The 60,948-nt window shown below is 51.1% G+C and overlaps 3 protein-coding genes across 3 annotated transcripts; 1 reads left to right on the top strand and 2 right to left on the bottom strand.

Moving 5' to 3' along the window:
• The first annotated feature begins 906 nt into the window (after positions 1–906).
• FREY1 (Frey regulator of sperm-oocyte fusion 1) lies at positions 907–1,562 on the top strand. The gene is made up of 3 exons (XM_063094991.1): positions 907–1,010; positions 1,185–1,258; positions 1,447–1,562. The coding sequence occupies exons 1-3, from the start codon at positions 907–909 to the stop codon at positions 1,560–1,562; spliced, it is 294 nt and encodes a 97-aa protein (XP_062951061.1).
• Positions 1,563–1,657: 95 nt separating this feature from the next.
• MAPK8IP1 (mitogen-activated protein kinase 8 interacting protein 1) lies at positions 1,658–11,394 on the bottom strand. Its single transcript, XM_063093070.1, has 12 exons — positions 11,138–11,394; positions 9,845–9,950; positions 7,588–7,890; positions 6,079–6,160; positions 4,947–5,759; positions 4,682–4,757; positions 3,932–4,104; positions 3,527–3,636; positions 3,231–3,347; positions 3,015–3,085; positions 2,809–2,907; positions 1,658–2,447 (listed from the first exon to the last, which is right to left on the bottom strand). The coding sequence occupies exons 1-12, from the start codon at positions 11,206–11,208 to the stop codon at positions 2,375–2,377; spliced, it is 2,094 nt and encodes a 697-aa protein (XP_062949140.1). The 5' UTR covers positions 11,209–11,394; the 3' UTR covers positions 1,658–2,374.
• Positions 11,395–23,489: 12,095 nt separating this feature from the next.
• On the bottom strand, positions 23,490–55,884 carry CRY2 (cryptochrome circadian regulator 2). The gene is made up of 12 exons (XM_063093488.1): positions 55,633–55,884; positions 47,846–47,954; positions 45,087–45,229; positions 43,280–43,464; positions 42,433–42,521; positions 36,794–36,934; positions 35,376–35,687; positions 34,990–35,141; positions 34,675–34,877; positions 34,256–34,348; positions 32,983–33,122; positions 23,490–25,764 (listed from the first exon to the last, which is right to left on the bottom strand). The coding sequence occupies exons 1-11, from the start codon at positions 55,851–55,853 to the stop codon at positions 32,983–32,985; spliced, it is 1,788 nt and encodes a 595-aa protein (XP_062949558.1). The 5' UTR covers positions 55,854–55,884; the 3' UTR covers positions 23,490–25,764.
• Positions 55,885–60,948: the final 5,064 nt, after the last annotated feature.

Genomic DNA, 60,948 nt, shown 5'->3' with positions numbered 1-60,948 from the left:
AGGTGGACCACAGCCTTGCCTCAGACCTGCCAAGAACCATCATGTGCATTTCTTCACTTGCATAGTTACTGAGCACCTACCTACCTGGTGTCAAATGATGGGGCTTCCACAGTGAACAAAACTGTCCCCGACCTCCTGAAGCATATACTCTAGGGGATCAGGCCCGAAGCTTGTCCCTCACTGGGAAACCCTTCATTCAGCCTCAGGGGTGGTGGCAGGGTCTGTGGGGCCCTGGACAGACTGTTCTAAGCTACAGGGAGCAACATGGGAAAGGCCCTGAGAGCAGATGTGGGGAGCCTGTGTGGCTCCCTCCCGGGGGACTCTGAGTGGGTCAGGGCTGACTCCTCCATGTTCATCAGCTGGCAGGACCTCCCCAGGACCACTGAGATGCCAGTGGGAGAGATGGGGATGGTGGTGGGGGCAGGAGGAGGGAGGGAGGAGGATGAGTGGGGAGTGGTTGGGGATCTGGGTGGTGAGGACTCAGTGACCACTGTGGAGGTCCTACTGTGTGCCAGACCTTGGGCACATTACGTACATTAGTTCAAAGGTAAGGAAACTGAGACACACAGATTAAGTGACTTGTCTGGCTAGCAAGAGGCAAGGTTAGGATTTGAACTGAGATCTGATTTGAATTGAGATCTGACTCCAAAGTCCATGCCCTTAACCCTTCGGCAGTGACACTAGAACAAGATTTGGTTTGGCACCTAGTGGCCTACAGTGTCAGTAAAATCAAACAAATGAAAAGCAAACCTCAGTGTGGAGGTTCTGGCCTAGCCCCAGAGCCGGTGCTGACACTGAACCCTGGAACTAATGCCCTTTGTGAGGTGGCCCTGGAAGGTGGCAGAAGGTTCCATCCTACTGTCAGGGACAGGTGGGCAGAAACCGGGCCAGGGAGCTGTGTAGGAGATGGTTCTCGCCATGCTGGGGGCTCTGCAACCCAGGGCCAGCCTCAGCCTCTTCCTCCTCTGCCTTGTCCTGGCAGCCACACTCCTTCACCCGCAGCCCCTGAGGTAACTCCTGGGGGGCCTGAGGGCCTGGGTGGTGCTGCTGCCCCAACCCATCCCTTCCCCAGAGGAGAGGCTGACCCTGTTATCCTGGGCATTGGGAGTCTTGCTGAGGCCCCCATTCACAGGCAGGCAGCAGTGGCCTTTGGGGTCAGGGCTGAGCACCCCCGTCTCCCACAGGTCTCAGCGCTCTGTTCCTGAGGAATTTTCGGCCTCCCTGCAAGTCCCACAGCCACTTTCCGGCCTGATGGATGGTAGTGCCCCTCATCCCCACCCCTGCCCTCCTTTTGCCTCTCCCTGATGGTGGAGATGTGCCCTAAGAGAGGGCACCCAGGTCCAGCCTCAGTGTCTTCTTATCCCAACAGCACCTGTTCAAGGGTGACTTTAGTCCGATTCAAAACCAGCCTCTCCCTCCCACCCATACCCTCTTTTCTCTTCTTAGACTATGGGGTCCGCCCCAAGCACCCACGGCCACGGGGGCCCCGACCCCTCCTCTCCCAGGCCCAGCAGCGCAAGCGGGATGGACCAGACATGGCCGAGTATTACTACGACACATAGCTGTTACGGAAACCCCTCTTAAAGTTATTCTGTGCAGCAAAGGCTTGGGCTTTCCTGGGATGTGGGACGGGGTCCGCGGAGATACACCCACTGCAGTCCAGACAGGAAATGGCACTTTAATAGTTGTGGCCAGGGCGACAGGCCCAGGATGGGGCTGGCCTGGGCCAGTCAGGAAGCCGCCTTTTCCTGCCTGGGTGGGGCCCTGCTGCAGCTCTCTCCTTCCCCGTTGAGGTCCTAAGCCTGCCACGGGCCTGCATGCCGGTGAGGGTGGAGGTGTGAGCCATCCAGAGGCCCCACAAATGATAGAGCTGAGAACAGGTACTGTGCCTCCACCTGTTGCCATTTCCTTCCTGGAAAGTCCTCTGGAGGTGAGCTCAGGGCTCTTCCATGGGGGTCGGGGATGGGGGCAAAGGGGGGGGGCACTTGTAGGTGGCATGGGCTTTATCAAGACAGGAGCTAAGAGCCAGAGAGCCAGAGCCCCTGGCAGGGGAAGTAAGGCCCAGGACAGAGCAGCCCCACCCCGCTCCCAGAGTGGACATCCTTCACAGCCAGAGTCCTGACAGCCCAGCAGCCCTGCCCCTCCCGATCCCCGGGCAGCCCACTCTGTCCTCCATAGATGAACCTAATCCCATATGTTACAATAAGCTGCATTTGCCTCTCCCCATAACCCCCGCCCTCCCCCACCCTGGGCCAACGGCCCCCACTTCCCCGTCCTGTGGTGGTGGTGGGTGCCCCTTCAAGCTGTGCCACATCCTGCCAGCAGCCAGCTGTCCTGGCCCAGAACTGAGGGTGCAGAGGGCGGGGCAGCACTGCTATTCCAGGTAGATATCTTCTGTGGGGCAGGTGTACTCCACAAACTGCTTGTAGAACTGCTGAAACGCTCTCCTAGAAGTCAGGGGACACATGGTGACTGGGAAAGCCACCGGTCAAAGGAGGAACAGGATCTCAACCCAAGGTTTGGGTGGAGCTCTGGTTCCCCTAGCTGGAGCCACTCAGCTCTGTTCTCTACCAAATTATTTCCCGAGAAAGACATCAATTGAAAGGGTTCTGCAGCTATCAAGCTTGGAACCCCCCTCTCGGGACTATCCAGCCCTCCCTCCAGGCCACTGCACTGGGGTCTGGAGGTGGTTTCCAGAGCTGCGGGGAGGACTAAGGGATCACACTGAGCACAGGGAAGAAGCTCTTGGGCCTGAGATTGGTCTGCTCCTTGGGCTGGGCACTGGGCAGGATACATGCATATACGTACCCCACGGATTCCGCCAGGGCTTTGGTGGAGTCTTCAGACACAAAGACGTGGCAGGCAAACCGGTGGTCAGCAGGGTGCTTGGTGATGAACCCAAAGTACCTGGGGGAGGACACATCTGGCTGTGATGGGACAGGGGCTCGGACTCACACCTATCCGTAAGGTCTCCAGACCACCTAATGCCTTGAACTCTGTCCTGTCCCACTTACTTGTTGTTCTTTGGATGGTATCCACAAAAGGAGATGTTTTTTAACTGGAAAAAGTGGCTACATTTATTCCCCTACGGGAAGGAGAAGAGAAGCAAAAGGGTGGTCATCCAGCCCGCAGAGGGTGCAGGCTGGCAGAAGGTGAACAGCTCTTCCTGGCAAACCCAGTGGGAGAGTGGGGGGTTTATGGAAGGAAGGGGCCGGGTTGGGGGAACTCACCTTGGCCTCCTGGGAGTCATCGGCCTTGACACCTATCTTCACACCCCGCACGCTGATCTCTAGGACACAGCTGGAGGGTGGGTTAAAGTGCACGGTGAGCCGGCGGGTGGTGGCAATCTGTGGGTGCCATATGGGGACATATCAGGTGCTGTTCATTTCTACCGATCCCTCCTATCCCAGGGCCTGTGCACGGAGGCCTTCACTGCCTCTAGACACCTGTGTCCCTTTCCCCAGGAGACAATGTGGACTGGGCTGGGGGTGGGTACCCATCCATGGAGGAGCAGAGATCCAGGTACCTTTTGCATAGCGGCACAGAGGACGTCATTGCCCTTGTGATAGGGAACCTGAACTGAGCCCAGGAACTTCACCCAGAACTGATCCACCCAATCGCTGTTTTTGGCCAGCGCTGAAAAACAAATGAGAAGTGAGGAGGGGCAGAGCCAGAGGGAGTGGGCTGAGCAGCCACACGAGGGAGGGAAGGTGAGGCACGTGGGATGACAGAGCCAGTAGAGGGTGCCAAAATCCCCAGATGTTCCAACTTGGCCAGGCCTCACTTTCCTCAGTTGTGAAATAGACCTGAAATCACTTCTACTCAGCCCCCTCCCTTGCTGGCCAAGATCTGAAGTGTACATTCACCTGGCAACAAGTCAGAGCACGTAGATGTGGGTGCTGGTGGCACCAAGCCAGGGAAGGAACACTACCTGCCATGTGGTCAGGCTCCTTGGTGACCTCGATGGCGTAGTAGGCAGGAAAGACACCCCGGGCGCCAGTGCGCATGTTGTAGGCCTCATACCAGTAGTCTTCAGCCTGCAGCTCCACCAGCAGAGGGTCGTCCACTTCCAGCTCAAGTTCGTCTTCATGTCGAGGCACAAACCTGTCCCCCAACAAAGGCATGTGAGGAATTTCTCACCAGGGCTTTTCCAGCCAGGCCCACACTGGGGCTGGGGAGTTGCATGACATCATTAGTTCAATAAAGACTTGCAAAGCATCCATGTGCCTGTCACAGTGCTAGTTCCTGGGGGAGACCAAGGTCAATCAGACACACATCTGCTATCAAGGAACTCACGGGCCAAGGGAGGAAGTGGACAGAACCCTTGACAAAACTGAGAAGTCACGGGCAGTGAGCACATCTGGAGAAGGGTGGGGTGGGGGTGTGTGGGGTGTGTGTATGGGGGGTGGGCATCCCTTCTGTTCACGCTCCTGGGTGCCCTGCCCCTGCCCAGAGTAGGCTAGCAGTCCTGGGCTCCTTCACTGCACCACAGCACTGTCACCATCCCCTTTGTCGCCATCCTCTGAGTTCCTAGAAGGTACTCTGTCCTCCTGGGGCTGAGTGGATGCATGAATGCTGATGGCAGGTGTCAGGTTTAGGCCATGTGGTGATGGCAGAGGCATGGAGGGGTGTGGCCCAAGCTGCTGCCTGGCCAGGCCTTGCCCAACCTGAGGGCTCTCACCTGAATATGGCCCTGTGGGTCTGCTCCTGTTCTTCCCCGTTGATGACACAGGAGAACAGCCCAAAGGACTCGGCACCTGTAGGTGAGGGGACAGGGCTGAAGGAGGGTGGTCCCAGCTCTGGTCGAGGTTTAGGGGGGCAGGTGGAGAGCTCTCCATCCTAACAGTCCAACCAGATGGGGCCTGAAGCCACCTCCTAGGAACACCCCTCATTTTGGCTCTCCCCACCCAGGCACCCCCCCAACTGTTTGCCCCTTGCCGACTCACTGGAGGAGCGAGAGCGGCCACTCATAAAGACGTTCAGGAACTTCTTGGAGAAGTGGACGTCGGGTTCATCAGGTGTCGAGTCCTCGGAGAGGCAGGCAGGAGGCCGGGGCCGGGGTGCCTCCTCGTATTCCTCACCGATGGCCGACTCATAGGGCGAGGAGGCGGAGGCACAGTTGTCGTAGACAGTGGCTGAGTCACTCTCATCGCTGTAGTCTCCAAAGCATGGCCGCAGGCTCACCAGCTCCAGCTGTGCGTGCTCATCCACCACCAGCGTGTACTTGACCGAGTCGTAGGACAGGGCGCTGGTGTCCGAGCTCAGCGAGGCCCGTGGAGGTGGCGGCGGCTCCCCCAGGCTGCCCCGCCATCCTCCACCCAGTGGCTCAGCCCGCTCGGGGGATGACAGGCAGTCGAAGCCCTCATCCTCCTCACTGATGGAGGGGTGTGGCCGCCCTGCTGCTGAGGAGTAGGTGGTAGGGTCTGGATCGGAGCTGACTGACATCCGGCTCTCAGCAGGTGGCAAGAAGGCAGAGGTGGGCTCTACAGGGTCTGGGGGCCTCTGCACTGGTGTCAGGTAGATCTCCTCAGTGGCCTCTAGCCGCACGTCTGCCTGGTAGTGGATTCGGTCTCGATGTGAGTGGCCCCGGCCACCAGGTGGAGCAGCAGGGGGGCCACCTGGAGGCGCCATCTGGGTGGCAGTGCTGCGGCGGCAAGGGCTGTCGGTGGAGGTACCTCGATCCTTGGTGGAGGCAGGGCTGCTCTGGGGTGGCAGCTCATCGCTCAGGCAGATGTGTTCATGTGGAGGTGTCTGTTCCCCTGGAGAGCAGGCAGGTCAGTGCTGAAGGCAGGGGCCCCCCCACCCAAGACTCCCAGGCTACCTGCTCCCTCCACTTAGACTGTCAGTACAGAAACCAAGACAAAGCCTCCATGGGCAGTAGGCCCTCAGCAGGATCTGGAGCCAGTTAACTTGCTCATGCCACAGCTGACCGCAGCCCCCACACGGGCTTGCACAGGGGTGCAGGACGGGCAGTTTACCTCTACTTGGCAAGCTGGAGACTGCTGGGTTTGCTCTCTGCAGGGAGGACTGAGTCAGGGCAGGTAGAGGTCCAGGTAAAGTGAGAGGGTCCTGACTTACCTGTTTTCAGGGGTGAGGATGACTGGGACACCCGATCCTGCCAACTGTGCTTCTTGCCTAGAGAATTATTATTCAGCGTGTCCTGTGCAGGGAACAAAGGGCCCTTGTAACAGGAGTGGTTAACAGTGCCCGGCACAGGGAGGCCCTGGCCCTGCCCCCATCAGGCCACCCCTAGGCCATTTGCTACATCCACCCCGCCTCTACTTGCCAAAGGCCTCACTCCCAATCCTCCCCTGGAGCAGGCAGGAGGGGTGGCAAGCCACAGCCCTCCCAGCCAGGCCTGTTGGCTCTAGACGGTCCTCCCTCCTGGCTCAGGGAAGCTGGCCAAGCCTCAGGGAGATGCTCTTAGCCTCAACAAATGTGATGACAGCCAATGTGTGTAGTGGTGAGTCGGGGAGAAAGTAGGGGCAGAAGCAGGAGCTCTCTGGAGACTAAGTCGGACCCCCAGTCCCAGACATTGAGGGTTTACATGTAAGATGCTCAAATCCAGCCCAAGTCAGAGAAAGGGTGACTCCCTGGCCTGGAGCTCAGGAAGCTATGGCCTAGAAAGGGCAGGGACATTCTTGTAGAGTCTGGAAAAAACACAAGGAAGGGTCTCCCCAAAAGCTGGCTTAGGAGACTGGGATGAATCATCCAAACGAAGAATCCCTAACGTGGTTTTCCCCCACCCCCTAGTACAATAGCACATGACTGTGGAATAACATATGTAGTTGTCAGTGGCTCACTTCCTGGTCTCCTGGGCTGCCCCCCCCCCCACATTCTCAGCCCCCCCCAGGACCCCACTCCACAATGTCTAAACACAAAGCTCCCTACACACAACTTAGGCTCCCTCTCCTGTGAACACCCTCGCAAGCCCTCACATTCATGAGTTGGGCTGTCAAAAGCCACTCTGGAGGATCCTGGGAAAGGGACTGACCCTTCCCTGCAGCCCCTGCACCATCCACCAGCATCCCCACCTCCCTTGAGCTCCTTCTCTGTACCTCTCCTGATGGGGCCTGGAAGACAAAGGGCCACAGCCAGCTCTCCCCCACCCTATTCAACTCTCATTGGCATTTGGCCACCGCCCAGGGGCCCTAGGCCCCCAACTCAGCCAAGCAGTCCATCCTCATTTCTCTCTCCTGCCTTCTGGGAAGTCCCTGCTGCCCAGATTTCAAGCTGGCTGCGGCCCGTGAGCTCCGATCTCAACTCTCCACAATTTCCCCGCCCACCGCTTTTCTGGAGGCCCTGCTTCAGCCCCACCTTGACCAGGAATCCCATACCCTAAAGGAGAGACCCTGTCACAGCCTGAGGCCCCAAACTCCAACCTCCACCTCGTTCCCACCCCTCCAAGCACGGTTCTCTCAATCCCCTACTTCTCTCCTTACCCCAGTCTTTCCGCTGTCCCTGTCGACCCCTCCTATCCTTCAAGCCCTCCTCAAGGCTCCAAACCCAGGCAGCTGGACTCAGCCCCTCTCCCTCAGGACAGATCTCCCTCCCCCTCAGCTCCGCCCCCCGCCGCTCGCGCCTCACCTGAGACCGCGGCACCTGCGGGAAGAGGTTGAGCGTGGTGGGCCGCTTGGGCCGGTACGTGTCCCCGCTGCCCGGGCCCTGGCCCTGGCCCTGGCCGCGGGGCGCCGGCTCCTGGCCGGGCTCGGGCTGGGGCGGCCCCGTTGCCGGTCGCCGCTCCGCACGCTCCTCGTCGTCATCCTCCTCGTCGTCCTCGGCGCCGGGAGTGTCCCCCGCTGCGTCGATCAGGTCCATCTGCAGCATCTCGGCCTGCAGCCGGCTGCCCGCACCGCCGCCACCCGCAGACAGCAGCCCGGCGCGCGGGGGCTGCGCGGCGCGGACAGAAGGCCGTCAGAGGGCGGGGCCGCGCCGGCCCGGGGGCGGGGCCGAGGCCGCCACGCTCCGCCCCCGCCCGGGCGAGTCCATCCCTTCGTCTCAAAGGGAGGTGACAAGAAGCGGGGCGGGGGCCGGCCCCTGCGGGGAGGTGCGAAGCCGCCTCCTCCCCACTGCAGTCAGCGCCTTTGACGGCCCACACCTCCCTTCCCCACGGTCCCCCCTTCCTGACTCCTTGCACCCTCCCGTTCCCTTGGCAACGGCCGGTCACCTCACCCGGGTTGTAAGCCGAGCCCAAAATGAAGTCACCGCTGTTGCTATGGGGACGCAGGGGTCGCCAAGGAGCTCGGCCCCCTCCAGGGATGGGGATGGCGGATTAGTGTTTGAAGGGGGCTGTGAGGAAAACTGTGAAAACTGAGTCTCAGCCAGGGAGGGTCTGCGGGAGGGCCGCACTGTGGACAGGAGGCCCTGAGAGCAGCTGGGAGAGGGACGCTAAAGGGGAGGAGCAAGCGAGGGACACCTGGAACCGAAGCGGTGGCATCCCCCGCCCTCCTGTCTCATCTCCTCAGCCCACTGGCCCAGCCCCTCCAACCTGAAATTTTCCCTAGGCTAACCCTGCCTTGATAGTTCAGAGCCCCGTCCTAGTTCCAGCTCTGCCGCTAACTCCCTGGCACCTTGGACAGATCCCCTGGCCCTTCAATTCCCCACCAGCTGACTGGGGACAAACCTACTGCCTCCCTGATTCCCAGAGAGGTGAGGACTCACTGGAAAGTGTGTGTGAAGCTCCCTAGAGCTTGTCTAAGGGCCCGCATGGTACACCCCTAGCTATGGCCTTAGGGCCCTGGCTAGTGGCAGGGGCCACCCTCTCCAAGGCTCTGCTTGTGCACGATGCGGGAGCAGGCGGCCTGAGAGATTAGAAAGTGCGTGGCCTTAGAGAAGCTAAGTCAAGGCTCTGGGACCATTCTCCAAGTCCAGAAGAAGTAGCCTCTGCCTCCATCCCTTCCTGGCCTGGCTGGAGGGTAGAAGGTTGGGGTATAAGGAACTGGAGGGTTATCCTCACCCCTTGGTTTCCTCTTACCTAGCAGAGCTTAGAGAACCTTGGGGGGAAGCAGGAGGTCAGCACAGAGACAGGCACCTCCTCCCAACTCACATCGCAGCTCCTTTGTTAGCCACTCTCCTAACACCATATCTATCTACCCATCCTCCTGGGGCCTGAGAGAAGCTCTGGGCTCTAAAGCCTAGCTCTGTGCTTTGCTTCCACTTCCTGGCTAGCCGGCCCTTCCTTCCTGTTTTAAAAAGACATGGCAGGGATGTCCAACTGACCCAGGTTCCCCAGCTGCTGAAAATCTCCTGGCAGCATCCAGATCTTTAGGGACAGGAGAGTCATCTTTCCTATGACAAAGCCAAGGGGCTCAAAGCAGCAATGCTGGGTTAACCCCTCAGTGGGGGCCTTTAGGACTGGGGCCAGACAGGGTCTGGCAGGCCATGTGGTCTGGTCTGGTCTGGTGCAATGGCAGCCGGCAGTCACAGGAGCTATTCCAGGAGTGCCTTGGCTCTTTTTTCCTGCCCCAAAGCACTGCAGATTCCACCAGACTCCACCCTGCTCTGTCTCAGGACCTTTGCCAGGGCTGCTCCAAAAGGATTTAGGGTAGTCCTGTGCTTCCCTTAACTCTGGTCCTAACTGCTACTGTCCTAGATCTCAAGACCTCCTGCCCTCTCTTAAGGACAGCTGAAGGAGCTGCTTCCAGCCTTAGCCCCTGGTGAAAAAAAAATTCTGATTGACCCAAGACATGCCAAGCATTGTGCTGGATGTTTCCTGCACATTATTTCATTTCATGAGGGTGCTGTACAGACCTGAAAACCCCTTTTGGAGATATAGGGATGCCCTCACTCCTTTCCCTACCCATCCTGCCACCCCACTCAGGGGCTCCTGGGAGCCCGCCCTTACCCGTAAGGACAGGGTGTCTTTGCACTGCAGGCTGATGCCACACTCATCAGTGATCTCTGAGAGGTCTTCATCCTCAAACTCCTCCAGGCTGATGTCATGGGTGAGCCTGGTGGGGACAGGAAGCCAAAGTTACAACCCAGGGGGATTGCTAAGCCCACCAACATCTCCCTACTATCTTTTCCAAGGGGAAGCCTCTCGAAGGCAGATCACGATCCTCAGAGGATAGGACTTGGTCCATTTGCACCAATGCAGGGGGTAGCCAACATGCAGGGAATGAGTTAGGGGCTCATGCCGAAAGGCAGTCCTACTACGGTGGCAGTGGAGAGGAGGCTCCAGGTGGCTCCTGTTCCTCCCAGCTGGGAGTTCTCCATCCTATTGCCAACCAGGAGACACTGCCTAGAAGGTCTAACTGGTCAGAGCCTCAGCTCTGCCAGAGAAATGCCCCCCAGGGTCAAGGCAGGTGCCAAGGCCAGTTTACCCATGGAAAGTGCAGAGTTGTGAAGACTCCAAGGGATGCCTGGAGTAGGGGGTCTCCCTGTGCAACCCCTACAGTAACAAGACACAAGGTGCTAGCAGAGGAGTGGAGTGGGCCAAGCCCCCCAGCCTCAGAGGAGTGCTCTGTGCCCCCCCTTTCCCCTTTTAGAAAGACCCATGCCTCTTGACCCCTGGGAACAAGTGAAGGGAAATCTGGTATCAATGTGGGTAAATTTCAGCCCATTCCAGGACAGACTATGTCCTCATGCTGTGATCTTGGTCTCATCTCTTCAACCACAAAAACTTCTTCTTGCCCAGCATAAGGACCTATTTAGGAGGCTGCACAGATAGGGTCAGGAAAGGCCCCAGGTTGGAGCTGGAAGTGTTGTAAGCTCAGGAGACAGACCAGAGAAATTGGGCACTAGGCCACTAACCGGCTCCACTGGAACCTCCTGCCCCCAGGCCAGCCCTGTGCCCCACCTAGAATGTGGGGCTGGACCAGCCACTGTTGTGCCTGCCCGCCCGCCCCCTGAACTGCTCACCCCAGCCCTGGGCACTCCACCTGGTTTGTGTGGGTGGGACATTTGGGAAGTTGGGGAGAATGTCTGAGCCTTTTCCCAGATAAGACCAGGAGACTAAAGCATAGACTAAGGGAAACCCACTAGTCCAAGGTCACCCAGGAGAGGTGATGGCTCAGCCCCCAGGGGAATCTAGGTAACCCACATCCCCTGCCTCTCATTGCAATCAGAACAAACAGAGACCCTGAGCTCAACAGAGCTCCCCCAACTCCCCCCCCCCAACAGCCCCTATACCCCCTACCAGCGCTCCCACTGATCCTCCAACCAGCTGTCATTGTCTGGGCTCGGATCCATCTTCAGCACCAGCTGCATGGAGAGCCCTGCCCGGCTGGGGGGCTGCAGGGCCCCAAGGCTGCCCTCTCATTCCCAGAAGGGTAGGGGGGCCAGGGCTCAAGGCAGGGCTGAGGCCTCCAGCCTCCACCGCGTGGGCCTGCCTTTTTGCGTTCTGCCCGCTGCAGAAGCCTGGGGAGCTCATTAAAAATAGATGGGCCGGGAGAGGAGGCAGCAGCTGCCGACCCGGGCCCCAGCCCCAGCTCTACCAGGCCCAGCCCTCAGCTGTAGGCAGCTTCCTCCTCTGGCCCAGCCCTTTGTGCTGTCGTCGCCACCTCCCCTGCGGGATCAGGTTACTGCAATCAATGCCACCGGCTCCACCTGCCCTTCCAATGCCCCTGTCAGGGGCTGGGGTGGCCCCCCTCCCTGGCCCAGCCTTGTAAGCAGATGGCAGAAATCTGGGATGTTCCCCCCCCAATGCCAGCCCCTGATCTGCTTTAAAGGGCCAGCGTTACACTCAGGGTGCCAGGTGGGAGATGGTGGGGTGCTTTCAAAAATCCCCATGAATGGATGCCCCATCCTCAGTGCCACATGCTCAGTCCCCACATCTCATCAGGGAGGCTTCTATGGGCCCAGGCCATGTACTGATGCTGCTGACTGTGCTGGGTCTGGCTGCCTCCTTCCCCAGGCAGGGCTCAATCCTTCAGGACCCAGGAAGGAAGGGCCTATGGGTGCAGGAGGTTCCGGAGCTAAAGGCAGGCCAGTGTTTGGACCCCTTGGAGCAGAGCTGAAAAGGCTGCTGGGTTGTAATGAGCTTCCTGTCACTTCAGAGTGACATAAACAGAACCTGGAGGCCCCTAGAGGGAACTGCACAGAGGGACTCTGAACAGGGAAAGGGAGCTGGATGGACTAGGTATTCTGTAAGGCCTTTTCTGACCTGCAACCCAAGGGTGGCAGGTTCCCAGGGCCATGGGGAGGGTGTGGCTGGTCAGCTGGTGTGGAATTGGGTGATAGGCTGGGGAGGAGGACCTGGCCCAGAAGCCAGAGCAGCTCTCCTCAGTCCGGCAGGGACACAGTGGCATCACTGGCCCTGAAACAAGAACCCACTGGCCGGCACTGTGTTCAATACACACTGGCTGCCTGATGGCCACTGAGAAGGCCAGTGGTGCAAGGAGCAGCCCCTGGGACTCAGCCAGTGTTGAGGAGCTGCAGGACCCAGAGGCGACCTCAGATGCCCCCTGCTCTGCTAGTGACCCCTGTGCGCATCTCCGTTTTCTCACACATGGTTCCTCTTCCTCACCACCAAGCCCTGATCTAGCTCCTGCCTTTGCCCTCCCAGACCTCCCACTGGCCTGCCTCCCTTAGTCTACCTGTGCCTGCACCACCCCACCCGTCACTATCAAATAGAGATTCTGGAAACAGCATCATCCTTTCTGCCCCCACTGGAAACCCTCCAAGGCTCTTTGCAAGTGGCAGACTCCTGTGCTTGGCATTCAAGGCCTCCAGCTCCCTGTGTACTCCCCTGATCTGTCTCTGCAAGGGTGGGCACTGAGCCTCCCTGGCACCCAACCTAGTGCTTGGATGGAGCACGTGGCAGGCTCTCAAACAGTGCTTGCTGGAAGAACGCCCAAGTGAGCCCATTCCTCCAGGAAGCCCTCCTGGCCCTCTCATGTGGCTGGTGTCACTCTTTGCCTGGATGTAATGCAGTGTGGTGGAGCAGATAGGACCAGGCCTCCAACAGAGACACCCCTTACACCCATCTGCAGCTGTTCCAAAGGTGAATGAAGCTCACACCCCTACCCAGGACCCAGCAGGTGATCAGTACGTCCCCTCCCTCCCAACTCCCATCTGGACTGGATGCTCCTGAGGGCAGAGCTGGCGAGGTCATCCTGCACACACTAGACACTTACTACATGCCTGCCAGATGCTTGCCAAAGGACATCCTCAGCCTCCACCTTCTCCTCTCAACTGAAGGGTCTAGAGTAGGGCCTGCAGGGTCTGGCTTGGACCCAGGCTGGAGGCTTCTCGGTTCATCTCTACACCCTTGACATCCCTGATATTCCCACTTCTTGCACAAAGGTCTGGGTGGAGCAGGGTCAGCTGAAGCATCCTTTACAGATGCAGGAACTGGGGTTAACTGGGCAATGGTGGAAAGAGCATGGGCTGGGGGCCAGTGGCCTAGGCTTGACCCCTGGCTCCACTGAGGCAGGTTAAGCAGATTGCTTATCTTACTTTTTGGGTGCTTCTTATAAGCGTGGCGGGGTGATAGAGGGATCACAATATCAGGCTTGGAAGCAGGAGGCCTGAGAGCATATCCTGGCTCTTTTGCTTATAAGCAGCTGCCCAGCACTGGCCATCAACCTTTCTGCCTGGCACCTCCCTTAATCCTCATCACAACCCAAGGAGAAGGTTCTATCTCAGCCACATTACAGACGAGGAACACTAAGGCTCAGGCAAAAGGTGCCTTAGGCTTCAGTTTCTCATATATAAAATGAGGCCACCAATCCCCACCCACCCACCTCAGGGTGCTAGAGAGAATTCACAGAATGGAGTGTTTGTGAATTGCAGAGTGCTGTGAGGAGGTCACTATCAAGGATGGAGGGGACTGACTGGCCAAGGAGACCCCATTTGCAAGTCACCCTCACCCAAGATGCTGCCCTTTCCCCTCTCTTCTCCAGCCACTAGACATTCTGGGTCTCCCAGTGAAAATCCTGGGAGACCCTTCACGGAGGGAAGGCTAAACAGATGCTTGATCCCTGCAGGCTTAGGGAAGTCAATTGTGGGGAAGAAGGAAGGAAAGACAGAGGGAAAGAGGGAGGGAATTCCCTCCTGACCCCGCCTGATCCCCTTCCTTATGGAAACCTGAGCGCAGAGCACCAGGAGGCCTTTCTGCATTCCGCTGGTGACTTCATGGCCTTTTCTCTTCCTGTGCTTCACATCCCCCTGTCATCCTTGTTCCACCGACAGCAGTCCCAGCCCTTTCTAATTTGCTGTTTCAACTCAACAGGAGGCCGAGTTAGGAGTGACGCACAGTGAGGGTTAAGTGGTAATGTGCTGAGGCCTCAGCCGAGCCAGGCAGTGGCTCTCCAGAAGCCGCTCTTGAGCTTTCTGTGTTCCTGGCTGTGCTGTAGTGAGGCAGGGATGCCAGCTAAGTGACCTTGGGTCCTGACCAGGGTGCCCTCCAGGCCTCTCTCATGACAGAGAGCAACTGTGGTCCAGGGGTCCAGCCTGTCTCTCTGCAGCCCTCGGGTGCTCAGCATAGAGCTGGCTCCCAGTGGGGTCTCAGGACACCTGTAGGTTGGCTGCTCAGCTCTATGTAGGTTCCCCATTTTTCTCTGGGTCCCCCACAGGCCATTCTCCACTGGGAAACCAAACCCAAACCAACATTTGAAATTCAAATCTGGTCTTGTCACTCACGCCCAGCTCAGAGCCCTTTAATAGCCCCCCAAAATTTCCAAAAAGGGCCAAAATTCTCACCTGTGGCCTGAAGGCTCTGTAGGGCCTCCCTTCCCCTCCAACCTGTATCATCCCCCTCACCCCCCCACGGTAGTAGTTTGGCCTCTGCAAAGTCTCTGACCTCTCGGACCAGGCCAAACTGCTCTGCATTGGCTGTCTTAGTCCCTCTTGGTGGTGGTTCCTGGATCACCGTAAATTTACCTTTGGGTTATGTGACCAGTGGTGGCCTCCCCTTCGAGTCACTTAATCCATAAGGGTGGGGTCATGCCTTTCTTGATCAACATGTGTGGTGCCTAATAGGTACTTAATAAATGTTGAATGAACAAACCATGGGTATCCCCGTGTCTTTCTAGATTTTTGCCTTGGAAATCTCTAAATCAGTCCCTCTTCCATTTTCCTGTGTCTCCCACCTTCAGCAGAGAGTCTGCGGCAGAATGCCTAGGGCTCTGGGAAGATGGCGCTGGCTGAAATGGTGGGGTGGGGTGAGCCAGGCCCAGCCTATCCTCAGAACCCCCTCTCCATCCTTCCCTCTCCCCCCCAGCTCTGGGTGGACATTGGGGTCAGGCTGGTTTTGTTCCTTTGGTCTGCAATTCCCTTCCTGACCATCTCCCCACTGGGTCATCGCCAGTGAAGACTGAATCCAACCCAAGATATGAGTCCCAAGGGTCAACCCCTACTTGGGGTTATAATGTGTTTGATCTGTTTAAAAACCTTGGTGCTGATATACAACAAGAACTTTGGGATCCAGTGGTTTGACTTTTGGGAAACTACCCTGAGAAAATGATCCCACATATTGAAAAACCTTTATACACAAGGATGTTTGTTCCTCTTAACAGCAAATGACTGAAAATGACGCAGTAGCCCATCACCAGAGGGCTGATTAAACTGTGGCCATCCAATTTATGGAATACTATGCAGTCATTTGGAATGTAGAGAACAACAATAAAATGAGTAAAAGGGCAGAATACATGACCTTACAGTTTCACCAGGATAAATCACACACGGGAAGAAACCCCAGCATTGGACACGTAGGTGTGAGGCAGGGTGCAATCTGGAGAGATCACTTCTCCTTTGCTCTTCTTGACAAACTTTCAGCACTGGGTCATGCCAGTCCAGTGCCAGACTCCCAGTCCTGTCCTTGGCTTTCCACCCTCTCCCAGAGCTGGTTTCCTGAGGGCGGCACACTGACCTTGGCACTGACTCCCCATCCCTGCTCCAATCATGCACAGAGCCCAAGACCCTGTGCACGTAGGCACTAAATAAATGCCCATTAAAGGAAGCATGTGTTGACTGAGGCACTGGAAGCTGCATGAGAGCAGGAACTATGTGTTTACCACTTGCGTCTCTAGTGCCAGAATGAGGCCAGGCACCCAGAGATGCTCCTTCAGAGGTTTTGAATGAATACAAGAGTAGGGCCAGGGGACAAAGACAGTATCCCAGAACCCTTAAGTGGGCATAGTGGCAGCAACCCAATTTGTGGGAACCATTGGGGCCCCAAGCTAGAACTGGGTTGTGGCCCATTCCCAGGAATCCAGAGGCCAACTTTAAGGTTCTGACATCAGAGAGCTGGGGTTGAAATCCTGCCTTGGGTCCCCCAGTGATCACCTATCTCAAATTTGGTAGGTCCCCACATGATTTGACCACCCTGCCCATGGACTCTCTCATCTCCCGTAGGACACCCCAGCCCTGAGGGGCCCCAGCATCACCCTAGAGTCCCGCCTCCTCCACCTTATACCAGCTCCCTTACCAAGTAGGCTAATCCATCCCCAAGTCTTCCTCACATGCTGTCTCATCCCTCCTTCGACCTGCAGGATGGCCAGTCTCTTGGCAGGTCTCCCTGCCTCCCTGTCCAGTCTGCACCCAGCAGTCAGAGACATCTTCCTGAAATAGCCAGCCGGTGCTGTCGGTCCCTGCTTAAACCCTTGCTGGCTCCCACTGCTTGTCAGGGAAGAGGCCAGAGTGCTAACATGGCCACAAGTTCCTGTACATTCCGCTCTCCACAGCCCTGCTGGATGGGCATCCAGCACCCTGCCCATTGGCTCTGGTCTCCAGTCCTTTGCTCCTGCTGCGCCCTTCTCCTCTTGGGTGATATTCACTTACTGATGGAGTTAGGATGTGTTGTCCCCTCCAAAACTCATGTGGAAATTTGATCTCCAATGTGGCAGTGTTGGAAACTGATAGAGTCATGGGGGCGGATCCCTCATGAATGGATTAATGCTCTCCCTGGGGGAGGAGGGGTAGTGAGTGAGATCTTGCTCTATTAGTTCCCACGAGAGCTTGTTGTATATGGGACACTGGCACCTCCTCTCTCTCTCTCTCACTTCCTCTCTCTTGCTTCCTCTCGCCATGTGATCTCCTTGTACCTGCCAGCTGCCTGCCACTTTCCGCCTTGAGGAGAAGCAGCCTGAGGCCCGTGCCAGATGCAACTGTCCCAGAATCATAAGCCAAATAAATCTCTCTTTATAAATTACCAAGTCTCAGGTATTTCTGTTATAGCAACACACAACAGACTAAAACACTTACCCACCAGGCCTGAGATGAAATGCCCCTTCCTCTGGTGAGCCTTTCCTGACCCACCTTCTGAGCCTGGGTCCCCCCAGGCCCTTGACCTGAGTCACCATCACAGACACCAGCCTGTCAGGTAAGGCCCGGTCCATCTGTCTACCCTCTATACCATATCTGCAGTGTCTCCCTGGTGAGCCTGGCAAAGAGCAAATATTTGTTGAGTGAATGAAGGGACGATGATGTGTGTACATAAATAAGGAGGTCCCTGCACCCTCGTGGCTTCATCTCTCATCCCTGAGGCAGTGCGGTAAGACAGACAGAAACCATCCAGGGAGTCATGGGGCCTAAGCTCTGTCCCAGCTTTGCCACTAACTTGCTGTGTGTTCTTAGGGAAGCAACTTGCCCTCTCTGGTTTCCTCATAAGGTTGGTTGGCTGAGCTAATTTCTAAGGTCTCTGTTATCTGTGATTCCCCTTCCACATACCTAAGACAGGCTGCTCACTTTACTTTCCATGAACACCCCTTTGTCCTTGCTGTTCCTCCCATATGGACTGTCTCACTGTCCCTTCCCTATGCCCCACCCACCCAGCACCAATATACCCATTGGGTAAATTTCTGAATTACCTTTTTAGCATTTTCTTTATAATGAACATGTATCAGTTTAATTTAAAATTCTCTTTTATTAATTTGCAAGTTACAGAAGTAACCTATATTCATTATAAAAATAAGAATTCAAATAATACAGACGTATTTAAAATAAGTGAAAACCCCTCACCCCATACCATACCCAGAGGTAATCACCAGTAACCAATTGGAACATTTCTGTAATCAGGTAAAAAAAAAAAAAAAATCAACACATATTTATTTAAACCAACTGTCAACAAACACTTCCCTCCTTCCACATGCACACCATGCTTACCCCTTCCACAAACTCTCCTCCAGTACTCCAGGGCTCTCTCTTTTGGGGGTGGCCCTGAAATCAGACTGCCTGGGTTCAAATCCAAGCTCTGTCACTTCCCTAACCTCTCGATGCCTGTTTCTTCATCTGCAAAGTGTGGATAATGATACAACTCTGGTTATATGGGGATTGTGAGGTGTACATGCTCTTGCCTACAGAAAACTTAGAACAGAGGCTGGGCAGGCTGAGTGCCTCCCCAGTGTCAGTGCTTGCCACCGCTATTCTGACACTGCACTGTCACTCTTTGTACTCTCTAGGAGGACGGCCCCAATTTTATCCCTAATTAAATAATAAATAATAAGGCTTTACTGAGCACCTACTCTGTGCTGAGCAAGGGGGATACCAGAGTTTAGGTATGGGCTCCCATGCCTTCTGGGAGCTGACAGTGCTGCTGGGCGCCCGGGCACATAACCATGCAGGTATGCACGTGTGCACACACACACATGATAAAAACAACCCTGTATACAAGCAACTATCTGTAGCTCTTGAAATACTCAACATGTGTTGCCTCATCTGAGTCTTAGGACCACCCTGAGCAGGGGCCAAAGCTGGCATCTTGAAGAAGAAACAGAGGCTCAAAAAGGTTAAGTGCCCAGTCTCAGAGCACACAACTAAGAAGGCCCAGCCAGGATTCAAACCCAGGCCAGTTGGATCCATGACCCCACCAAACAGCCACAAGAGAGCACTAACCACCCAAGGCTAAATGGAACTGGGCCAAGGGCTGGAGGAGCAGGACAAGAGAAAGGGCAGCGGGGGCTGCTGGAGCAAGCGAGGCTGGCATGAGGGCCTAAGACACTGACCCTATTATTCGCAGAAGCTGGCCTTGTCCCCACAGCCAGGCCACGGTGTCCTGGAGGGCCGGCCCACGTTTCAGGCTCTTGTCCTACTGCCACCCTCACCCCACGTGGCCCAGAGCTAGCCATGCACTCACGCCTTGACAGCTTCTCTCACTGAAGCTCTATGATAGCTTCCTGCCAGGGGGCAGGAGGGGACGAGAGCACTGTTATCTGGGGACTGGGAAGCAGGTGGAGGGGAAGTCACCTTCTGAGGCAGGGGCAGGCTTGGGGGTAGAGTGGAGATTGAACACATGCAGACCTGTATTCCAGTCCTGCCTCAACCTCTGATTTTCTCGAGGTCCTCAGGCAAGCCACCCTATCTTTCTTATTAAATTCAATCACCTCGTATATAAAACGGACAGGCCTCAGGGTGGTTACAAGGGTTAAGTGAGCAAGCACTGGGAAAATGCTTTGGATAGTAGTGAGCTGTGCTGGCACTTGTTGAACAGTGACTTAAGGTACATTGTCTCCTTTCCAGGCAGGAATCAATATTAATTAGCTCACTTAACAGATGGGACCCAAAGATGACAAAAACCTGCTTGGGTCATGCACTTAGGTAGTGGCGGAACTAGGATTTGAACCCAGGTCCCTCAAAGCCTGATGCTCTTGCACTGCAGAGAAGCCTCCAGGCAGTAAGGCAGTGTCTGTCTGGAGCCAGGTGGAGTCTTACACTCAGCCTCCTGAGTCTGAGGCACTGTCACAGAGGTCACAGTCCTCGCGCCTTCAGCCTTGGCCTTCTCCCTCTGGTCCCCTCCTTCAGGTCCTCCCAGCTCAGCTCAGGGCCTCAGGGGAAGTTTCTGGGCCTGATGATGCCATTAGACATCCCCAGGGGTCCCTGCCCACCTGCAGGCCTGTGAGCCGGTGGCCCTTGGTCAGAGGAGGGGCTAGCACCAGAGCTCAGCTGGGGCCTGGCTGGGATGGGAGCCCCAGGAGAGGGAAAGGCGCCAACTTGTGAGATGGGGAAACAATGGGGTATGTCTGAGCCTCCTTCTTGGCTCTGGTTATGTCACACCCTCCACTTCCAAGTGGGGGCCAGAATTAAGGGGGAGGGACTATCCCTCCCCTCCCCCCACAACACCCACTCTTCACTTCTCTGAAATCCACCTGGCCTAACACCAGATGGGTGGGGGTGGGGGATGGGGGTGGAAGGGGAGCTCAGGTCAGGGTCCTGGGTACTTACCCGAGCAGGGACCCTTCCCTCCCCGCAATGTGCCTGGCTACTCCTGGGCAGACTCCTCCTCCCACAGCCCGGCCTAGGATCCCTGCTTTGGGGCTGAGCCTTCTGCGCCTGTCCTGAGAGACACATCTGACCAGGTTGGTGCTGCCCAAATCCCCAGAGGGTCCTGGCCATGCCAGACCTGGCGCTTAGGCCTATCTGGCCAAGCGGGGCTGGGGGAGGGACCCACGACTCCCTCCTTCCAGCACCAGGGTTGTCGGCTGCCCCAGGAAACCGGAACCCGCGGGCCACCCCAGCCTGCTCCCATGTCTACTCAGAAACCGTCAGACTGGGCACAGGCAAATCCCTGCCTGCCTGCCTGCTCTGGGATAGCAACCCAGACCTCCAGACCCCCAGAACCCAGCCGCAGACCCGAAGTGGGGAGAGAAGGCGACCTCCGAGCCCCCTCCTCAAATTCCAGCGCGGAACCTCCCCGCCTAGGACGTGGAATGGCGGAGGGAGCTGCGCCGTGCCTACGCAGCGGCTAGCAGTCTTGAGCTGAGGCTGAGGGGGTTGCTGCGGGGACTCCGTCCTGGGAAGAGACCCCATCCCCACGCCGCCCTCTCGTTCCCAGGTTCCCGAGGTTCTGGGCGGGCGGGGAGGGCCAACCCAGGCAGCTCAGTCGCGGCCGAAGGGCGGGGCGCGCGGCCGCCGGGGGTTCTCACCTGAAATTGGGAGGTGACGCGATGTGCAGCCCCAGGAACGGGGATGCGGCAGGCGGGGACGCGGCCCCCCCGCCCAGGCCGCCGCTCTCTCGCTCCGCCATTCTCGGGCACAGCCCTGGCCATCCGTGCGGAGCGCAGCGCGGAGGCGGCGGCGGCGGCGAAGGAGGCGGAGGCGCGGCGAGGAGGCCGCCGCCGCCGCGGGAATCCGGCTGGGGCGGCCGCGGCGGGCGCACCTGAGCAGGGCAGGGCGCGGCTCCGCACCGCGCGCGGCACGCAGGACTGGCGAGAGCGCCCTGCGCGCGCCCCCAGGCTTGGCCGGGGTCTTGTGCGCCCCGCCCCCGGCCCCGCCCCCGAGGTTGGCGCTCTCCGAGGTGCTGAAAACACAGCCCCCGTGGTCCTGGGCTTGCCCCAGCCCCGCCCTGTATCCGACACTGACTCTCCGCCGCCCCGCAAAGCCCCCAGTTGTCGGTGCCCAGTTTGCTCCTCGGGGTGGGCCTAGCGCCGGGTATCAGGTAACTAATGGTGGGATCCTGGACCCCAAGGCCCTGGTTGGCCCACTCAGCAGAGACAAAGAAAGTGAGCAGGAAACGAGGGGCGTGGAAGAAGGCAGAGAAAGGAGGGTGTTAGGACTGGATTCCTAGAGCACATAAGGGTGGAGTCGGGTGGTGTGAATTCACAACCTGGCTGCACAAGTGAATATGCAGTGGGGCCTTCCGTTAGTGACTTCACAGTCCGTAGGCTTGGTTTTCTCATCTGTGAAATGGGGATAACAACAGTCCCTCTCATGGTAGTTGAGGCTGAAATGTAATACAAATGTGTTGCCACCGGGAATCGGCAACACCCCACTGGGATCCAGGCCTCACCCCATTTCTGTCCCCTTACCTTGAGGGAATCCTCCCAAGGACTCTACCTACAGGGTGTCCTCTAAAGATTGACCCAAGCCCCCTTCTGCCCCAAACAGCTACTCATGGTGAACTGAGCCCTCTTCTTGGCTTCTCAGTCTCTCATCACCACCTCTCTCATGTCAGGACTTGTTCAGCCTTCTCTCTTCTCACCTAGCTCCTCAACTGCATTTCCTGCAGAGCACCCCTCTTTTGTACCCACAGACACCCCAGAGCTGCCTTTTCACATTCTAAGACTTGGGGCCTTTCCTCCTGCCCCCACTGCTGACCTCTTGGGATTCTTCTTGTTGTTTCTCTTTCCTCCAGCACCTCCACCTCTGCTAGGTTTGGGCTGTGGTTTCCTCTTGCTCTTCTCTTCCCTCAGGATTAACCCTGGGCCTCTGGGCCTTCAGGACCCGGTGTCCTCCAGTTCTTTCATAGAGCATGGATTGCCAAGGCCAGGGCCCCAGCTTTGGTGGGCCATGTGCCAAACCTCACTGACTTCTCTGGCCACCTGAGAGAACCTCAGAGACCCTGTCATCCACAGGGCAGGGCAGAAGAAGGGGCAGAACAAACTGTTTTTCAGCCTGTGGGAACCTATTTGCAAATCTGGACTGCCAGCTGGTCATGCTGGCCCCTCTTCTATCAATGTTAATACCCAGCAAGGAGCTCTAGGCACTCACCCTGCAGTGAGCAACCCCCCATCCCCATCCATGAGAACATCCCAGTGCCCAGAGCCAAAGGCTTTGGCTGCCTTCCTTCTCTCTGTCCCTGGGGCCCAGAGGGGTGGCGACTTTACCTTTCCTGCTATTTTGGCTCAGGCCCCTTTCACTAGGCTCCCACAGTAACCATCTGCTGCTATGGTGCCTGGCTTTTCCTCCCAGGGAAGCAGTCTTGCCATCATGGCTAATGATTATTCCTCAAAATATGTACTTGTCTCTGCTAAGGAGCATCCTCAGAATATCAGGAGTGTATGTATTGGACAACACCTTCTTCCAGAACCTTTTGCTCAAGAACAAAGGTACCTTAGATCCAGGACCAACCCAAAGCCACATTAAAGAGAGGCCAGGAGAAGGGAGAGAGGGAAGGGCAGGCCCAGTGGGAAGGCGGCCACCAGGAATTTCAAAGCCGACCCAAGAATGAGACAAGTCCCCAAGTCAAGTTCTTCCCCTTTTGCCTTATCTCTCTGTGCAGCGGACTGTGAGATTCTTGGGCCTTGCCTGAGTCCCTTCCCACAAGAGGTTGGGGCATGGGCTAACAAAGCTCTCAGTCCAAGGCTGGGCCCCCCAACTGGAAAGCCTGCTGCACAGAGAGGGGCCATTCTCTGGTCAGAGGGATCCAGACAAAGCCAGCATGTGGGCCCCGGGCTGGGCGGTGGAGGATCTTGACCACCTAGCCAGAGCTAGAGGGCCTGCATCCTCTCCATGCCACGTGGCTGCAGCTTAAATGGCTGCACCAAGGTAAAGGATGAACTGAGGGCCTGGAGAGGGCCCTGCTACTGACTGACCCCAGCCTGAGCAGTTTAAGTCGCCTGCGAGGCTGGGTCACTGCAAGATAGCACTCAGGAGCCTCACTCTGGGCCCAAAGTGCTCTGCATCGTTCTGGCCAATTGACCCCCAATTCTGACCAAGCTCTGGAGCTGTCCCTGGTCTACTCTGTTTGCTCACATAGGAGCCTACACCCTTTAAGGAGAAAGAACAGGCTCTTTGTTCCAGCAGAACCCAGATGGTCTGGCCTAAGGTTCATTCAGGGTCAGCCTTACCAACCCCAGTCCCCAGATCTCCCACAAGATTGACAACAGTACAACTTTACTCAGACAAGATCAGATGTTTATAAAACAAGTGAATACCCAGAAACAAACTGTGGGAGAAACACACCTTCCCAGCAATAGAAAATCTCTATAAAGTGCATTTTGCCTGTGACCATCTCTTCCCCATGCTGGCCCTTGGATCAGGATTTGTGGCATTGCTCTGTGGTAGTTTCCAAAACCACCTGGGCTGGAGAAAGGAGGCATGAAACCATCAAGGAGCCCCAGGCCACTAGACACTCCTCTTCACCCTGCCCCTCCTGGCTCTGGGAGTGGACTGCTCCACTCCACTGGAAGGTTGTCTTGGGAATGGGCCAGCATGCCAGGGATGGTGGAGAAGTAGAGGGAGGTGGTCCTGCCAACTTGTACCTTTGGGAAGAGAGCCATATTCAAATAGGCAGGAAAAGGAGTCAGCCCAGTATCTGAAGGTGCTACTAATAAATACTGAATCTGGCTCTCAGCCTTGGGCCTTCTCAGTTTCTCAGACTCGCCCTTTCAGGTTCCCTCTTCTCTCCCTCTGGCAGTAGCCCCTGATTCTCTCATGCTCTAAATACACACCATCAACTGTGCTCTGCTCACCCCACATTACTACAGGACATTTCTAGTGAGGGTGACATACATACAATGGTTGGCCTCTAAAGGCAGCTCTCTGGCTGAGAAAACCTGAGGGCATCTCAGGAAGAAGCCTGTCAATATGGTGAACAGCTGTAGGAGACAGGAACCTGACCCCTGGGTTCTGGTCTGAGGACAGAAGACAGTGTAGGGTAGGGCTGGGACCAAGGGAGTTAACAGCTCTGAGGCTAGGAAAGTTCACAGGGGAGGTAGAAAGGAAAAGGCCCAGAGGCCAGCTTAATGTTACATGTGAGGACAAAAATCCACACAGAAATTAGCCTCTCAGCTACGTGTACACACACACATACACACACACACACTCTTTGTGGCTCAAGTGCAGACCACAGGGTGGAAGACTTGCTCCAGTTGAACGCAGCCTTTTTTTTCATTATGTCTCTCACCACACAAGTCTTTGACAGTGGGAGGGGTGGTGGGAGGCACAGGCCACTCCTGGAACGCAAGGTTTGGCTTCTCTGGGTCAAAACTCCCACCTGCTGCTTCTGGAAGGGATGGTGTGCTGGTGTGATCTCTACCTGGACGTTAGCCAAATGCCCCTGGCAGTCCCCACCCCTGAGTCCCTCTGCCTGAGTCCTTGGAGCCCAGCTACTGGGGTAGCTGACAAGGCAGCTTGGATGCTAACCAGGCTGGGGCAGGCCAGCCTGGAAACCTACAAAACAAAGACTAGAATGGCTTCCCTGCTGGGTGTTGGTCATCCTCACTGGCAGCACTGTGGTGCCTTGGAGCATGGCCAGGGGAGCCAGGGGGCCTTAAGCCACCTGGGGACCTGGTCTCCTCCTGGTAGAGGCCCCCAGTCTGACCCTGGCCCCTCTGCAGCTCCTGGGTAAGCTCTGAGGCTGGCTCTTAGCCTCTGGGGAAATAACAGTGAGAGAGCTGGGATTCTATTCCTAACCTTAGGTTCCAAGCCCTGAAAAGGCAGATGTGGTTGTCTGAGGCTACTCTCAACAGAACTGGGCCCACAGCACTCCAGTCAGGTATCTAGGTACTTCTGTACGATGGTGAAAACTTTTCAGATCTGTCTACAGTTTTGTGCCCAGTCCCAGATGCCCAAGGAAGGGTCTGGAGGCCACAGTGGCAGGGAATTTGAAAATAAGAAAGAAGCGAGGCCAGGTGGCTAAGCCTGCCCAGCCTCTAGGGTCAGAAAGAGGGAAGTCAGTAGGACTTTGGCTGCCTCTAGAATCCCATGCTTCAAAAAAAAAAGTTTAAAATGTCGCCCTTCTGCTCCTTAGTCTGATGTGAGAAAGGAGAGAGGTGTAGGGAGGCAGATGCCGGAATCCCAGCTAGGGTCCCACCACTACGTTCTCTTCAGACAAGACAGCTGGCTCACAGGGACATGTGCTGGCTGAAAGTCACTGCCATGACCTCTAGCCTTGTGTCTGAGGCTGGGAAACAGCACTTGTGGCGAAGCGTGCTATAGGCAGGTCTCCAGTCCAGGCAACCTCCAGGGTCACGAGAGTGTAAACAGATGCATGAACACGCAAACAGGCACACCACTCCTTCCTCTGCACACGCGCACACACGTGCACACACACGCACACACGTTGCTCAATCTCTGTCGGTGACCAGCTTCTCCGCAGGCTGCACTCTGCTGCCATGGCGGCTGCTCAGGCACTCAGACTTTACTCACGGAGCAACGGCTCTGCAGCTGGAAGAGAAAACAAGTGCGAAAGGAGCTTTCAGGAGGCTGCTCAGGTGCCCAGGGACACAAGCTCCTCTGGCTGCTTCTCTGGGGACACTCAGACTAGAACCAGGAAGAGCCAAAAGAGTGAGCTGCATGTGTCACAGTACCTGGGGACAGGTTGTTGCTGGGATGCCCCTGTGGTGATGGAATACTGCCCCTCTGAAGTGTTGATGCAGGACGAGTTCTCCCCTTCAGACCCTCCACTCAGGGTAGAGGGCAGCAGAGGAAGAGGAGGACAAGGCTATGGAAGACTCACTTGAAGCCTTGGGTGACACTTCCTCAGATATGACAAGGGCAGTTTCTGAATCAAGGCACAGCAGCTGCTGTCAGAGATGAAGAATCAGAAAAAAAAAAATGGCTGAAGAGAAGCCCGCTGGGACCAGTAGTTTTGAAGAGTAAGGCAAAGTGACTGGGTTTAGAATTGGCAGGTGAGCACATTTCCACATATAGAGAAAAGAACCCTGGCGCAGTGCTAGAAGGTCGAGATGAGCAGGAGGGAGAGAGGAGACACGTGATAACTCATTTTAAAGATGCATAATATCCTGAATCCAGGGCAGAGGGAAGAAACAGCCTCATCCCTGATAACAGCGAACAGGGAAGCCCGTCGTCATGCTGGGCTGCCTGTGTATTAGGTTTAGTGTGTCTGAGAGTCTACAGCGACAAGCAGCACTCCATCAGTCTGCACGGTTTAAGCACTGGTGAGGCAGATAATAGCAATCAGCAGGCTTACTGCACTTACTGTGGGTGAGGCACTGCACACTGGGCTATGGCTGAATGTGTCCCCTCGAAATTCATAAGTAATGTCCTAACCCCCAGTATCTCAAATGTGACTATATTTAGAGATAGGGTCTTTAAAGAGATAATAATAAAATGAGGTGACTAGGGTGAGCTCTAATCCAATACGGCTGCTGTCCTTATAGCAAGAGGAATTTTAGACCCAGACAGGGGAGAGACCATGTGCAGAGATGGGGAGAAGATAGCCATCTACAAGCCAAGAAGGGAGGCCTTGAAAGAAACCAACCCTGTCGACACCTTGATCTCAGACTTACAGCCTCCAGAACTGTGGGAGAATACATTTTTGATGTCTAAGCCACCCAGTTTGTAGTACTTTGTTATGGCAGCCCCAAAAGACTAATATAACTTGTGATCCCATTAACTTTGAAGATATACCCTCCATTTTTATAGATTAGAAAACTGAAATCAGAGAGGATGAGTAACTTGTCCAAGACAATAGCATTCATAAGCGGCAGAGCAAAGACAGGAAAATCCACATCTGTCTGATTGCAAGACCCGTGTTTTTACCAGTAAGTAATCTCTGTATTACAGGATTGCTCATTAAGACTTTTAGAAGATATAAAAAGAAGAAATTCAAGATGGTGGCATAAAGACCAATATCTAAGCAACATAAATGAAAGTTAAGATGTTATTAGAAAAAGGAAAATCATTTTAAAAGTCAAAGACACTAGAAATAAGGATTCAAAATCAGTGTTCTGGGATATGCAATCCTTTTAAGGCTACATGCTAAATCGGAAGATATTATCTAGATGATGATAATTTATCTAGAAGCTGGCCAAAATAAAGAGTGAACACAGGAGTGGGTACCTGTACGGGCCAGTATTGAGTGCCTCATTCTTTAAAATGTGCATTATTTTCAAAAATTTTCCTCTTTAAGCTTGTACAGTAATAACCTGACCATATGTTTTTTTCTACAAATATATATATTTGTTACTACGGGGTAAATAAGTTTATTGAAACATGCTGACTGTGAGTATATATTCCATGCACGGGTCTCTCTCTGGCCTCTGTTGTTAAGCCAAAGAGATGACTATTCTTCAGAAAGAGAAAAATCTCAGGATTGGAGAATATACTACAACAGGTCCTCCTGACCCGACACCTCCATTTTTTGTGTTTTCTCCATCTTCAGGGAAGAGGGAAGACAAAGAGTCCTTGAAGATTCCCTAGAACAAGGACTCTTAATTTGGGGTTACTGGACCCTTAAGAAGTCCAAGGATAGGCTTCAGGGGTAGGCCACAAAGACTCTGGAGTTATGTGTACATTATTCTGTGTGTGTGAACATGTGCAGTTTTCTGGGGACAGGCTCCTTCCTCCAACAGACTCACCAGATGGGTGGTAACCCAAAAAGGGTTGGAGAACCAGTGCCTAAGCTTAGAAGATAAGGGGGTGAGGTGCAGCCGGGTGTATGTAATGATCAAAACTTGACCTGTATTGACTTGCCACGAGTTAGTTTTGGGCAGGGTCATGAAGGGAGGTGGCAGAGTCCTGGCCTCAGTCCGGGCCCCAGTTGCCCAAGTCCTGCTATGATGGTTTCAAAGCCATCAACACAGAAAACGAAGGTTTAGAACAATCAGCTTGTCCTTGTCTACGAAGCTAGTCAAAGGCCTGTTCAACTAGTCACTCAAGCTGCTTGATCAGCAGATAACTAGATGGTCCCTTGTGCTTGTTCTCAAGCTAGGGCATACGTCTGCAGGAAAGGGGGACTGGGGAAATCAAATGAGGCCTTGCAGGAAAATGATGACAGCAGCACTAAAGGAAAGGGAGCAGCAGCCAGGGGAGAGGCACCAAGGGAAAAAAATCACCTTATAAAACACGCACTGAAAGTCAATCTCTTGGTTGTCTAACTCTTTCAACTTGTCATTAATACAAGAAACACAGAGGCAGCTGGAACGAAAAGTGAGTTTATGACTGCCTCCCTCCCCTGCACCTCCCCAGTGTTAGGATGGCCACTTGGGTACCTTGGCCTTCACACCCCTCCCCAGCTATTAGAGGCTACCAAGAAACCCAAATCTGCAAGTCCACGCTTCCCCATGGCCCTAGCCCTGGAGGGGTGTGTGTACAAATGTGCATGCGTGAGCTTGTGTAAGAGGGGCCCACAACAGCTGAAGGCCTGGAGGAGACTGGAGACTGTAACTGGGTCTCAATGTTTCCCTCTCCCCACCGTACTGGGTGAGGCACAAGAGCCCAAGAGCTTGAGAAAGGCAGACGGTTTGCTACCAGCTCCCAAGGTGGGACCAGGGAAGTAAAGAGATGCAGCTGGGCTGGATGGGGTACAAAGCTGAAGCTCTTAGCTCAGTCTCATTCCCATGTCAATCACACCCTCACCCTCTCTGTACCATACAAATGGAAGAGACATCCATCAGTCAACAACTACTTATTAAGAGTCAGGGAAAGTGCTAGGGAACACTGAGTCCCAACTCCTCATTTGCAGGTTGGGAACTGAAAATGAAAGGTGAGACAACTTCGCCGAAGTGTCGCAGGAGGCGAGGGGCAGGACTGGGAAGCAGACCCTGGTTTGAATGTAAAGCTGGGGCTCTTTTCCACATGCCACACTGTCTCCACTTCCACTAACCACATAGCATTTTACGGATTGCCAGTGCCTTTCACTAGAAGGAGGGAGTATATAACTAAACAAGTGTGAGAGACAACAAAGAGATTCCAGAAGTCAGGTTTTATTCAATGAAACCCCAGGGCTAACAAAGTTCTGGTGAACTGCAGGCTGGGGAGGGTTAAAAGGTGATCCTCGGCCATGAACCTTTTGTGTTCAGTGGGGCTTCTCTCAACAGATCACTGTGTACCAGCAGAAGGGCAAGTGAAACACGTGAGCTGTTCTCCCCCTGTGGTAAAATAATTGGAGAGAAATCTGTGCATAATTCCGGGCTAATGGAATCCTGAGCAGTCAGCAGCTTTGGGGATTATGAGGAACCAGCTGATCTGATAGCAATTTGGGGGCTGGCTTGTTTTTCAGTTTAGTGAACACTGTGAAATAAAACTAAATGAAGAATAGACAGCTGGTGTGGATTTGAGCTAGGCATGGAACCTACTGATATTGGGATGTGTTTTTCTACAAATTCAGTTTAAATTGTAAATGACTGTCCCCGCCTTGTTCATTGCCACAGGCCTGAGGCATTAGAAATAACTGAATCACAAAACTACAGAGCTCACAGCTAAACAAGACCTCAAAAGGTCCAGGATGGAGCCTTCAGGCTAGTAAAAATTGATTATTCGCATTTTACCTCTAAAGCATCTCAGAAATGTTATGTATCCAGCCTAAAGTCACACAACTAAAAATGACAGAGGGAAGGGGGGAGGAAGGGGCAAGCTCCCCCCCCCATATAATACTTTATCAACTTAGGCCATGTAGCTGCAGCCCAGGGTGGTGGCTCTGACTCAAGTAACAATCACACACAAAGACACCCTGAGAAGCATGTGCAAGATGACAATGCGATTTCATCTGCATGATGCATTTTACTTATCAAAGATTTTTCATGTGTGGTTTTTCATTTTCTTTCCCTAACATGTGTGTTCGACAAGTAGGGCAGGTGTAATACCATTACAAGATGGTATTATCACCGTTTCACCAATGAAGATGCTAAACATCTTTAGGCCTAGATGCCACCTCCAGCACAGTGTGAACCACAGTGTGGTCTTTTCTCTCAGGGGCGTTCTTTCCCAGTCTGTCTTGGAGGGAAGTGGCCCAAGTCCTGACCTCTTGGCCTCCACTCCAACCTTCAGCCTAGGCTGGGCTAATTGCCCAATTAACCACTGATTAAGAACACAGTAAACTCTGCGAATCAGGCTGCAGGATCCCACCCAGTAGGCTGACGGACAATGTCCTGGACTGCAAGGCAAGAGACAGCTGCTTACCTCTGCACCTTTGTAATGTCTTCACTTGGAATCAAGGTTACAGCCTCTCAACTGGCTCTCACTCCCCAACCTTTTCCTCTGCAGGTCCCAGCCCAATGCCTACTTAATCTTCCAAAAATGCCAGTTTGACCATTCCTATTCCAAAATGCTTCTTCACTCTGCCAGAGTACACCAAGGGACTCATCTGCCTGACATTTACAACCCTCCATGATCAGACACTATTGTAACCTTAAGTTCTTCTAAAACAATGATCATAACAATACCTACAATAACTATTATTTACTGAGGGCTTATCAGCCAGGCACTGGGCTGTCTTGCTTATTATGCAGACACTGTCAGCTGTCTATCAGCATCCATACTTCTTAGCTAACAGAGCCTAAATTTTGTTTAGGGGGCCATGGGCCTGACCCTGACAATGGATATGACTGGTCTAAGTCAGTGATTCCCAAAATATGGTCCCTGGACCATTGACCAATACAAAACTGCAACCTCTCCTGTGCCCTGACCTTTACTTTCTACCTTCTTATCCAACTTTATTTTTTTCTTCATAGCACTTATGGCTCCTCGACTTTTAAACACCTATTTACTTATTGTCTGTCTCCTCCCACTAATGTGCACCCAAACATGAAGGGACATTGTCAGTCTTGTTCACAACCATACTCCCAATGCCTAGAGTGGTGCCTGGCAAATTGTGAACACTTGATCTATGTTCATTGAATGAGTGCAGCTGTCCCTGCTGTTCCTTCCCTCTCCTGCTTTGAATGAGGAACTGACAGCTGAAGCTGTAGCACCCACCTTGAGACCACAAAGGACTGGTCAAGAGAATCTCAGAAAAACTGGCTCTGACATTGTTGAATCACCAAACCCAAACCAGCAACCCCCACCTCTGGGCCTCTTGTTAGTAAGAAAAAGAAACCCATTTATTTTAGCCAGAGTGGTCAGGTTTTCTATTACTTGCAGTCCTACACATACCTAACTGACACATATAAATTGAATTATTTAATCTTTGCAACAGTCTAATTTATAGGAGAGGAAACTGAGTCTCATAGCAGTTAAGTAATTTGTGTAAGATCACATAAACTTTAAGCTGTTTTTCTTGTCCAAAATGCCTTCACCATGGCCTGAATCCAACTCATATTTCAATATCCTACCTTAGTGTAAACTTCTGTGATATGTTCCTCGATCACTGCAACCCACCAAGAGCTCTCTTTGGACAAGCTTGGAGAATGTGTCATTTGTCTAGGAATTACAGGTTATTTGTCTTCTTTTTCCTAAGCAGACTGTTAAATCCTTGTGGATGGACGTCATACCATAATTTATGTTTTATCCTCCCCCTTCCTTATGTGCCTGCTGGCAACAATTTTTTGCTGGATTGGATGCCATTAGCTTACTGAGCAAACTTGACACCTGCATTTAACCTCTCTGTTCTTTGGGCTTCTTACTTGAAAATCACAGCATCAGCCTGGCAAGTTCCAGATTTGTAAAACAGAATGAACTTTGCTTAGTATCACAGACCTAAGATATAACGGAGAGAGTAGTATCTAAGGTTGTTGGTACCCCCAGGAACAAGACGGCACAAATCTGTACATCAGCAATGTCCATGTCAAAGAGCCCAGTAAAGGTAAAGGGTATAAGCATCAAACGCTGGCCAACGCCCTATGCATACAAACCTAGACACTCAAACCAGATGGCCCCAGCCTGGCCCTGAAGTGAGAGGGATTTAGAAAAAAGAACCGATCAACTCCATGGAGAAAAATCACCCTCCAATCTAATGATGCAGACATGGCACATAAGGAACAGCCTGAGATGATGACTCAGAGAGGACAGGAATTTACATTTCTGTAAGAAAGGCATAAAAGGCCCTTCCTGCTTTGAGGAAGGAAAGAGCCACTTTTTAAATGACATTCAGGAGGCTTCCATGAAAGACAAGCACTGATAGGGAAGCACGGAGCTGAAGCCACACAGAAGGTGAGAATGGGGGAGTGGCTGTAAAAAAGACAAAGGTGATCGGGAGACCGGATCTGCTGGTCCTTAGGTGGGGCTGGGCTAAGTGAAGCACAGCCCGGCTCCTGCCCTATCTTCTGAAGGTCAGTGCTGCCCCCCGCTGGCCCGCCTACAGAACAGAGCCTGTTGGGGATTGCAGGGAGCCTGGAGCAAGCAGCCTTGGACCCTGCCATCGGGCCATTTTCCCCACAGCTTCACATTCAGGGCTCTGCTTCCTTTTTGTTGGATCTGACTTACTTTAATACATAGAAAGTGCCCCAAACACCTTTTTTTCCTTAGCTGGCAAAGAAAGAAAAGGACTTGACTTTTTAATTTTCTTTTAAATTTTATAAGGTATCTAAGTAAGAATGGTAGAATTTTTGAGCTGATATCCTAAAAAATCATAGAGTCCCCACCAGATTTTAATCGATTTTGCAGTGTTTTAACCTTCAGCTGGCAGGGCAATGATTTCCAAACCGAGCCCCACTTCTCTCTCATCTTCTTTCCCAAAGGTGACTCTAAGCTGCTGTCACTCACTCAGACGTCCTTGCTTGGCAGCTCTGGGGCTGTCGACTCTGCCACCCGGGCCCGTTTGTTGAGATCTTCACCAGGTGGTTCCTCAGCTGCTTCCAGCTTGCGTTTGGGGGATGCTGGGCCACTGGGCACTGGTCTTGGGCCTGCAGGGAAGTGTGTCAAGGGGTCACATAGACTGTGCATAAAGCCAAGATGACCCTCTTTAGGGGATAGGGAGCCCGCTCATCAATGGAAAGCCAGTATACTGCTCCCCAGACCTGCTTCTCAGCTCTCCTTTAGGCAGTGACCTTGCCTGGAAGTGTTTGAGGAGAGCACGACTAGGCCTGCTGGCAGCAGGGCCAGCTTTTGGGCCCAAATCCCATGGCCTCCAGGACCGAGGCTGATTTGGTCTGTCTACTGTCCTTGCTCTCAAGGTGAGGCATTCCCTCTGCAACCCTAGATTGGCCTTCCAGAGGGACAAACAGCAGGGCGCCTGGCCATGAGGCCAGCCTGGCTGGGCAAACGAGTGAACCCCCTGGCGTTCTTGCTGTCTCATGTTGCTGCTCTTTACCCCAAAGCCGGAGGGAGGAGGTTGAGAATGCAGCAAACCTGTCTATTCTCTCTGCGGCCAACACCCTGTCTGTGCTGTGTGGATGATTGCAGCCACCTCCTTTCTTGCCTCCTGTACTCACTTCTGTCCCGCACTGTCCACTCCACACAGCAGGCAGGGGAGTTTTTTAAGCCCTCAGTCTGCACTGCTGCCCACCCTTTAGTACACGGAGACAGAATCCTCATCCTCTCTACAGACGTCGCACCTGCCCGCCACTGCTCCTGCTCCATCTCGTCCTCATCCTACTCCAGCTCCTGGCGTGGTGAGATATGCTGCCACACTGGCCTCCCTTCAGTTCCTTGAATGGGCTATGCTCAGTCCTGTTTCTGGGCCTTTTCTTGCTATTCCCTTTGCCTAGAATGTTCTTTTCCTAGTTCTTGGAAGGGCTGGCTCTTGCTCATCACTTGAGTCCTTGCTCAGAGTGGTATTCCCAGATTGTTCCAATCTAAAGTAACCCAAAGGAACTCCTCCTTCTCCAGCTCCTCTCTATTAAGGCACTCAATTTTATTTCCCCCCAAATCACGTGTTATTGGAAATGATCTTACTTGGTTCCCTTACTACCTGTCTGCCCCAGGTGGAATATAAGCTCCATCAGGCAACAAGGACTCCTTCTGGCCTCAGCCTTGAATGACTGAAGTGGTGGCACAGGCCACAGGAGGCCATGGGAGGCCCGCTGCCGCTGCTCACCTGCACTGCTCATGCTCCCAGGTTGGCTCGAGCTGGGCTCTGCCACAGGGTGGCTGAGGTCTTCCACACAGGAAGGGACAGATGCTAGCAGACCTGGGGAGAGGCGGGGAGTAATCAGAATGTAGTGTTGCAGGATTGCAGAGGACTGTGGGACCAGAGAAAACAAGAAGGTGGGGAGGACAGAACCATGACACTCAGGTTCTATCTCTTCCCACTGCCCCACAACTACTCAGGGAGGCCCAAGCCAGCCTAGCCTGCCATGTCCTGTGCCCCTGTGTTGACTCAAGTCAACTTAATAGCCTGGAAGGCAGTCTCCCTTTGCAAGTAATATCTGGAAATCCCCATCTATCCCCTCTGAGCCTGCAGGTGCTTTCCCTGCATTGAGCTAAGAGATGGTGGGAGGGGTAGTAGCTCCTTACAGAGTCCTCGATAACGTGAGAGCTGTTGGTAGATCTGCTTCATTCGCTCAATGTTGAGCCGGCTGGTCTCAGCATGGTTGACAATGGGCCGTGGGTAGTCCACACCAATGATGCACTTGGCTGCCTTCTGAATCGACTCTGGGGCATTCCAGGGCTCATAGATGTATCGAGAGGGGAACCCTTTCAATTTGGGCAGGTATCGTCTGAAACATACACATGGGATGATCTGTCAGCATACCTAAACACTCTTTCAAAGGGCCAAAGGTATCCCATCCTAGGAGGAGGCCACAGTGGTCAGAAGCCAGAAAAACTCACCTGATGTAGTCTCCACTGGGGTCCGTGCGGCGGCCAAAGCCCACAGGGCAGTAGCAGTGGAAGAACTGTTGGAAGAAAGCACTGCAGGACAGCCACATCCAGCTGCCTGCGTTCACACTGAAATCTGCATCCAGGAGCAGCTCATCAAATACCTGGATAGGAGAAGGAGACAACCAGCCTCCTTAGGGGCCTACTGCCATGGTTCTTCCCAAGTCACTGCAGTGCCCCACAGAGAAGAGAGCCAAGACCCTCTGCTGAGGGTGAGCAGGGAGCATTTGGAGCGAATTTCCTGGACACAGGGATCCCACCCCATCCACCAGCCTGGCTTCCCTTTACTGGGCCTGACCAAAGGGTACAGGCCCACTTCCCAGTAGGAGATCACTTACCCGGACCCCGCTCTCCCAGCTGACCCATAGGTCTCCACGGGTGAGGAAGCAGGCCACAGCATGCCGGGCCAGATGGTGGATCCAGCCCTCTTGCCTCAGTTGGGTCATGATGGCATCAATCCAAGGGAAGCCTGTCTTGCCCTCGGCCCACTTGGCCAGTGCCTCAGGGTTGCGGTCCCAGGGGATCTGGATGCAGATGGGGTTCCCCTCCATGCGGTCAAACCTTGGGTTGTTGGTGGCTGCGGTGTAGAAGAACTCTCGCCACAGGAGTTGCCCAAACAGGGAGAGGGGGGGTGTGCTGTTCCGTTTCACCTGAGTGGTGGGGGTAGCACATGGATAGACACACTTGCCCAGCTCTCAGCCCCATGTCACTTAGGCCTCTTCCACAAAGGACTTTGGAGCCCCCACAAACTTAGTGGCTCCAACCTCCCCAGACATGCAGAGGGACTATTCCCTAGAAGCAGCAGCAGAGTATGCCTGCAGACTCAACACCCAGGCCCTGCCTGTGCCAAGCCACTGCTCTGAGCAATAACAAAGGTTTCAGAGAGCTGGGCAGTAGGAAGGGACATCGCTGCAGGACAAGAGTCGTCATGATCCTTGTCCTCAGGGTTTCTTGTTCGGCTCCACTCCAGAAAGTCGAAGGGAGTTTTCTCACCAGCGTGCATAAAAAATACTCAGTCTAGATTTTGGCTAAATAAGTTATACACAACAGCGTGGATCTGGGGCTATGAGGGAATTAAGAGATCAGACGCCAAGCAAATGATTTTCCTAAAATCCCAAGACTATCTGCCAAACTGACAAAGCTAACCTGTGCCACAAAATCCTGCTATTGGCAAAGACAGGGAAATAACACTAAAAAACAGACACAAGGATAATCTTATGACTCTGAATGTTGGGTCTGCGGTCTTCTCTCCTTCTGGGGATGCCTTAACCCAGGGTTATTTTCCTCTTGACTGAACAGCACAGTCCTGCGTGCAGCCCCTCCAGGTCATTCCTCCAGCACAGATGGGCAACTGCTGCTCGAGGCCTCCCCTTTTACATGCTCTGGACACAGCCCCCCAGAAGGCAGCAGCACTCTTCAGCTCAGTTCTGGCTCCAGCCTCCCCTGCCTGCCTCCCACCTCAGAAGTTCGTCCCATCCACCTGCTCTTAGCAGATCTGCCACCTCTAGGGTCACGTCTGAGGCCCGCTTTTCTAACTGTCCTGCTCTATGTGATAATCTGGTTTTACTTAGGTCTGTGATTAGGTTTGTGCTTGGCTCTGCCACCTCTTGGGTACCGACTCTTTCCCACCTCCTTTGTACTGTACATGTACTTAAGCACCTCCAGGACCCATGGTCCAGCCCGCCTGTCCCAGGGCCAGCGGGAGGGCCCTTTCCAAGGTGGCTGACAGGCCCAGCAGGACTCCCTGTGCCCTCACCTTTTTGTACAGGTCCCACAGGCGGTAGTAGAAGAGGCGGCAGGAGAGGCAACCGAAGCGCAGGTAGGGGCTGAGGCCTGTGGGGCTGGCCAGCAGGGAAGTGGCGTTCATTCGGGGTCTCTCATAGTTAGCAACCCAGGCCTGCAGCAGAAAGGGAAGGTGACAAACGGAAAGGCCTGGCTGTTACATTGGAAAAAACTGAGGCCCTGGGTGGTTAAGGAATCTTCACCTAAGGTCACAGAATGGAAAGCCAGGAGTGAGCACTTGAACACCATGCTATTCCACTCTTCATGCCGGTGGCTTCTGAGATGGAACCACTGCCACAGTGAACAAGGAGGCCCGTGATCTTATCCCGCCTTGAATTTGTGGTATGATCATGAACAAGTTGTTTAGTCCCTCAGCTACTAAATCTATTCTATTAAATTCTATTAATCTCATCTATTAAATGAGAACAAAATTTCCCAACTCCTGGGAATTAAATAAAATGACAGATATGAAAGGGTTCTAAGAGCACTGAACAAACTCTAGACAGAAGAAAGGAAAAAAGGCTTCTTAGCAGAAAAATAAATTCCTATCCCAGTTCCTGCTCTGGTCACCAGGGGCCCCTGAGGTTGCTGCCACATCATGGACACTCAGGGGCTTGCCATATTGTTCGTCAGTGGCCGAGAAAGGACAGAGCTCCCATCCTGTTCCTGAGGACCAAGAGTATCACTCATTTCTGGGGCCACTTTTCATATAGCCCCGCTCTTGTTTTATCATCGCTGGCCACCAGTATGCACTTCCCTTTCCCCACGAGCTGTTCCATGCACTCCCGCTGCTCTTAACAACCCTCTGCGGCAGCATTTATCACTAACTCCTTTGGAAAATGAGGACACTAACCTCAAAGGGTTATGTCACTCTCTTCAGGTTATGGAGATGGTAAGAAACAGGGCTGGGGGGGACTCAGGCTTCTGACTCCAGATTCCAGTCTCTTCCCACTACATCTAATAACCATTTTCTCTCTCTCAATTCCTAACACCCTCACCTTTGCTCCATGATGACTGTTTCACAAACTACACACCGCCTCAAGCCCCCCACTCCACACTTCCCCACAACCCTTCAGCAGATGGCCTCCCTTCCTCAGGATAAAGGAAACAGAAGCCATTAGGTGGGAAATGCCTCAACTTTCAGCCACCAAATCTACAAACTCACCTGCATGCCACCTACTCCTCCACCTCCTCCCCTCCTGTGACCCTGCCCAAGGCCAAGGCCTCCTCTTGGCTCTGGAGCCCTCCCCTCATCCTTTTCTTGCACATTCAACCTTTCACTCTCTACAGTTTTCACTCGAAGAACATTGGAAAAATGATTGTGTCTCTCCCCTTTGCAAACAAAGCAAAACACAAACAGAGGACTCTGGTAAGCCTGTGGGCCTCCATACCCAGTCCTCTTCCCTCCTTCGCACCCAACCTCTCTCCAGTCCCTCACCCCACCTCCACTTCTGGACCACCTGTCTGGTTTCTGCTTTCACCACTCTGGCTCCCACCAGTCTCCTGTGGCTTCCATGCCACTGACTCCTGCAGGCATTTTCTGTCCTTGTATTTTGGACCTCTCAGCAGCACCGCACCATGCTGACCACTCCCGTCTCCATTTCCTCCCTTCCTTTGGCCTCTGTGACTCCACATGCTCCCAGTGTCTTGTCAGCTCCACCTCTGCTACCCCCCACTTAAATGTGGGCATCTAAGGCTCTGTCCTAGGTCCTCCAGCCAACTGTGTGCCTTGTTGAGTTCATCGAGTCCCATGGTTCCCAACATTGTCTTTTTGCAGACAATCACGTCCGTAGCTCTAGCCCAGATTGCTCCATCCAGTTGCCTCAAGCATGACTTGCTCTCTTCTTCAAGCTTACCCTTCCAGTGGCCTCCCCTAGCTCAGAAAATGCATGCCTTCCACCTAGCTGTCCAAGCACAAGCCTGGCCATCACCTTTGACTGCCCCCTCACCAAGTCCTGTTGATTCTACTGCCCAAATATTTCTCAAATCTGTCTTTTTCTTTCTACTCCCTGCTGCTGCCAACCTGGTTCAGGCTAAGATCATATCTAGACTGGACAAAGGTGACAGCCTCCTGACCGGCCTCCTGCATCTACTCTCATCCCTCTTTCATCTAGTCTCCACACTGGGACCAGAGTGACCGTTTATGAATGACTGTTCCTCAGGACAGTACTAGCATTGGCTTCCTGCTGCTCTCAGGACAGAGTCCCAATCTTAAACATGGCTTCCATGGCTTACACCTTCCAGCTCTGTCTCCTGCCACTCTGCTTTAAGCACCATTTTTAAGCATAACTTCACCAGCCATTGCACATGCGGATCTGTTTGCCTTTCCCTTCACCTTTACTTGGTTAACTGTGACTCTTCCTTTAAGTCTCAACCTACAGGCCACCTCCTCACAGGTAGTCCCTGAGGTATTAAGTATCTCTAACAGACACTGGGTGTTTCTGCTGACTCACATCCGTCCCCTCCCCACCTTTAAATCTTTTTATTCTTAGCTAAAAATAAATAAATAAATTCACACACACACACACACAAAAATGGGGCGGGGGTAGAAGACATAACAACTACAATTCCTTGAAGTTGATACGACAAGCAAACAGAAAGGACAATGATGGGTGGGAGTGGGGAGAGAGAGGAGGGAGGGAGGTTTCGGTAATGGACCACAATAATCAACCACATTGTATATCGACAAAATAAAATTAAAAAAAAAAATTAAAAAAATAAATCTTTTTATTCTAAATAAAACGCAGATACAGAAAACCCCACAAATATGTGGCTTAATGAACTATTCTGAGGCAAATACTCACACAACTGCCACCAAAGTTTCAGAAACAAAACTTTGCCAGCCACCCCAGAAGTCTTTGTGCCCACCCCAGAACAGTCCCCTCCAGCCCCCCCATAAATAACACTTACCCCAACATTTATAGTAATCACTTCCTGCAGTTTTGAAATGTTTACACTTTTCTACTTCTGTAAAGCACGTTCAAAAAGGATGGCATCATCTTTTCACAGTTATTCTTTGCATTCTTAAGTAGCTGCTTTCTTTTTTCTTCACCTAAATGTGCATCCCTAGGTATTACAGTTTAGTCCTGGTCATTTAAAAAACGTTGAATCTACATGTTTCCTGCCACTTCTTTCTTTTCCTTTCCATTCTTCTGGAAGAACGCTACTTGACTTGTGTAGCGTCCTACAATCTGGATTTTGCCAACTGCACACTTATGGTGAAGTACAACATGCCCCCCTGTCCTGTGTACCATCTGCAAATCGGTGGCTGCTACCAGAGACTGGATTGGACTCAGGTTTGATCCTTTGGTGAGACTACATGGGGCACGCAGTGCCTGATTGTCTCTCTTCATGGTGTTAACAGTCATTAATGCATAACATGTTATCACTGGGGGCTGCAAAACGGTGTTATTCTAACCCTATCACTCCCCTTTCATTTAATAACAGAATACTTTTACAGAAGATACTTGCCCTCACCTACTATTCGAAAACCCAGTGGTAAAGATCATATAATTTACCTCCCCTTTTTTGATAACACCATTTAATTTTTGTGCAGAGAACCAGCCTTCCCTAATCTCAGTCCGAGTGGGTAAAGTGGAGCTAAACCAAGTTTCCAGCTCTGGGAGTGGACTTGTGATGACAGTCTGGCCAGACAATGCACCCCAATTCCCGGTCATAGTGACTGAGTCAGGGACACAGGACCCAAGCCAGGCCAATGAAAATACTCCTCAGGACTTCTCCTGAAGCTTTTAGAGAAGAGGCACACAACTTCCTGTGGTATTGCTAAACAGACTGAAAATAAGCTGTGGCGACCACCTTCACCACTACTCAAGGAAAGCCTGCCTGAGAATAAAATAACATAGAGGAAGGTCGAGCTGAGAGATGGAGAATGCATTCCTGACAGAATTCTTTGGACACCTGGATGCAGCTATGCCAGAGGGCTACGCCTTAGACTCTTGGGTATGTGAGTTAAAAAAAAAAAACCCTTTTTCAAAAGCCAGCTTGCAAACAAAAACTGATTAGTAGTACCCTCACGCTCTTTGTCCCCATTATGCTCTCTGGACCTCTTCTTTCCTAAACCTTAGGACATCTAGAATTCCTTGTTCAATGTCTGTCATCTTCAGTAGACTGTGCTTCTGGAGACAGATTCCATGACTGTTTTGTTTGGCAGTCCTTCTAGTAGCTACATCTTGGCATGAGTAGATGCTCACTTCAGATTTGGAGAACTGAAGAAGTTAAAAAAAACCTCTTGAAGTCAGGTTCAACTCCTGTTCATCTGGCACCTTCTGTTCTCCCAGATGTGTACAATACATTATTTCCTCTGGCCACCACTGAGTCTTGAATGGGTTCACGACAGAAGAGCCCTTGATAGAGGGCCCTCCAGGAGTGTGTGGGAAAGGAGCTCCCGACTTGGTGATCTAAGTGGCATTCTGCTACAAAATGCTTTTAAGGTGATAAAAACTCTAAATCATGGAGCCATAGATTAATGCTTTACATTTTTAAGTCTTATTCTACTCCTACTATCCCATTTGTCATCTCTACCCTTTGGCTCCTTGGCCTACCCCTTTTCTCCAAAGTGAGCCCAAGAATCTCTAGTTAAATCTCCCAGTGTAGACAGAGACAGCTGGTCCCTCATAGCCCTTACACATCAAGCGTCATTCTTTCGAGTCTGTGGGGCTTGCTTCTGGCCCCAGCTGACGGTAGCACCCAGATGGGAAAATCAAAGTTGCTGGGCCTCCACTCCTGGCTAGGCACCTCCAGGACTGGGAAAACAACCTTCCCACGTAGGCCTACCTTGGCCTTCTTGTCCCACTGTTATCTTGCTGCTGCGCAAAATGCCTAGCCATGGGAACAGGAACAGAAAAAGTTGTGATTTTAAGGACTCAGTCTATAAGCCAGCCGTAGGGGGCAGGAAATGAGAAGCCAACTGTCCTCAGTCATGAGAACCTTCTCTGCTCCTCTAGCAAGCAGGGTGGCAAGGGCCATGTGACACTGTTGAGGAGTGCTCTGGGGTCTTGGCCTCTTTCCTTCCCCTTACCAATTCCCACTGCACTGGGAGTTGGGCCATTTGCTCTCTGTGCCCAAACAAATGGAAATCAGTGCCCTGGAGGAGACCCAGCAAAAGGTTGGAGGACATAAACTCGAAATAATTAATCTTATGGTCTTAACTGACCAAATACCCTCTTAGTAAGGGGAACCTCCCCACGGATGAAAGAAAAGCGATGTAGCTAAGCTTTAGAATCACAAAGAACAAGGTCTCACTCTACAACTTACTATGTGACCTCAGGCAAGTTACATTATTAGCCTCTCTAAACCTCAACTTCCTAAACTATAAAATGGAGAGCTTAATACCTACGTTGTATGGCTGTTGGAAAGATTAAAGGAAATAACACAAGCAGGTGCTTAACCCAGAAATGCTCAGCCCAGTTACCGGCACATGGTAAGTATTCTCCAAATGGTGCTGCTGCTGGTGGTATTATTGCCATCAGGAGGATTTTTCATTTTTAAACCAGTGTTAGCTAAGAAGGCATTAAGGGACGTGAACCTAACCTGTATCCCTGTTGCATGGGTATCAGCATCTGCAGTTCTGTGGCTCAGAAACAGGGCCCATACCTTTCGTTCCAAGTGCTTATCCAGGCGGGCCAGAGCTTCTGTCTCTCCTCCTTGCCAGACAGATGGGCCAAGTCCTTCGGTGGGGAACCCTACAAGAGGAGGAATGGGTCACAGGACTGGAGGTCAGGCCATTTCAGTGAGAACTCAGCAAGTCTGAACACCTTAGCCTGTTCTTTGAATTCTGTGAGAACTGATCACAGTGGTCTTGGTGCTATTGGAGCTGAGATAATCCTTAAAGTTTTAGTGTTTACTATGTCATCCTGGTTCTCTTCCCACTGTCACTATTTTCTCTCCTTTCCCTTGCCTTCCCTGTTCCAGCCCCTCATCATTCCAGGCAGGTGAGAAAAATCATGGACCTGTCACCCTTTCAGAATAGCTGGCAGCAACTGTGGTTTTCAGGTAAGAAAGGCTAATAACTTTGCTCATGTCAAAAGATGGTGGGGGGGGGGAGGGGGGAGGAAGGGTGTAGTCAGTAACCTGAAGGGCTGACAGACCTGCATGCAATAGAAGCACTATTAGTTATCCTGGTATTGAGAAGCCCACTGATGCCAGCACCAGGTAATGCCTATATTGTCTGAGAGAGGAAAGCGCAAAAACAGAGGCAAGAACTAGAAACAGAAGATTACGCGTACGAGTATGAATGGAAAAGAGACTGGAAGGACATACTCCAAAATTAATAGTGGTTATCTCTGGGTGGTGGAGTAATAGTGACTGTTATTTCCACTTCTGTATTTTCTAAATTTTCTATAATAGCATGCTTTTACTTTGACAAAGAGAAAAAACCCAATAAATTACTTTACACAAAAGGAAGTGCCAGTGTAAGAGGATTTGGGCAGGAAGTACGTACCCAGCTCCTCCAGGGAGGGCACGCCGTAGGTTTCGTCATGGTTCTCCTGGATCTCGGCCCTGCAGCTGTCCATCTGCTGGCAGGTCATCAAGCCCACTGGCTTTTTGGGCAGCTCCATGCGGCTGATGATGGCCTGAAAGCGCTTGTAGGTAAGAGGTGGCTTCTGCCCATTCAGCTCAATGATCCTGGGGAGCCCAAAGTACACCTAGCGTCACTAGCAGGGTCCTTTGTTTTGGATCCCTGCCCACCCAAGAGAGAGCCCAGACTCTGAAGGCTTTGAGGGTGGCTTTCCTCATCCGCTCACAGGTCCCACCCCTGAGTGGAAAGGAGGGGGCAAGGGAGGCTGCATCTCCATTTTACCGAGAGGGAAAATGAAGCCCAGAGAGCTGGAGCAGGTGCCTCAGGTAATGCAGCAAGGCAGGGCCAAAGCTGGGACTCAATTCCAGGTTCCCTGGTGTTCACGTGGAGCCGCCTAAAGACAAAGACTGACCATATCTCACTAATCACAGAAAAATCCTCACCAGCTGCCTTGGCACTTCTTGGAATCCCTGCAGGCCTTCCTCTCTACCCTAGGATGAGCCTTGGAGGAAGTTCTTTGATGAGAGCTGCAAATACGTTTCTTACTTGGAAAGTCATCCCCTTCTTAGCCCCCATTTACTAGAACAGAGAGGTAGAGACAGCCTATCCTCCCTAAATCGAAGACTGGGGCAGGAGTTAGCCAACAACTAACACTTAAAGAATGTTTTGCAATTTACAAAGTATTCTTTATGAGCAGGGGAAACATGACTGCACTCACACAAGAAGGAAAGATACAGGAGGTTGAAGAAGAGAATTGAAGCTGTTTATATCAGGATGAATTGGTAGGATTTGGAGCCTGATTCCTGGGGCTCCTGTTGGCCAAGAAGGAGCTTATACAACACTCCGCTGCCTGGGTGAGTTCATGTCCTGGTTTGTTCTCTCTCGCTCTCCTTCCATTAGCACAGATATGAGGTTGGCTGCTGCCTCTGGAGTCCCTCCCTCCTTCTCTGGCACGTGGCAGGAGGAGGCACTGCACACCCAGGCTCTCCTCCTGAGGGCCCGGCTCACATGCACAGCTGTGTGACCTGGCTTTCTGGCAGCCAGCACTGGGTTGGGGAGAGAGAGGGGGTTGTGGAGCAGTGGTGACTGCTGGCTTGGCAGCAGCAGCAGCAACAACAGAAAGGTGACAGCGCTGGCAGGGAAGGGGAGGAGAGGGTTTCCTCTTAGACTCTCTGGAGCACAGAGGCCTATCTCCAGGGGAGGAGGCTCCTCTGCAGTTTTCACCTCCCTGCAGGGATCTCTAGAGACCCCCCAGCCCCGAGCAACATGGAAATGCATGGCCTGGAAACCCAGATAGCCAGGGAAGCCCAGGGAACTTATCTTAGGTACAGAAACTGGGCCTATGAGAACAGAGGTCTGTTGGGACAGGTAATAGGCAGGGTCCACTGAAGTCAGAGGACAGCCGTGGAGGAGCAGGATGGAAGAGGGACAGGAGGCACAGATGGGGCTGGTGTATATCAGGAGAAGATCTATGAAGATCCTGAGTGGGAATCCTCACTACTTTCATGCCTTGGGCCTATAAGCCTCTTTGCCATCCAAATTGCGTAAAGCTCCTTGGGACCTGTTCTACAGGCCCTAACCCTGGCCCGTTCTCCTCCAGCTTCCAGAAAATGCCATACCTCATGAGCCAGGTGACCCTATTGCTGAACCTCCCTGAGTTCTACTCAACCAGGGTCCAAATCACTAACCCTCATCATTGGCAACCTGATCCCTGGGACCCATCTCTTACCTGTCCAGGTCATAGAGGGTATGAGAATTCTCAGTCACCACCTCCACGCCAGCCTCTTTGGCCATCTTCATGATGGCTGCGTCCCGTTCTTTCCCAAAGGGTTCGGAGTCATATTCAAAGGTCAGGCGGGTTACCCCCCATTCCTGTGGAGAGAGAAACTGTTATGCTCACCGCTGTGATCGGGGAAGAGGAGAAGCTGGGTTCCTTCCTGGAAGGGGACAGAGCTAGTCTAGAAACCTGTCCGAATGGGCAGCAGAAGAAACTAGGAACAGTGATTTGAAGTGGAAAACAAACAATCTGAGGGCAGAAGTTTGAGGAGGACAGGCCAGTGAGGTGAGGCCAACAGCCCAGCACCAGTGCAGTCAGTAGGCTGCAAATACAATGCTCCCAGAGGACCCCCCAGGCCCAGAAATAGGCACTGCCTCACTGGGGGAGATAGTGGGGGACAGGATTGCCACCTGTTGCCTGTTTGGCAAGCCTTTCCCAGGGTTCCTCCCAGCCCTGCAAACTTGTGGCCTAGTTTTCTTGGCAGACTTGTGCTATGTGAAGTGTCTTAATGGTTTCCACAGCAACACTCCTGAGGCCAGTAGCAAACAGAGCTAATAGGTTCCAGCTCTCAGAGTTGGGGAAGGAGGAGCAATCCTTAGTCTGGAGGTCAGAGCAAATAGAACAGAGGGGCCACGTGTTGAAAAGAAGGGAATTCTTTTCTAAGTATTTAGTCCTTTCTAGTAGGAATTTCTAGATCTCCTAGCAATACCAGGAGAAAGCTGACCCAATAAAAGGTTGTACAGACACCCCACAGAAAGCCCTAGAGCATGGAACTAGCAAGAAGAAAAATACATCCTAACCAAAGTCTCCAGTCATGGTCCCTTAAAGCTCTGAATTCCTGGGGCAAATGTCGTGGCCATACACAGGCTAGTCTGGTCCCAAATCATCCTGCCTGGGGGGTAGATCCTTAGCAGAACGGGTTATAACTCCAAGGATAATAGCATTGAATATTTATTGAGCCCCTACTGTAAGCCAGGACTTAGGCTTAGCAGTTCATATAGATTACATCATTAAATACTCATAATAACACTGTGAATAATAATAACATTATTATTAAATGACACCTTCTCTAAGAAGCCTTCCTGGGGACCCCCCTCCTTCCATGATTCTCCTGCACCTTGTCCTTTTGCCATCACAGCATTTATCAGATGGCAGTGAGGTTGCCCATTACTTGCCTGTCTCCCCCATTAGAGTATGAACTCTCAGGGCAGAAACCATGCTGTTTCATTCATCATTATTACCCTAATGCTAAGTGTAGGGCCAGTACATAGTAGAAGCTCACTAAATACGTATACACTGAATGACTATGTAAATAATCTCCAGTCGGCTCTCCATATCCACGGGTTCTGCATCTGTGGATTCTACCAATGGTGGATTAAAAATGTTTGGAAAAAAAATTGCGTCTGTATTGAAAATGTAGACTTTTTTCTTGTCATTATTCCCTAAACAATACAGTAAAACAACTATTTATATCGCCTTTACATTGTATTAGGTATTATAAGTAATCTAGAGATCACTTAAAATATCCAAGAGCATGTACATAGGTTATATGCAAATTCTATGCCATTTTATACTGGGGACTTGAGCATCTGTGGGTTTTGGTGTCCATGGGAGGTCCTGAGACCAATCCCCCATGGATACCAGGGGAAAACTGTATCTATATCTCTGGGCTATAACTGGGTTGGCTGGGGAAGAGAGGGGACAGTGTGGAGGGAGGCAAATGTGATATAATGGGTGAGGACACAGATCTGGAAATCAAGACCACCACTTATCAGCTTCATGACCATGGGCAAATTATTGTTCCCTCACCTATAAAGTTGGGCTAGCACCACCTGCCTCTTAGGGCTGCTGTGAGGAATAAATGAGTTAATGCTTATAAGCACTTGGAGCAGTTCTTGACTCACCGTCAACCGTCAATGAATGTTAGCAGTTACTGGTACTGTGTGATTTGTACATGTGTGTGTAATTATGTGGGGGATGGTGCGGGGAGGGGAACTGAATGATGACGTATCTACTAAGCTGTCTGCCTTGACATGAGAGTTTTCCTCCTGTCTTGGAGTTGGGGTGAGAGGGGCATAGAAACCATCATGTGCTGCTGAAAATAAAATAAAAACTACTGTGTGCTGCTAAATCTGTCCTATAGCCCTGTCTGTGAGTACTTTTGCCTCTATATGGGCCATAAAACATGCTTTTTAAAGGGGCTGGGGGAAAGTGGGCTGGCCACGTGATATGGCAAACAGAGGCCTATCTGGTGCTCAAATGAAAATTTTATTAATCATTTACCCAGGAGAAACAGCCTCAGAAAGGTTGAGTTTTTCCCCAATAAGGAGAACAAAGCAAGCTGGGAAATGCTCCTTGCTAGCCATGAAACCCCACCCTCAAATTCCTGGTGTAGAAAGAGCCCCAATAAATCTTGCTGGCTTGAGCGAAGGAAACATCTAAGGAAGCCACTGGCATCTGGGGTGGAATGACTTACAACCTCTTATGTCTGGACTGAGCTGGGAACTTTCCAACAAGGCACTGGTTTCACAGAATTTTTTAAGTTTCCATTTCATCGGCAAGCTAACCAGCTGTCTTTGTTTCTCTAGCAGCAATGGCCAGACCAGCCCTGCCATTCCCATTTCCTCAGTCAGAATGTCATTTCATTCAATTGGTGGGGAAACCCTAGGGAACAGAATTTTACTGTCTACTCTGGGGCCCTATACACTTACCTTGAACAGCCTTGGGAACACGTCAGCTGGCTGTCCCCTGACTACAAACAGGCGGGAGTTCAGTTTCCTTAAACTTGTGTCCAAATCTTCCAGAGACTGAAGTAGGAACCTGCAGAGTCCACACGGGCCTGGTTAGCGATAACATAATAAAGAGTAATAAAGAGTAGCTGTCTTTTCCTAACAAAGCAAGGAGGAAGTGGTCCACTGTTTATGCCCCAGGACTGGAGAAACCTCGTTGGAGCCCAGGGGTGATATGGCAGAGGATCAGCGCAGCCTTGGTTGAAACCCTGGACTTGCCACTCACTAGCCATGTGACTTTAGGCAGTAATAATCTCTTTAGCCTGTTTTCTCATCTGTAATGTAGAGTTGACGTTAGTATCTATCTCATAGAATTGCTAAGAAAAGAAAACCAGGGGGCTGGCCGGTTAGCTCAATTGATTAGAGAACAGCCTTATAATACAAAGGTCACAGGTTTGGATCCCCTTACTGGCCAGCTGCCCACCCCCCCCCCCCAAAAAAAAGAAAAGAAAAAAAGGAAAACCAAATAATACATGAAAAACACTTAGCACAGTGCCTGGCATATAGAAATCACAGGATAAATGTGAGCTGTTCTACGTGTTGTGTTTCTTTGGGATCAGCGGCAAGCCACTTATTCCCTTTCAGCCTCTTGGCTATATGTAAATATCCACCCAGCACAAGGTTGTTGTGAGACTGAAATGGGAGAACAGGAGAAAGTCATCTGAAAAACACGTGCAATTCTGTGGTATGGAAGCAATAAGGTCCTATTAACAGAGGGACAAGACTACCATAGCTCTGGAAAATCCTACCTACCATGGTCTGACAACACTCCTGCCTTTCTGCCTCATGCTAATTAGGCTGCATGTATTTCTACTGCCATATCCCCCACAGCCTGGGCTGGGTCCCCAGACCCCAGAGCTTTGCTTGGCAGATGGCTCACTCTCCTGGCCTCTCCAGACCTCTAGCAACAAGATTATCATTCCAAGAAGGAGAAGGATTTAGAAGGTAGGGATTTTTTTTTTTTTTTTTTTTGTGGCTGGATGGTATGGGGATCCTAACACTTGACTTTGTTGTTACAATACTGTGCTCTAACTAACCATGCTAACCAGCCAGCCCAAAAGGGTACTTCTTGATAGATATTTTCACATGCTAGCAGGAGGGGTGGGAGCGGTGGGGGCTACATCTGACCTCCAGCAGGAGAACTGGATCACCAGGGGAAAGGGAGAGGAAATTAATATTTGATGGGTGCCTTCACTGTTTTATTTTTAAATTAAATTAACATTTTAAACAGATAACTATTCATGTGGTTCAAAATTCCAGTGACAAAAGAGTACACAGTAAAAAGTGGCCTCTTCGGCTTTCTTGCCCAGAGGCAACCAAGGTTACCAATGTGATTATGAATCGTCATGCTTTTTAAGTGCATTTTCTCATTTAATTCTCTCAACACATTTTGTAGGGAAATATTACCACCCTCATTTTATAGAGGAGAAAACTGAGATATTGAGAGGTTAATTAGTTTGCCTAAGATCATAGCTATCAAGTGACAAAGCTGGGATAGGAACCTAGATCGTTCAGAGTCTGAAACCCATGTTTTCTTCCCATTTCTAATGCCTTCTAGTAGCATGCCAACACTGTTCTGAGGCTGAGGTTCTGCAGGACCTCATGAGTTTGGAATCCCTGTCTCTGACAAACACAAGGTTGGCTGCAAGTAATCCACTCACATTCTTCCTCAGGAACCAAGCCCTGATGGGTCAGCCCCCATATGTCATAGATCCCTCCAAGGTGCCTGCTATCTACCCCTTGACATCTCCCCCTCATCCCTAGCACCCTTCATCTCTGTCAACAATAGGAATCACCGGATTTTATTTTGAGCACAGTGAAACCCTGGGCCTCCTCTGTAGCACATCACATTCCCTGACTACTGGAGGCTTACAGATGCAGCATGTTCCCAGGTGCCAACTAGAACCAGCCCCCATGCTGCCTCTGATGTACACAACACAACACACTCCCAGAGCTGAGGCCACAGACCCACATTCCAGCATGGGCTGGGCATTGCATTAGCTAAAGAGCAGGTAGGAGATTCTCCTAAGGCTTGGGATAGGATACTCTAAAAGGTTGAATGTTGCTTTACGCAAACCAAAAGCTCTGCCTCTGTGAGTTTATTTTTGAAAAACTGACACCCTCTGAAAAGAAATGCTGAGCTGTGAGTGACGCACTTGCGTTGGCCTCCTCCAGAGTTTATCACTGCTACCAGAAGGAAAATGAGAGAGACCCATGCAAATAGCCTCACATCACCTGGGCCCTGCTGGTAGAATGTCTAGAGAAAACTGTGGGGATTTAAATTTCACAACCCTAGGACAGAGGGTCCTCCATCTGTGGTTCCCAGGAAGGTCTGACATGCACTCTGGGGGCTTTGTCCTTCACAGTCCACCAAGCTGCACAGGACTTTGACTTGAAATTATAAATAATGTTGAAATGCACATGAAATCTAGGTTCCAGAACATGTAGCAACCTGCCTTTTATAGAACTTTATTTTTAGACCTCATTTATCAGAAGAGATTCCTTGCAGCATCTCTAAAGTAGAGATAACCCTATGAGAACCCTTTCCTTCTTTGACAAAAGATGTCTATAATTGAGGCAGAAAGCAGAAGGCCAACTCTGAATGCAGCAACTAAATATTTATAATGATAACAATTAACATTTAATGAACAGGCACTATGCTATTGTTTTACCTATATTACTTCATTTAATTCTCAAACAGCTGTATGAAGTAGGTACTAGTATCATCCCCATTTTACAGATGAAGAAACTGAAGCATGGAGAGTAAGTAAAACTTGCCCAGTATCATATTTTTAATAAGTGGCCAGAATTCAAACCCAGACAATCTGTCTGGCTCAGTGTGTTTGTTCTTAACCACCAGGTTCACTGTCTTTCAACAACACTGCCTGAGCGCTGAGGCTGTGCTGTCCAGGGCTCAGCCATTAGGAAGCACCACGGCCCAACTCAAAGGCCAATACCTGTGCTGCCAGATCTTTGCTCCTCTCAGTGTGGTCTCCTCAACACTGGCTGTGAATCAGCCACCCAGGAGCTTGTAAAAATGTTGAATCTCAGGCTCCATCCCAGACTTCCAGAATCAGAATCTGCATTTTAGCAAGATTCCCTGGTAATTCATTTCTACATTAAAGTTTCAGACGCACTGCTCTAGGAAACTGAATTTTATTTCTAGGTTCTGTTTACAAGTTGTCTTTCTTGCCTCTAATTTGTCTCTACTAAATTTTCTTGGAGATCCTGGTTTCTGCCTCCTCTCTGGCCCTCTAGAAATGCTCTGTTACTTCCAACATCCCCCCTGAGTCAAGCCCTGCAGGGATCCTCCAGGAAGGAAGGGCTCAGGACAGCCCCACAGGAGGGAATAGGCAGGAGACGGAAGAAGGGCTTTCAGGCAGTTGGAGAAAGGGAAGCCACCACTGTGGCAACATCTTTGAGGCCTGCCAAGTGACAGCTCTATATAACACGAAAGGAACATGGCGCAGTGCTGCTACTGAGCAAATGCTCACTGGGTCAGGCACATGTATTCCTTCACCCGAGAGAACCTGGGCCTGTGCTTCCTTAGAGCACTCTGCACGTGGCCAGTTTCTCATGACTCTACTGACAGGAGAGTCTAGAAGAAACTGGCCTAGGCATTGGAGGTGGTGGTGTTTCGTGCTGTCACTTCACTCTTGGCAGCTCCATGCTGAGCTCACATGGCCAAAATTTGGAGCACACAGTCCTGTGAGAGCAGTTAAAGCTCACTCTCTGGATCAGACAACATGTACAACTGAATGATGTTATGTAAGTGCTCTGGAGCTGAAAGGCAGACAGAAGTGGAGAAACCCAAACTGGGATTTCCAAAAATACTGTACAGAGAGGACTCTGTAATTCAGGGACTCTGTGAGGCTAGTCCTTTAGAATAAAACAGGCAGATCCTTTGGCTAAGTACTTACATTTAGGGAAGACCTTCTGTAGGCATGGCAGATTTTGTGTTGAATATTTTATTTATTTGTTCTTAATGGGAGAAAAGAGGAAGGATGACAGTGAACTCATTTTGGGTCCAGATCGCCCTTGGCCACGTGCTTCTGCCTCATGCCGAGGTTATCTAACCATAATGATGATACCATTGGCCCGTGCAGACTGGCTATATAGGATATTAATAGAAATTAATTTCTCCTAAGTAATTAAAGGAGCTTAAGCCCCATGGAAAAGGATAAACTAAACCCACAATCCATGGCACGGACTGATTTCTAAGTATCATTCAGATAAAAATATATTTATTCTTTCCAAAGTTGAAAGGGAAAGATGAAGGAGGTTTTCATCCCTTTTAGGCAAATGAAAACATTTCCTCAGCAGAACAGTAAAGTGCCCCACTTGGGAACCAGTGTGAATGGCTCAGAGGAACTCAAATTTCCTCACCAGTATAATTATCAACCCCTTCTTGCTGACCAAGTGCCAGTGAAGAACCACCCACGCTGACAGTCCAACAGTGTCTAGCTGCCAGCATTTGGGAAAAGAGACACATTTGTCCTCAGACATCCTGGGGAGTTCCCAGCTTACCTCATTTACTAACTCTTAGAAAAATGGGCTGAGAGAGAAGATATTTTATTTCTACCACTTCCTCTGTCCCTGAAGCTCCTGAAAGAGGTATAGCCAGGGACAAAATGATTTAAATAGTGTGAACAGAAATGTTGCCAACACCTACCTACGATGCAGCAGGGAAAGAAAGGTAACGAAAAAGTGCAAGGACCTATTTTAAGTATCCATTTTATTTTATTGAAAATTTTTTTGGTTTTGGTGGCTGGCCAGTACGAAGATCTGAACTCTTGACCTTGGTGTTATGACACCTTGCTCTAAACTAGTCAGCTAACTGGCCAGCCCCTGAGTATCCATTTTAAAATTTAGAAGTTGCTCACATCTTCCTTTTGTTTCAGTTCTTGCTGCAGTACCTCCTTCCAGATGCAGCAAATTTGGGGAAGGCAGGGCTAGGGAAAATGGCAAAGGGCTTACTTAGCTAACTGGTGCTTGGGGAAAAAAAGTCCTGAGGCTCATATAACTCCAATTAGCCCATAAACTTCTCACTTCCATGCTAGCCTTCTCCTATGCCTATAAATACACATATTTCTTGGTTGCCTTTCTCTGTCCTCTTACTCTTAGGAAGTGCTTTGTGGTTATTTTAATCTGATTTCATCTGCAGGAAAAGGCTATGTGGGAGTCAGTGTAGGAGGTATGAGAAGGTAATAGAGATCTCAGACTTTGACTCCCCCCACCTCTTGCAGATGGTCCCCGCCCTTCCTAGGGAAGGTTCTCAGAAGCAGCAATTCAAGCAGTTATAGAGGTAGGACTTATGCTGCAGTGCAATTCTCCCAGACCACTCCCAGATCCAGAAACAGCCATTGGAAGGTTACACATATTGTAGTTATGCAGAGGTATGGCTAGCTCCAGCATGCTCCTCTACTCCCAAACCTGTCACGAAATAGTATGAGGCTCTGCCCTCAATCCATCCAGGGAGCAAAGAGAATGATGTGGGTGGCAGGAGTGTGTCTGTTTCCAGGCCCAGGAGCAGTAATCATATTCGATCTGTTTGTGTGATTTCACCTCTTTTTTCTGAACGCCAACACTAATTAGACTTCCTGCCAGTGCACTGCAACACTCTTCCCAGGTGGCAGGGCTGAGGTTTGTGGTCCAGTGCTTCTCAGTTTTGCTGAAATGTGAGTTTGAAAAACCCTAATGCTCAGGCCCTTTCCTAGAACAATTCAATCAGAATTGTGGGGAAGGAGGCCCAGGCATCTTTTAAAGATCCTTAGGTGATTCCAATGTGCAGCCCAGACTAAGAACCACTGCTCTAGTCTGCCCCAGTTTTATTTTTTTCACAGCACTTTGTTCTACTAAATTATGGTTGTTTACATGTCTTTCTCCACTAAAATGTATGCTCCAGGAGCTCTGGGAGCACAGATACACATCTGCTTATTCATTATTAGGCACTCATTAAATAATCACTCAATTAATATCTGTATTCGTAAATAGTCTCTGACTTCAGGCTTTGACTTAGGCATCTGAGCTGCCACATTCCTTTTCTCCACTCATTTGAAATCACAATCACACAAGGGTCATCCACGAAAATCCATAAACACCTAGTTCCTAGCAAATTGTAATTTAATCAGCAACTGAGTTTTTGTTCTTGATTTTTAATCCCCACAACCACAAAGGAGTAGGCAATCCTATGCAATGTCCCCCAACACCCAATAAAAGAAGAAACTCCTTTGTGACAATGTAACAAGCAGGTAGCAGGATTCTATCTACTCTGTTCGAATGGGCACACTGCTAAAGGGAGGGGGGCAAAGTCTGAGGCTTGGCTTAATGTCCACACTAGGGATGGTCATTTGAAGATGTCTGTCAAACCCAACCTTCTATCTATAGAAATTGGAGCAGAGACAGAGCAATGGAGCAGACTGAAAACAGTGTGGGCAGATTCTCCACAGGGCTATCTTTAGTTGTTCCCTCTATACAAATGGGTCTGGAGGGGGCATGTAATAGACTCACTGCTAGGAGCACTCACTCTCCTAGCAGGGTATACACCCTGGAGAGAAAAGAACGATGTGCGCAGAGCCACAATGTCCTGGGAATAATCCTGCCCTTTGTTTGCTTGGTGCAAGAAGGCCACAAGCAAACATCCCCCAGAACAATGCAAACAAACCAAGCGACTGCTGCAGGACATTTTAAAGAGTGATGAATACGTAGTGTCTCAAAACTCCTCGGTTTTGAATACTGGTCACAGAGAAATACACCAACTACCTATCTGTTAATCCCTTCCCATGATCCTGTTGACTCCATCTTCTGGGAGTCATCAAAGAGGGATCCTTGATATCATGGCTTTCCTGCTCCCTAACTTCAGAGCAAGAGTTCATAAACATCTAATCTACAATGGCTCAAATGCCTTTAAAATCATCTCATGAGGAGGCAGAGTGTAACACTCTGTTGGGTTCCTTTTTAACTTTTCTAGCAAGGTCATAGCTGCTGAGGAGATTCCTCAAAATGGGTTAAGCACTGCTCTGGAGCTCAGGACACAAAATATGTCTACCTGAAGAAGCCCTTGGGGACTTCGTCTATGATATAGGGGAGAAGGCCTTACCTAATGCTAAGCCAGAGTCTCTGGACACCTCCACAGGCAGGACAGTCTGGGTGGAAGGAAGCCCGGATGGGTGAAAGGGCGGATTCAAACAAACCGGAGGTTTAGGACTGACCTTTAGGAGCCCAGCAATGGGCTCTTCACTTGAAGAATGGGAGCAGAAACCCATCCCTGCTCTTACACTACAAAACCTCCTTTCTTTCCCTCCCAGAGCACATCCCTAACAGCTCTAGACCAGGAGTCCCCGTTCTGCCACTCACTGGCTGCAAGTCCTTGGGCAGGTCAACTTTGCGACACCAGGGCTCAAGAGTCTCATCTGCACAACGGGGATCGATTTCTATCCCACAGGCATGTTGTGAGGTTCAAAGGGGACAACACACGGTGTGAAAGCGCTTGGTCAGAGGTTGAGCCCTGGTCCAGCATTAGTAGGATGACTAATTACTTCCCTAGTCCCGGCTTCTCCCCTCTGGAGAGCCTGTTCCGTCTCCCTGCCCCACCTCGCCTGGGCCTGGGCCTTCCGGCCGTGGCTGGATGAAAGGCCGGGCTGATCGCCGGGTGCCCCAGAGGCCCGGCTGCGTCCCTCGGCCCCGCGACCCCGCCCCGGACCCCTCACCTCCATCGGTTGATCCCTACTGAGGAGGAGGCCGCGAACCACGGGTCGAGGATGTAAACGCAGCGCACGCAGCGCGCCCCGCGCACGGCCGCCAGCAGCGCCGGGTTGTCGTGGAGCCGCAGCCCTTTGCGGAACCAGTGCACTGAGGAGGCGCCATCCGCGCAGGCCGCCGGCGCCGGGGCCGAGACTGCTGCAGCTGCCGTCATCACAGCCGCCGCCATCACCACCCCTGACTACTCCGGCCACCTCCGCTCCGCCCCGGCTAGCGCCGCGCCGCCGGCCCCGCCCACGGCCCTCCCAGTGACCTATGACGCCGCCGCTCCTCTCTGTGGCCCCTCCCTTAGTGCCCTGCAGCGCCTCTGCGATTGGCTGAGCGCCTCCCGCTGGGCGATTGGCCCAGGGCGCGGGATCCGGCCCCGCCCCCTCACGTTCCCACCATGTGTCTGACGGCTCCGGAGGAACTGGCCCGCCCCGCGAGTGACGCAGGTTGGCGCTCCTAGCGGAGGTCGGAGCGTGGGCTGAGTCTCCAGGGACAGCGGATCTCTTACGCGCGTCCTGTTCAGGGCCTGCCTCTGGAAGACGCTGCCTGGGCTGGCGGGGTTGCTGTGGCTCAACCAGTGACTTACAGGACTGACAACCAGCCTTCCGGTATCACCTTCATAAATACCATCATCCACTTCACTCTATCACATCATCGCATCCTTCGACTACAGCTGCCATTCATTGAGCGCATATTATTTTATTTTATTTTATTTTTAAAAGATGACCGGTAAGGGGATCTTAACCCTTGACTTGGTATTGTCAGCACCACGCTCTCCCAAGTGAGTAACTGGCCATCCCTATATAGAGATCCGAACCCGTGGCCTTGGTGTTATCAGCACCACACTCTCCCAAGTGAGCCATGGGCCGGCCCATTGAGCGCATTTTATATGCCAAGCAACATGATCATCTCCTTACGCAGACTGTGTCATTTACTACTCTCAACTCAGCCCGATTACATTCATTCAACAAACCCCAGTGAAAGAGCTGCTGTTATTCTCATTTTACCGATGGAGAACACTGACAGTGTTGCAGGTTGAGTGACTGACTTAATATCGTAGAGCTAATAAGAGGATTCCACCTAGGTTATCTTGATTTTGAAACTTCTGCTTTTAACCACGAAGCTGTTACTTCGGTCTGTTCTGAGATCCTTGGAGTCTGCAAATGGCAGAGTCTAAGGAAAGGGGAGAAGTGTCTTGATATGCAGCGATAGAGGGCTTGGGAGTAGGGGCTGCGAATGTGGAGGCCGTCGGTTGAGATTGTCATTGTGCTGTCAGATGAATTTATTTTCATTTTGTCTATGTCTAGTAGACTCAATGGTACTATTGTGTGCAAAGCACTGAACTATATGCTGCATGGGATCCAGAGATGGGGAAGACACTATCCCAACTCCTCCTCTGGGGAGCCAGGTGGAGCCCTCTCATTCTTATGGAGTCTAGCACAGGGCTTATTGATTGACTGAGTGACTGAACAGCAAGAGAAACTATTAACACAAGTAACAAAGTGTTGAGGGTGGGTAAGATGGCCTGGTCGGGCAGAAGTCTGGGGTTATCAGGTGGAGAACAGTCTGTTTCAGTTTGGCCCTTGAACCCGCGCTTGGAACCCTTCCTGAACTTGGGAATGAGCAATGACGGAATTTAGCAATTTGGTCAGCAATTTAGTGGCATTAAACCAGAGTGTCATTGCAATCCTAGGCCCTCTTTCATTTCCAGGCCTTTGAACGAGCTGTCCCCTCAGCCTAGATCACACTCCCCAAACCACCTCCTTTCTAACTCCAGTTTTCCCTTACACTACTCAGTGTAGATGCCACCTTCTTGCTGTCTGGCCCCAGCCTGCAAAGTGCCCCATCTCATTCCATGCTTCATTTTATCATTGGCCTTAGTACATGGTACTGGAATTTTTTGCCTAATTGTCTGTCTGCCTCATTAGAGTATAAGCTCCTGGAGGGGAGGAGCTATAGCTTATTTACAGTTCTGTTTCTAAAGTATAGCTCAGTGTTTGGCACTTGATGCTCAAGAATCATTTGAGTAAAAGTTGAACAGGAACTAGAGTCTGGGATTGACAGGGACCTCCAGTCCCCTCACCTGACCCTGACCTTATTTTTGAATCCCCTCTCCAAATGTTTGCTGAATAAGTAGATGTCACCACCTCTCATTACCTGTCTTTTGAGGCTACCTACCATCCCCTCTTCTGGCCACATGGTTGATGCTCTGCCAGGAACAGAATAGAGAGTTTAAGGACATGAATTTCCCCTAAATAACCTCAAAGATGGATACTTGTCTCTTTTTCTCCTTTGAACTCCCGTAATGCTGTATCTATATAGTTTGAGCTCCGTTAGGGCAGGGACTGTGCTTGTCTTGTTTATCTGTATATTCCCAGCACCTACTCTGGTAGTTGACATGTCATAAGTGATCAGTAAATATTTGGTGAGTGATTGAATGTCATTTATCCCGTTTCTATCTTATTAGGCTATTGTGAGAGGCAGTGTGGTGTACTGGTTAAACCCTGAAGTCTCGCACATTGGAGTGGCTGAGTTCGTTCTTGTTCTACTTTTATTCTGTATGACCTTGGATAAGCTACTTAACTTCTCTGCTCCTCACTTTCTTAACCTATACAATAGGGGTGATAATAGTACTTAGGACATAGTAAGCACTTATACTACGTCAGCTATTATTTATTCTAGCAGCAGAATCTGTGTCTGATTTTGTCTACCTTGCAATACCCTGGGCCTCACGTGTAATGTGTGCTTCATAAGTTACGAATAAATAAAATAAAAATAAGTTTCACTTATTTTTAGAAGCCCTCAAAATTATACCAATAATGAAAAACAAAGACCACCAATCACCCTCAAGCCCCAAACTTAACAAATCAATTATTTCTTATCTTCATGTTGCCTCCTAGACAGTCCATAAACATCTAAGTTGTACAGCTTTAATCAAAGCAGAGGTGCAGTGTCGCATGCTTTGTTAAGCTTAAAATATTAAGCATGTTCTATATTGCTATGTCATTGTCTTTATTTGTGGTTTGTGTTATCAAATTGATAAAGTTGAATTATTTTATTGAATAATTGCATATTGCTTTGGTATATTGACAGTGTAACATTCAAGAATCAGGAAGCAAATGTGGCACTGGATGGAATGCTGGAGTGCAAAGTCCACTTTTGGTTTTTACATTTTAAAAGGGACATAGAGGGCCGAGCCCGTGGCGCACTCGGGAGAGTGTGGTGCTGATAACACCAAGGCCACGGGTTCGGATCTCTATATAGGGATGGCCGGTTAGCTCACTTGAGAGAGTGTGGTGCTGACACCAGGTCAAGGGTTAAGATCTCCTTACCGGTCATCTTAAAAACAAACAAACAAACAAACAAACAAACAAAAAAAAAAAAAAAAAAAGAAGAGACCAAAGAAACCTGTAAATTGCCAAGAAGTGAAACGTAATCAAGTACTATTCTCTCTCTGAGAGAGATAAGAACTGAGATTTGACCTCGTAGCTATACACCTCTTTATTTACAAGCACCTCTGAAGAGTGGTTTCCATGAGGATGCCATTTGTTCCACTAAAGGTAGAACAAACGAACCGAGCTACGCTAGGAAGAGGAATAGATTTAAGGAGAAACTTCTTAGGATAAGGTGTTTTAAGGATGAGACAAATTAGCCAGGAAGCGAGTGGTGTCTTTCTTCCTGAAGATATTTAAAAAGACAGATCTTTTGTCTCTCTTTGTTACACTCCTGCCTTGAGACTGAATTAGACAACTTTCTGTGTGCGCTTTGGGCAAGTATTTCTGATCGGTTGAAACGTAACCGGGAGCGGAGGGAGTGACGTCCCTGGCGAGTTTAAGTTACCGGTGCCCTCTAGTGGTGGGACCGGGAAACGGGGGTTCGGTCTGTGGCTTTAGTCACCAGGACCTATGCCGTGTGCAGCGGCGGCTTTCCTGTTTCCAAGACTTCACGCAAAGCCTCCTTTGATGTAGTGAAATAAAGTGTTTGTTGTTTGAACGCTTCAGCTTGAGAAACCGTAAAGCTTATTAAGGGCATGAACCACAAAGCCAAACTCCCTGGGTTCAATTTCCAGCTCTGCCATTAATTAGCAAATTACTTACTTGGGCAAGCTACTTAACCTCTCTATGCCTCAGTTTCTTCATTTGTAAAATGATGATGATGATGATGATGATACAAGTGCAGTATGGAATTGGAGCAAGATAAACCGACAAATGGCACAAAAGTGAGAATCCAGAAACAGAGCCACAGGAATCTGGACATTTTATTCATGACAAAGATGTCTTTGTAAAGAAGTGGGGGAAAGGTGGTTTTTCCTACAATGAAAATGGGTCAGGGCCGGCCCGTGGTTAACTTGGGAGAGTGTGATGCTGATGACACCGAGGCCACGGGTTCGGATCCCTATGTAGGGATGGCCCCTTGGCTCACTTGGGAGAGCCTGGTGCTGACAACAACAAGTCAAGGGTTTGGATCCCCTTACTGGTCATCTTTAAAAAAAAAACACAAAAAATGGGTCAATCAGACATGCCAATGTAAAAAAATGAAACTTGGGCTGGCAGGTTAGCTCAGTTGGTTAGAGCAGTGTTGTAACACCAAGGTTAAGGGTTTGGATCCAGGTACAGGCCAGCCACACCCCCTGAAAAAAATTAAAAAGAAAAGAAACTTGACCCCATCTCACAAATCTACACAAATCAACTTCAGGTAAATTATATGCCTAATGTGAAAGGCAAAACAATAAAGTTTTAAGAAGATTATATAGGATGATATCTTCATGACCTTGGAAGTAGACAAAGATTTCTTGAACAAGACACAAAAAGCACTAACTATAAAGGAAAAGATTGGTAATTTGGACTACATTAAAAATAACTTCTGTTTATAAACAAAGCATTATGTGTATGAAAGGCAAATCACAGAATTGGAGAGGATACTTGTAACACAATTCTTAAAGAGCTCAAATCCACAATATTTAAAGAACCCTTACAAATAAGACAGAAAAAGACAGGCAACCCAATATGAAACTAGGCAAGAGACTTGAACAGGTAGTTTTCATCTCTCCTGCCCACTCCCCCATAATATGCAAATGGTCAATGAACACATGAAAAGGTCCTCCTCTTCATTAGTTCATTAAATACAAGTTGAAACCACAATGATATGCCACTATAGGCCTGCAAGAATGGATAAAGTGAAAAGGACTCAAAACCAAGCGTCGTGGAGGACGTGAGCAATTGGACCCCTCATACAGTGCTGTTGGAAGTGTTACTTGATACAACCACTTTAGAAAA

Source organism: Cynocephalus volans, chromosome 4 (assembly GCF_027409185.1).
Source record: "Cynocephalus volans isolate mCynVol1 chromosome 4, mCynVol1.pri, whole genome shotgun sequence".
Lineage (NCBI taxonomy): Eukaryota > Metazoa > Chordata > Mammalia > Dermoptera > Cynocephalidae > Cynocephalus > Cynocephalus volans.
The sequence above is the reverse complement of the archived record's forward strand: the minus strand, read 5'-3'. Positions and strand labels throughout refer to the sequence as shown.

Coding starts and splice junctions, on each gene's coding strand:
- FREY1 (XM_063094991.1), top strand. CDS start 907: ATGGTTCTCGCCATGCTGGGGGCTCTGCAACCCAGGGCCAGCCTCAGC. Junction 1,011..1,184: donor CTTCACCCGCAGCCCCTGAG/GTAACTCCTGGG, acceptor CGTCTCCCACAG/GTCTCAGCGCTCTGTTCCTG. Junction 1,259..1,446: donor ACTTTCCGGCCTGATGGATG/GTAGTGCCCCTC, acceptor TTCTCTTCTTAG/ACTATGGGGTCCGCCCCAAG.
- MAPK8IP1 (XM_063093070.1), bottom strand. CDS start 11,208: ATGCAGCTGGTGCTGAAGATGGATCCGAGCCCAGACAATGACAGCTGG. Junction 3,637..3,931: donor GGAGCCTGACCACATGGCAG/GTAGTGTTCCTT, acceptor TTTGTTTTTCAG/CGCTGGCCAAAAACAGCGAT. Junction 2,448..2,808: donor GCCCTGGCGGAATCCGTGGG/GTACGTATATGC, acceptor CCTGACTTCTAG/GAGAGCGTTTCAGCAGTTCT.
- CRY2 (XM_063093488.1), bottom strand. CDS start 55,853: ATGGCGGCGGCTGTGATGACGGCAGCTGCAGCAGTCTCGGCCCCGGCG. Junction 42,522..43,279: donor GCCCTCCCTGGAGGAGCTGG/GTACGTACTTCC, acceptor CTCCTCTTGTAG/GGTTCCCCACCGAAGGACTT. Junction 36,935..42,432: donor ATAAGCACTTGGAACGAAAG/GTATGGGCCCTG, acceptor TTTCTGCTGCAG/GCCTGGGTTGCTAACTATGA.